Source organism: Telopea speciosissima, chromosome 4 (genome assembly GCF_018873765.1).
Source record: "Telopea speciosissima isolate NSW1024214 ecotype Mountain lineage chromosome 4, Tspe_v1, whole genome shotgun sequence".
In the NCBI taxonomy this organism is placed as follows: domain Eukaryota; kingdom Viridiplantae; phylum Streptophyta; class Magnoliopsida; order Proteales; family Proteaceae; genus Telopea; species Telopea speciosissima.
In genome coordinates, this window is record NC_057919.1 from 54,295,344 (window position 1) to 54,361,947 (window position 66,604).

Here is a 66,604-nt window from a genome sequence, read left to right on the forward strand (position 1 = left end):
AGCATTTGCACACACAAAAACACACAAGGATAGAACTAATCCAGTTTATAGTAACACTGAAATTAATTTAAATCCAAGAGTTGGATTGAGCTCAAACTTGGATCAACTGTTAACCTAGGTAGGAACAATCAAACCCCCAAAATTCTCTAAAACCAAAACATGCAGAAATCTAGAGTTTTTGTGTAGAATCAGATCTGCTCTAGTTACTGCCCAGGTCAACTTGCCCTTTTGGGTGCCTCTTTGATATCCCAAAGGTTGACACAAAACCTAATGGCTGGATGTGGATTTGGATTAATTAGATAAACTTCAGTTCCAAAACAAAAATAGAGCAATATAAGGAGATATTTATATCTTCAAATTAACAGATCTGATTCCCTCAAAATTCTGGTCGAGTGGTCCTCTAGGGATGCCCTTTAATGCCCCAAAATTTGGTCCTGATCTGATAGAACAGTTTAGGTTGAAAACTGAGACAGAACAGAGCAACTGCAAATGGTAAAATCAAAAAAGTCACAACAGTGTTAATCCATAGAAAACTTCAGATGCAGGAAAAAACAAAGCATAGCAAGAAGAAAGGGGATAAGAACCTATTTCAGGTTTCAGGCTTTTATGCTCCAATTCGATACATCATGAAAGCTTGAAATGTCTAAATAAGATAGAAATTGGAAATGTTCTGATTTATGAAATAGAAGAGAAGAGAGAGAGAGAGAGAGAGAGAGAGAAGAAGAAACTCACCTTAACCAAATGCCCTAGTAGTAGGAAGAAGTCTTAACCAAATGCCTTGCCTGACGTGGTCTTCATTGTCCACCTTAAACCACCTGGAAGAAAAACATAACAAAAATTATAATCAATATCTAGAAACCCTAACTCGGATAGAGAAGCATAGATTTACCTCGGTGGTTTGAGCTGAGAGAAGAGCGAGAGCGAAACAGCCGAGAGGGACAGTGTGAGACAAGAGCGAGAGAGAGAGAGAGAGAGAGAGAGAGAGAGAGAGCACGAGAGAGAGAGGTAGCAGAGAGCAGTGAGAAGTGGGTACCTCCTTTAGCCGTAGGGTTCCTCTCCTTCCTCTTCTTCGAGAGTCTCTTGTTTCTAGTGGGCTAGAGGTTGAAGAAAGGGCTTCGATTCGCAGGCGACCTTGAACACAGAAGAGGTTGTAGACGAGATGGCGGGTTGGAGGTTGAAAGCGATGCGTGCTGGAGGTTGAAGGCGATTGAGTGATTCTTCCTTCGTCTTGCAGTCTTGCGATTTTGGAATTAGGGTATCGTTATTTGAGATTTAGGGTGAGAATCACCCAAATTTCCCAGTTATATACTAGGTACCTCAAAAGTGAGTTTCTTGTTGGAATTCACCTCATGAGATGAATTCTTATGCGAGTCAATTTGATGTTGAAATGTAGAATCATGTGAATTCCGTAAAATCCATCTCAAGGTCAACCAAACGGTCTTTGTTTGTAGGAATCAAGATTCTGTAGACTCTAATTCTTGAGATTAACTTAACCAAACACTTCCTTAGATGTTTGGACCAACCTTTTTACATCTTCATCCAAATAGGGGAAAAAAACATGGTTGGGAAACCGGGTTCTGAATGGGGTGAGTCACTTGAGTCGAGTCAAACTTTTGGAAAACCTGGTCAAGAGTCGTGTAGACTAGGTCAGGGTAAAAAATGACAAGATTGGGTCATAAATCTTCGGAGTCAAATAAGACTCGATATTTTTACCTGAGTCATGACAAACTCGACGAGTTTAGTCATTTTTAAAAAAACCACAAAGCCGGTTCACTTAAAATTTGAGTTGAGTAAAATAGTGAATCCGTATTCTAAAATAGTAAGAAACCTTTAACTCTTCAACTCCTCAACTCGCTTCTCTTGTTCAATGGTATAAACTCAAAATGCATTGATATGTGAATCATTATTTTATTTATTTTTTTCCCAAATTTTGTTTTTTTTTGTTTTTGGTATTTTTTTCTGATTTTTTACTAATTTATACATATTTATTGTATTAAAAAATAAAAAAAAATATGACTCGCCTTGACCGTGTTTGATAAGGCCGAGTCACTAGGTTTTTCTGAAAGATGAGTCAAATCAAAAACCTGGTTTTCCAACTATGGAAAAAAACCCTTATTTGTTAAGATCATAATCCACCAAATATTTTTTAAAATTAAAAATTAAAAAATATTATCATCTACATTGATTAAAACATTAAAAAGAATATAATTTATTCGGTTAAAAAAATGAGTAATTCGGTTTCATTCGATAATTTCAATCATGAAACCAAAAGCAAATCAAGCTAAAAAAAATATTATGTATTTTGAAACCAAAACCGAATCAATTTATTTCGATCCAATTTTAAAAGATCGTTCCATTTCAAGTTTTGATTCAAAATTGACACCCTTACCCAAACCCCACCCCAAACCCTTTAAACAAAAAATGCTAATCTATATCCTATTAAACAGGTTCCAGGGTCACCCTCACGTGGATTGTTTGGATAGGAGCAGTTTAAGTGTAGACATGATTTGAGGAAGAGGAATCGACAATAGGATCATCCACACTTCAGATTTTAATTTTATTGGATTTGGTCAAAATCAATTGGAATTGGCTTCCACCCTAGAAAAGTTGGCCTTTTCTTTAATTGGGAATCGGAGCAAACCGATTCCACAAACAATGGGTATAAGGGACTAATGTGAGAACAATGGTTCTCACAATTTTCCTTACGGGTTAAGTTTTAAGGGGCTCTGTTCTCTGTGCTGCAGCGCAGGCTGCTCCCAGGAACATGGGGGTGGGCACAATGACCACCTTACCCCCTTGCACAGGTTGCCCCTGTGCCTAGGCGCAGCCTGCGCTACGGCACATAGAACATTCTCCCAAGTTTTAATTACACAAAATCACCACCTAGATTAAATTCTACGACCTAAAAATAAAACAGGACTCCATTTGAACCGATCTGAGCAAGAAATTAGGTTCATGTCAAATTGCAAACTGGAAAAAATATTAGGCATTTTGGTTCACCCTGTTTAAGACTAATGCATACATGTTATGATATATTATACAAAACTAATACAATATAAAGGATTTTTTTTTTTTTTTTTTGATAAGTTAATACAAAGGATAAGTAAAAGAGAGTAAATAGATGTGTATCTCTATCCAACCATGCTACAACATGATTAATACATATAATCAAATGAAGAGATCATGCACAAAGACATATTAAGCTGTTATTTGTTAGTAAAATAGTACATCAAAACATTGATTTACAAAATAATGGTGTTCTTTCAGCATTTGGTATAAAGGGTCTTTAGAATTATTTGTAGGATATGAAGGCACAATGGCTTGGGCGCAAATGCAAGAATCCTCCTTGAGAGAGATACCAATATCTATCTGTGTCATTGTTGTCATCGTCAAGGGTGACAAAATTCAACATCCACATAACCCAACATATACGACCCAACTTATATTTCAAAAATTTACATAATAATGATCATTGTCTTGGTATACCAAGTCTCAAATTTGATTTATATTGTTCTTGAAAAATATGATCTTATCTATAAATAATTAAATATTCTTATCTTTAACTAGTTTGATTGGTCAAATGATTTTATTTTTACATGAAACTTGTTTATATTAGGTAGAGCATAAAATCACCTTTCCAACAAATTCTGGATTGCTTAAATCTGATTTATATTAAAGGAGTTATGTCCCGCTCAAACATTATTTGGTGTGCGTGAATGCTGTTTAAAATCACCCAGAATGAAAATATTATTTTGTCGAACTTTTGGTTTTAATAATGTTTTATCATGATAAAATTTATGAAATTTTTAGATTTGAGAAAAACCCTAGCATTTGAAATTGAGAATCACAAAAAAATAAATTTGATTTTTGTTGGTTTTTGTTCTTGAACTAGATAGTTGATTCTTTTATCCTTTTAGAATTTGAATTTTTGACTATATTTATTAGATTCAATTGGGGGTGTTTACTTATTTATGAATAATATCTTAAGTAATTTAGTTGATATCTATTAGGCATAATAAGTGTTGTGCTATTCTTGGTAGGGGTGTCAATTGGTCCGGTTTTAAGCTATCAATCTTGCTTTGAATCTCTCAACTTTTTCATCAATGCTTTTTTTTTCTCTCGAAGATCCACTTACATTCAATAAGTTTGACGCCGTAGATCAATTAGAGTCCATACGTTGTTGGAATGCATTGAGTCTAATTCACATCGCATAGCTTCTATCCATTTAGCGGCATCAACATCCTTTAGAGCTTTACTATAAGTATTCAGATCCATATCCGAATCATTTGACATCGTGTGGAACTCTTCCACTTTGTCTTCTCCTTCTATAAGAAGAGAGAATCTAGTGGGAGCCTGATTCTAGCACTTGGTCATTGGTGATTGGCACTTGGTCATTGGTGAGTTCTTTTATAACCACTAGATTAGATCTTTTAGAGATGAGATCCTCTTTTAGTAAAGTGGCATGTATGCTTATCATGATCTTTTTTTGATCACTGGGATCATATAAATTAAATCCGATGATGCCTTTGGGATATCACAAGAAGTAACATCTATTAGTCTATGGTTCTAACTTATCCATCTATTGTTTGCAAAAATGTGCAATGCAATCCCAAACTTTAAGGTGCTGAACACTGGGCTTTAACCCATACCACAACTCATAAGGAGTTTTTTATACGAATTTGGTAGGAACCCTATTAAGGATGATTCTGATGGCTATGGCGAGGGGTGTCAACCGGTCGGACTTGGTCGGGCCTAACCGGGCCTCACCATTTTTGTAGGTTGCACCATGTCTGACCGTTTAAGTATTCAAGTCGGGTCTGGACGACCTCGGCGGGGCTCATGCTATAATCGGGTATTATAATCGGGCCTTTACTGGGTTGTGGGCATGTTTAACTCTAGTTGGTCTTTAAACGGACTCTAAACAATGCAACCCTAATATTAGTCTCTAAAATGGGTTAGAGGGAAAAACAAAAAATGGTTGCCCATAAATTTCAATTTTGTAATTCGCAACAGTTTAAGAATTAGGTGGGAAATTGAGATAAATTAGAGAAACCAAGTAGCACTCCTCTTGGTTCGACTCCTATAGAAAATGTAGAGCTCCATTATATGTGAACCAATAATAGCATTTGAGCTACCAAGTAATAAGGTAGTCCATATTATCGGCCTAATTAAACTAAGTACTCTCTTACCAAGTGCAACAGATGGGATGGATTACAGTTATGCACCAAGCCAAAAAATCAATTTTTCAAATGATGTTAACATCTAATCAATAAAATTTGTCCTATACCAACAGACTTCTTTTTGTTAAACCATCCAAAAAGAAATTGCAAAAGATTGGATGGTTAGGATTGTGCAGTTAGATTCAATTTCTAGCATTGCAATTCTTCTCAACAGGACCTAACATATGTTGCAGGTATGCAATTTATGACTGTGGTAATGGATCTCATGTTCCTATCATTAGAAACTACATTCATTGTTGGTCACTGACTATTTCATTTGAAATGTTATGCATGTCTGATTTCAAAATTCAAAACATTTTGGTCTAAGGACCACACTGTCACTCTCTAGTAATATATAGGATTGATCGAAAACCAAAATCTTTACATAGAAATCAGAAGGAAAACAGAATAAAGGTTCATAATCGGTCGGGCCCTAACCGGGCAGGTTAGGTCGAGCACTCGACGGGCTAGGACCCCACATCGGCTTATGTGCCTGAGCCTTGTCCCATTGTGTCGTTCATATGATGGAACCCCAGCGCGAATGGCCCTGCCTCATGTCGACCATGGTGCAATGCGCTCAGCATCTGTGAGCCTGAGCCTTGTCCCATTGTGCTTAGTTATTGTTGTGCTTGGGCCTTGTGGCACCATGGGTGGCCTTGCCACCTATCGTACTGCTCTACCATTTGGCAATGTGGGGCCTACTGCCCCTGTGGAGCCTACTACCTAAGGTGAAGGACACTTCTTTCTCTCCGCTCTTTCACATCAAGAAAATTTTATATGTGGCCCAACCACTGTAGCACTGCCACCTCAGCCATTACTGCCACTAGACCATCTACTGTGCAAGATTGCCAAACTGGCCCTGAGCAGTACATATAGACTAAAATTACCTTGATCACTGCCAGAAGGCCCAGGACTGCTCAGCACCTATCATACAGTGGAATGTTGTGGAGCACATCTGAACACATGCATAGCCATTTCCAGTGCCTGCGAGCACTACCACATTAGATTCAGAACTAGCCATCTCATGATTGATTTGACAATGGTTTTCAATAGCTGCCAACAATGACAACCTATATGTAACACCCACCCCTCTCCTTGGATGCTCGTACACTTGATCCTAATGGTCCCCATGTTGATGTAAGGGCCACGCAACATGACAACAAATCCCTTCCCTAAGGGCATCATCAAGGGTGGAATTTTCACATTTCACGGGAATCATTTTGCCCTTTGTCTGGGCGCTTGGCAGGGATCTCTTTCCCTAATAGTAATTAGCTCAGAAAACATCCAACACTAATACTCCCTTTCCTAGCTTTTCTTTCCTACAAAAAATGACTAAAATTGAAGTTATTCATCTTGCAATTGCACAACTAAAAGAGTCCGTTTGGTAACACTTCTGTTCCAAAAACGTTTTTACCTTTATCATTTTTTTCATATTTATTCTGAAAACACTTTTTTTCCTTTAAAATGGTGTTTGGTAAATTTGTTCCATAACGTTTTCAGAACAGAAAAACATCTGCTGATCTATTTGGTAAAACTTATTCTGAAACATTTTTTTTACCAAAGTAAGCAGTTATTACAGAAAATGTCATTACCATTATAATACCATGAGAACCGATGAATGGCATGGCTATAAGGCAGGTTGAGCAATAACCATTTTCTTCTCTATGTAATTACCTTCATAATTAACCCAAATAATTTTTGTAATTCCCATTACCATCCAAGACATCATAGCCAAAAATTAAAAGAATGTCATTAAAATTCCCTTTTCCTAAAATAATTATGAAAATATCATTACATGCAATTGGGAAAAATATAGGCATTTGTACTAAATTACTATTAAAATTATTACACAGTCCAAGTGGCAAGTTCTAAACTTCAGTAACAAAAAAATAGAGAGAGAGAGAGAGCGGCTTCAAGAGGTGGTATTAACTATGACTTTGGGGGGAGTGTTTCAAATATGTTTGGTGGTTTCAACTCAAGAATTTTTGTGTTTAAGAAAGTGTACATAAATCCAAAGTCAAAACATATTATTGAACAAAAGTAGAGCTGAATTTAAATTGTCTTGCTACATAAAAAGGGTCTTAGTGGATTCGAACCACCTCCCCTAGGAACATACTTAAGATGTGCTTGTGTTTCAAGTGCTCTACCAATTTGAGCTAAAGACCTATCAAGTAGAATTTGGAATTTAATGAGATGTTGCCACAAACGTTGCTTCAAATACCCAATGAGTTTTCTAAATTTCAGTTAAGATTCAAAGAATTGTAAGCCCCTAAAAAAGAATGGCAACATCCATGGCATGTACACACTTGTCCTTAGTTGCTAGTATCTAACAACCTAATTTGCTTGTATTTTATCCCAAAATTGTATTTTCAAATGGCTAGTTCCAACAACATACAACCTCTCAAAAGAACTGTTGAATTGGGCAACTATCATGAATCTTTCTATTCAATATCTTTTTGATAGAAATGAACCGATGGCATCTTTCCACCATGGTTTTCAAGTCCAAAAGATTGGTTTTGTTATGATTATACATACAAAGATTAAAAGTTGTATGACTAATATCTCAAATGTAAGAACAGAACATGAAGATCCATTTAAATGAACTAGTAGGCAATAAAAACTTCAAGTACAAGCCAGATAACAAAGAAATCAGATTTGTGCCACTAGTACTTGTGTGTGACACGATTGTTCAGCTCTGATCAATAGTTAGTAGTTATGTTAACTGGGGATTATAGGTAGGATATGACACAATTGTTCAGCTCTGAGTAATTATGTTAACTGGGGGTCACAGGTTTATTGTAAGTGTACTGCCTTGTCGTGTGCTTTTCTTGTCCCTCACCCTACAATTCTTTTGTATAAAATGTTGCAAGGACCATTATTGTTATAGTTGGTATAACTCCTAGGTATACTATGACACAATACTTGGCTCACATTTAGGGATGTAAACGGATCTGATACAGATCGTATGTGATCGGAGCCAAATATTCCTTGGCCAAATACGGATACCTCTAAATGGATTCGAATGTGGATCTGATTTGGATTTTTGACCATCCATTTACATCTCTGCCTTGTGTAACCCGGACCTTCCTCCCTCTAACGGATACAATTCACTCTCAATCCATATTTCTTAGATTATGATTCTCTTTTCATCATATTCTAGAATCTATTCAATCTTCAAAAACCCTCAAAATCATTATTTACTTAATTTTTTATTATTAAGTATTCAGATTTTTTTTTTTGTTATGATTATACTTACAAAGATTAAAAGTTCTATGACTAATATCTCAAATGTAAGAACAGAACATGAAGATCCATTTAAATGAACTAGAAGGCAATAACAAATTCAAGTACAAGCCAGATAACAAAGAAATCAGATTTGTGCCACTAGTACTTGTGTGTGACACGATTGTTCAGCTCTGATCAATAGTTAGTAGTTATGTTAACTGGGGGTCACAGGTAGGATGCACTTATTATAGGTGTACTGCCTTGTTGTGTGCTTTTCTTGTTCCTCACCCTACAATTCTTTTGTATAAAATGTTGCAAGGACCATAATTGTTATAGTTGGTACTCCTGGGTATACTATGACACAATACTTGGCTCACACTTAGGGATGTAAACGGATCAAATTTGAATCAGATACAGATTGGATATGATCAAAGTAGGATATTCCTTGGCCAAATACAGATACCTCTAAACAGATTCGAATGTCGATCGAATTCGAATTTTCGACCATTAATTTACATCTCTACCTTGTATAACCCGGACCTTCCTCCCCCTAGCGGATACAATTCACTCTCAATCCATATCTCTTAGATTATGATTCTCGTTTCATCATATTCTAGAACCTATTGAATCTTCAAAAACCCTCAAAATCATTATTTATTTAATTTTTTATTATTAAGTATTCAGATTTTTTTTTTGAACGGATTTTAATCAAAGTATTCGGATTATTTTCCAGATATTTCTAAACAAATACGGATATCCCTAAACGGGTACGGATGCGGATTCAAATTTTTGTTATCCATTTACTTCCCTAGTCACACTAATTCATAGAATTGCATCAATGGCTAAAAATATCCATCCAAGTCATAATTTTTAACAGTGACACATTCATATTACACCAAACCCTCAACCCACGACCTTCCATTTTGTTGATCAAATAGAGGCGACCATAGGATCCAACAGCACTCACAACACAATGAACTAAAAATATACACATTTCTAACAATTAAAGAAGATATACAACCTTAATAACAAGCGATATTGCAGTAATTTTGATGAAAATGGACCAGTGTACCTACACAGTAGATTCCATTTTTTTGTGCTACTAGCACAGAAAAACATAAAAAAAACGTTTCTCCAAAGTGTTACCAAACAAGCACTAAACGATTTCGTTCTCTAGATGTTTCTGTTATCATGGCCAGGTCTACTTACATCAATTGTCAGCTCGAAGATGATGAGATGATACAATTCTAGCAACTGCAAGGATGGAACTTGAGCAAATTTGATACAAAACAATTGGCGCAAAATAGTTGAACACTCTTTATTATTCTCCATTAAAATTTCAAACTTGAATTTGATTAGGTATGGTACCAGTCACCGATGCTTAATTGTGTTTCTGCATTCTGTTAGTTAGAGACCGCTCAAGCATGTAGTTGCAAGGAAGGTGTAAAACTGCCAACAGCAAAGACTTCATAGCTTTTGCTTGTTGCCCAGAGAATAGATTAGCTTCACAGTAACAGCCACGGTTAACTCGCTGCCGCATGATTCAAACTCATTCATCTGTTATAAACCTCATTGTTTCTGCTTAGTAATTAAGACAACAGTAGAAGAATGGGAATTTGACCCTTTAACGTTCCATTATTTTCTCCATAAAAGAAAATAGTCCAGTTAGTCAGCAATAGCCTGATTTAACTTTCAACATTGTAATTCTATAATCCACAATAGAATTGTATCAAAACTCCCAATCCTTCTATTTCATTCCACATAAAATGTAAAACTGGAAAAAAAAAAAAAAAAAAAAAAAAAACTGGGTAGTTAATAAAATCCACCAAGTTCCCTCATCTCTCCACACCACACAATCAATTGTTGTCGTCAACATCTTTAAGCCTTGCTGTCAATGCTCATGGGCTCAGTTTCCTGCTTCACTGCGGCTTTCTGGAGGAAGATTGAATTAGATTAATTCTGTTAAGACACTTGCAGTCAACAACAAATGAAACAAATGATCATTTCAGAACCACACTTACGTTTGCTTCAGGCAGCTCTAGCTTGCTCATCTTTGCAAACATATTACCATAGAACTTCGCATCTTTCTTATTGTACTCTTTTACCTTCTCCTTGAGAACCTTGTATTCCAATTTCACATCCCTGTGTTACACATCCCACAATGAGACCGCTAAATGTACTGACAGAAATTTTCAAAAGATTACCATAATACCATGTGTAAATATAGTGGGCTGATTTTGTATGATTTTAATTTCATTAATAGTCTACAAAATATAGATCAAGAAAATTGTTTTGGTTGCATCAATATGAAATATTTCAAGAATAAGAAAATTCCATCTGATAGGGGAAAGGGAGGTAGTAGTGGGGGTGGTGGCAAGATAGTGATTTTGCTTTCATTTCTTTTTAAACATGTCAAATAACACATTTAACCCTATTATTAACACATGTTCATTAAAATGGAGCACAGAATGGACTTGAAATTGATTTCAATCAGTTTCACCATTGAAACAGTTACCATGAAATTAATTTCAAATCTCTTATTTAATGAAATTCACAACAATAACAAAAAACTCAGCCTTATCCCAAATTAATTGAATCCAAACAAAACAAGGTAGAGAAAACTGAAGTCTTACACAAAAAAAGGGAATGAAGAGATGGGAAAAGAGATTAAAAATGAAAAATTTTTGGAAAATGGAAAAAGGAAAATAGAAAATAAAAGATTGAAAATAAAAAGAAAATGAAGGATGAAAGATGACACTAACGAGGAAAGAGGCACAGTTCAGCAAGTCAAGAGAATCTCAGCTAAATGGAGTCTGTTACATGCTTCCCATAATTTCAATTTTCACAATTTTCAATTAATGAACTCCTCTCCCCCCCTCCCCCCTCCCCCAATAAAATTGAAATAGAAATCATACCAAAACAGGCTACACATTTTTTGAATTGTAATGAGCACTCAGCAAAGCTCACACAAAAGTAAAGAAGGAAGGTTGATACCATGGACTAAGTCCTACTCAATCCTTCCATCCAACTTTAGCTTGTGCCATACAATTAACATATGATCTAGAATCTATGACACATACCTGTTATTAGGATCTAATTCAAGTGCCTTCTTAATGTCTAACTCAGCCAGCTCAAGATCCACCAACTGAATATATGCCTGAGCGCGCCTGTAAAGTGCCTTAACACTTGTACTGTCGATCTCCAATACCTGGCAAATATACAACCACCCTCCAGTCAGTGTCATAAACTCAACCTCAACCTCAAACAAGCAGCTACAGAACTAGACTAAAAACATAATTAATTCAATGACTGAACCTTGGTACACAGCTTTTCTGCTTGCTTATAATCCTTCAGCTTAAGCTTGCAGGCTGCATTATTAAGGTTACAAGTGACTTTCAATGCCTTGGCTTGTTTTTTCTCCTCCTCACTAAAGCTGGTATCATACTCAATGTACTTCGCAGCCTATACTCCCAAACATAAAAAACAATATTTCAACATAAAGAATATATTAGGACACTAACTACTTGCACCCAACTAGAACAAGCATTTATTGAGTCAACCTCACATGAAAACTCACCTTTTCATATCTCTTGGAGGCTCTTTCATATTTACCTGCCTTGAACAATAAATTTCCTTCTTCCTTCTTCTTACCAGCAGCTTCTATCTTCTCCTGGGTGTTCATATCCCATGACTCTTTCTCCTGCAGGTAATTACAATGTTAACCTTTTCCTGAATCATATGCAGTGGACACAGATAGATCAGATTATATGAAACATAATTATATGAGAAGAGCTCATGGTGCTAACCTTCACAAAGGATTCAAGCTCAACTTCATAATATACAGTTGAGTTGGGAGGAACCACGACGAGTTCCTGTTGCGATTCAGACGAACCAAAAGCATATTCCGGTGCAACTGTCACCAGGGCAACCTCACCTTTCTTCATGGTCATAACAGCTCTGTCGAGACCATCAATAACTTGTTCTGTTTGAAAAGAAAAGAACAAAAAAAGGATATCCACCGTAAGCTTTAGGCAAAAGCCACAATATGGTATAAGAAGTTTAAGTGTATAATGAAAACATAACAGAGCACAATGTTTACCATTATCAGTTTTGAACTCAAAAAGCTCCTCTTCATCATGGCCCTTCTTCAAAAATACTGTTCCATCTTGTAATTTCCCAATCAACTTCACTGGTAGATGGAAAATAAATTCAACAATGTGAGAAAAAATCAGCTTTCCCTCTAACAAGAAAAAAACCTAAAGCATCTTCTTGTATTATAATTCACCTTTGACAAGAGTTCCATCATTAGGGCGCTCATAGCCCTCTCCTTCTTTGAGGATCTTCTTCAGTACTTTCTTATCATCCGTAACTTCTGTCACAGTCTTCCAAGATACCAACTCAAGAGTTATCTCAAGATTGGCATTTGGTGGAACAGCACCTTCTTCACCAGAGGCTGGCCTTCCCTTCTCTCCAAATGCATCTGTGACCAATTAATAACAGTGATGATAAGAACCAAACCCCAGACAATTGAACACAGCACCATATAACAAACTGAGAAACTTACATTGTGACTTCACTGTCAAGAGGACCTTTTCTCCCTTCTTCATTGTTTTCACAGCATTGGACAATGCAGGACAGAAATACCCTGTTTGCCCAAAAGTAAAATGTCAGAAAAGTCAAAAACATACAGTATGACTGATAAGTCAAAATCCACCATAAAAATAAACCTTAAAAACAGACCTTCTCGGACAGTGAACTCCACTCCATCAGATTTTGAAACCAGAGTTCCATCCTCGAGTCGTGCTTCATATTTCACTGAATATGAGGAGAGTAGCAATGAGAAATCAATTACCACTCATTAACTTTAGATTCAATAGGCAAGCCGGAGGCAGCAGAGAAATACATACCTAGCACTTCATCTGGGTCTCTTGGGTTCTCCCATTTTTCTCCTGCAGTGAGTATTTTCTTGAAAATCCCTCCATCTTTGCATATATCCTTCACACTAACCCAAGTCAGCAGCTCAACATCAAACTGAAGAGTGGCATTAGCGGGAATTTGTGGAGGGGATCCAGTTTCACCGTAGGCCAACTCTGGAGGAATGGTGAAGATGGCATTCTCACCCTTCTTCATTGTTTTGATACCTTCATCCCATCCCTTGATCACTTGACCTGTTACTCAAGAGGGTAAATATCACATCCCCAATGATGAAAATAATCATTAACCTTATACATCCTATTTATGCCAGCAATTCATAGCAACACCACTGCAGGAGGAACCAAGTGGAGACTATACACCTATATTATCGTACTACAATTATTACAAATGGCTTATGAGAGTAAATAGCATCATCAACCCTCGGATGCTAATGGCAACGGCAAATAAAGAAAACAATTTAGCCAACAAAATCTTAGCATCATATAATATACAATGCCAAAAGATTGGCACATGAAAATCCAGAAAACACATACAACACCAACAGCAAATCTTCTGGAAATTCATTCAGATAATGCAAAATCAAATGGAAATTGAGTCAAGTAATGCATGTTAATCCAAATCCTAACTCCAAACAAGATCTATCAGGCAACCAACATGGCATTTTACAAAACGCCTTGACGTCATGACCCTGTAGGTTTAAACAAATCAGTAACAATTCATTAATTCATTAATTTTATGCAGCAAAGGATAGCACCTGTTCCCTCCAAGCCCCACCACCCGCCCCTAGAAAGAGTAATGGATATCGATTAACTATAACTTGACAATCCAAAATAAGAAGTATACCAAATCCCTAAACATAGCTAGAAGGTCTAGCTAAGGACAGTACACTCGAGATTCTCATGGATTATGATTGAACTAAAGACGTTCAGATAACAAATAATCCACAAAGCTATGAATAATGTGATTTTTTATGGTACACTAAATTTAACATCGTTGACAAGCAGACACAATACAGAAATTATCATAGCTAACAATGCTAAGAAATAAAATAGGAAAGTAATGAAAACCCAAAAGAAAACCGGATCACCAGCATAACAAACCCCCGATTATTCCACAGAAATTCGATCGAATAATGAAATCCCACAACGAGTGTCATATGAATTTTTACCTTGGCCAAGAGTGAATTTGAAAGGCGTCCCCCTCTCCCTGCTTGAATCGAACTGGGTACCATCAAGCAATGTTCCAGTGTAATGAACTGCAAATCAACAGAACAATCAACATCAACAAACCCATTCCAAAGACATCCAAAACCAAAATCTATTCTCTTCGAAACCAGACCAAAATTGTGGGATTCAAAGAATCTCAACACATACCTTCAACTTCGTCACCATTTTCTGGGGTATCCCACCCTTCACCTTCCTTGACAAGCTTCTTCTTCAAGCCCTGCTTCCCAATCTCTTTCTCCTCTCCAACTTTCGGGTTAACGTCGGGAAGATCCATCATGTCCTCATTCATCTCATCACCTGCTGGGATATCGAAATCCTCCATGGCTTCACGGTGATATCAACACAAACGAAACAACAAAGAAAGAAAGATATAGACCAGGCGAGCAATGCTAGTTCTTCTCCTTTGAAACGATTGAACCAATTGCTTGTGTAACTTGTTTCCTGTGAAATGATTTTGCAGAGAAGAAGGAACTTTAAGGGGTAAGGTCGCTAGGGTGAGAAAAGACGAGTTGGGTTCTAGAGAGTTCTAAAAGGGTTTAGAGAGAGAGTTGTTGGACGAGGAGGTAGAGAGAGAAACAAGATACGAAGGGTCAGGATGGTTCCAGAGATATCTTTTGACGGGGTTTAACAGCTTCTCGATTCTTGTGCTCATCTGCTCATGGATGTGAAATGAAAAAATAAAAAAGTCTTTTTTTTTTTTTTAGTAGTCGAGGAGCTTTCGGCATCGGCATTGATGATTGAACATAATTGGATCATTATGTATTTAATAATATCGGCTACTTCATTTGGCACATATGTATATTTTGGTCAATTCATTGAGGCCGAATATGAAAGTATCAATAGAGATGGGATTTTCATCATCCGTTGGAGGTGGAGTGATCAATTTGCCTCATCTATATATGGGTGCAAAAACCATGGGTGCAAGAACCATACTCCCATATAAGCTTTCAAGCAAGTCATTAGTGATGAGATGCAACAAAATTCTGAGTAATTCTAGAGGCCAGCCATCTTGAATACCCTACATCAACCAAATGCACATCTTTGAGCAATTAACCCACACTTTTACTTCCTGAAATCCTTTTGCCACGATTAATTGTCCCTACAAAATCTCTTTGGATGCCAACAATTGTCCGGTAATACTAGAACTCAAAGCAACACAATAAAATTTGGAATTAAATAGAATTACAAATGCCCAACCATGGAGAAAAGTAAGCGGTAACGTATTAAAATAAGATTATCCCTAGAAGACAATGTTTGATATTTAGTTAGGTACATAGCTAACGAGCATTAACTGAATGAAGATCAATAAACGATACTCATTTATAAATAAACTTAACAATAGCATAGGGTGAAGGTTGAGTGCCTAGAAACATACATTTGTTATGTTGTAACCAAAGAGCATACATGGTTATAGCGGAAACATATAATACACGATGCAAGCCAATGGAACATAAAGTATTAGTCGGAAAACAAAAGTAGAGGATCGAATCAAAGATTAAATAATTCACTAATTGAAGAAAAACAGAGGAACTCTATACGCAACCCTAACGGCCCAGCCATCCACATGTATTTAGAAAATGAACAGGAGGCAAATTGTATCAAGTGAAAGAAAACTTCACATTTTTGCAAGTTTATTACATGTAGCAAGTACATCAACCAAAACCTTCCAAAGAAATTCTTTAAATCTAGGGTGAATCCTCAGTTTCTGCAAAAGACAACATATATATATTTTTTTTACGCTCAAAATAAGCAAACCTTAATTCATGTTTAAGTAACGACATTACCACATTCTGAGTAGAGAACTTCTTATATTTAGAGTGACGGAAGTTCCAGTTATTCAAGGTATGTACACTTTTAATAGGAGTTCTACAAATTGAGCTAGCAACACTAGTAAGAAACAACGAGAAAACCAAACTTTTATTCCATTGACCTCCTACAATGAACTCATTAACAAATCCAAAAATTGGTAGACATTTGGTACACCCAAGGAACAGAATAACCACTCAGATCAGGAACCCAAGGATCTTCCCAAATAGAAAGGGGTAATTGGGGTAAATGGTGTAACATGGCAACAAAATAACTACTTTAAGAATGGAAAAATGTGACAAATGCCATCCCCATATGAGAGAACCTTTTTTAATCATCACCTTGGGATTTAATAGAATAGTATTAGAAAAATACTTGACTTTAAGTATTTGAGCCCATAGTTCTTGAGCTTGGGTCAGCAACCTCCAAGCAAGCTTCAACAATAAGCCACTATTATGGGAGGAACTAAAACAAAGGCCAAAACCTCCCAAACACTCAGGTAAACATAAATATTTCCTTGAAATAGGCAACTAATGCCTAGAACCTCATTGTACCCATGCCAAAACTTAGCAGTTTTAGAATCTAAGTGAGCACAACATAAGAACAGGGAAAACAAACATCCAGTAGGTAGGTACGGAATTCAAAATAGACTTTACCATAAAGGTTCTTCCTGCATGAGACAATAAAGGGGTTTTATACGTGTGCATGGAATGTTCACGTACGTGAGTGTACGTGAACAACTCACAACCGTTCAGATGGAATCTATTCTGTGAGACTGTTCAATCTAAACGGCTGTGAGTTGTTCACATACGTGCACGTACGGGAACATTGACCCCCCTCATTTTCTACAACCCAAATTTAGATTTAATACGAAAAATTACATTGTTCCAAATAGATTACTTCCCTTTTTTTGAACCAAGGGAGCCTCAAGATAGGAAGGCCTATCCATCATTTCAGTAACACCAAGTATATTAAAGATCCTATCTTTAGTAGCCATAGAAGTACCTTTACTATAAAAGACATTGCTTGTAGAAAAGTTTATTTATTGATCGGATAGATCCTGAAAGAGGTTTAGGACAAGTTGAATGGACAAAGCATCATGCTCTGAGGCCCGACAAAAAAAAAAGAGTGTCATCAGCAAATAAAAGATGAGTAATCTCAAGGGCTCCTTGCCTACTCTAACACACTCAAAGAGATTTAAATCCCTATAGACATGTAAAAGATGGTACAAACCCTCCATAGCTAATAGGACCAAATAGGGGCTGAGGGACACCCCTGACGAATGTCCCTAGAAGATTCTAAGAAACAAAAACTACTTTCTGAAAGTTTAATGGAGTAAGTGCAATTAGAAATCAAATAGTTGATCATATCATACCATTGCTCGCTAAACCCTAGAAATTCAAATATAGCTTGAACTCCCCACTCAATCCTATTGTAGGACTTTGAACATGTCAAGCTTAAGGGTCATCGAGCCTCTTTTCCCTTTGTGGCGTCCAAGATAATTGAACGTTTCATGGGCAATAACAATGTTATCAATTATTTGACGCCTTTTAACTAAAGCTACCTAGAAAGGAGAGATGAATTTCTCAAGGAGAGGTCAAAGTCTCTGAGCCAAGAGTTTAGTAATAATCTGAGATGTAATACATTGGCTAATATGTCAGAAGTCCTCAATAGGTTCAACATGGTCACTTTTAGGAATAAGTGAAAGAAGCGTATGATTCGCACCAAAAGGGATGTTAAGATTAATGAATAGTTTTCAAACAAAAGACACGTTAAATTTCACATAATTCTAACATTTTTGAAAAGAGATGGCAAGGATGCCATCATGACCGGAGCTTTGAGAGCTCCAATGTTGAAAATCGTATTCCTAATCTCATACTCATCCAAGAGAGTAGTCAAACATAAATTCTCCTCTCCATAGATTATGAGATCAAAGAGACTCTCAATGAATGAAGGGTCAAGGGGATTGGATGTAGTGAAAATACTATAGAAGTGATTGGTAAAGATATTGACCATCGAGGACAAATCATATACCCTATCACCATTATTATTAAGGACATAAGAGACGTTATGCCTTCGAAGGTTACATGAAGCTTTAGCATGAAAGAATCGTGGGTTCCTATCCCCATCAGCCAAGAAAGTTCCTCGACCTCGAGAAACCAAAAAATGTGATTTGACAATTTAGAAAGTTGAGAGATTACCTTAGATGTAGGATACTGACTTTCAAGGAAATGATATTTTTCATTTATAAGACTTTTTGATTGAAAGATATTGCTAAAAATATCCCAATTCCAACCATTTAAAAAAAAAAAAAAAACATTAAACTAGATAGTTTACAACACAAGTTAGAATCTTCACAAATCTTCCATTTATTTTCATAAAAGAAAAAAAAAAAAAACTCCAAATGCTTGAACTAAGAAACTTGAAAATTAAATTTTTTTTTTTAAAAAACATTTGGGAAGGGAAAGGATATGAAAGAATTGGATAGTTATCGAAAGCAAAAGAAGGCAAAGAAGAGAGAGATGCATGTGGGCCATTGAGATATCCATGCTCATCAGGTGGCCTCGAGCAAGCCCTCTCGAAAAAAGTGGGAAATCTAAGCCCAACACTGGAACGAATGTGGTATTTCTCCTAATGGAGGTCAAGTCGGCCTTCTTCAACTTGCAAAATACATCCTGAACCCCTACATCTAGGGTAGGATCAGCCCTAACCACGACTTCAACCCGTCTCCCAAGGAGGGGCCAGCCTCAACAATGTCTTTAGCCATGTCCCTCCTTACGGTTAATACTGTGGTATCCCCTTTAGTGCAGGGAGAGGTGGAGGCCCTATAACTATTGGAACCCCTATCTAAAGAAGAAGCGGGGTCGTTGCGCCTATTTGGGGAATGACCCCGACTCCTAGATGAGTGAGACTCACTAGTTGCACGGCGAAGGTTGGAAGAGGCCATGGAAAAAAGAAAAAACATAAACTTGTTGGTGAGATTTTGAGTTGTTGTAGTCGGAGAAGAAACCCTAAGAAAGCCTTAAAGATGACCTCTCTTTGTGAAACAACCTAGAAGGGGGTGAATATATTGTATCTAGTGGAAAGTGTTTTTTTTTTATAAATAAACACAATTAAAAATTAAAGCAATAAGACAACCATAAGATACAAGTGATTTATAGTGGTTAGACTCCAATAGTCTACGTCTACTCCTCTCAACACTTGAGAGAATTCCACTAGATATTTCCTTTCAATATAGTAGTGGGAAACAACATCTTTTACAATAATATTGTTATAGGACAAGAAAATCCTTTACAAAACCAGTCTTTTATGAATAAAAGAATCCGTAAAATCTTTTAAGGATAAGAGGATCCGTTCACTATTTTAAAGATAAGAGATCAAATATGTTCAATCTTTTAAGGATAAGAGAATCCTTTCACTCTTTTAAGGATAAGAGAATCATGTGCAATTACCTAACTGCAGTCTAGAATGACGCACACATAGTTTGATCAAGAGTTCATCCAACTCTTAGATTAACATTAAGATCCAAATGTAAACAAATGAATAAGGAATGATATTACCTAATCGGTGAGGCTTCCCTGTGCAAAATGATGTGAAGATGCATGTATGCACATGATAAGGATTTTCACAAGACTCCTTCAAAGTGTTGAATGAATCTCTTCAATGCAACCCTTCAATTGATTGAGCTGAATTTAAAATAAAGTAGTATAAAGAAGATCTCAACTCAAAATGAATAGAATAATGACCAAAAAGTAATTTTAGAAGCTCGTCAAAAAGAGTGGTATTTTTTTTTTTTTTTGGTAGCAAAAGAATTCATTGAAGGATAAAATGTGTACAACCTAAGGCTTCAGATTCATAAAGATCATAAAGCTATGGAGTGGAATTTTGCCAAACTGTCACACACATAATAGACAGAGCCTTCCTAGCCAGAGCATCTAAAACACCATTCATAGTCCATGGAATACATTAAAAAGAAATAGAACCAAAAGAAGAGGATAGTCTCTTAATATCTGAAATTACAACAGAAATTTCATAGGGTGGAATTCAGTTCTGGTCATGGATATAACTGATCACCTCCTTGCAATCCGATTCCACTTGAATGAGTGAAACCAGCAGCCACAGCTTCTACAAGAGCACTTCGAATTGCAATAGCTTCACCTTGAATTGCCAATCTAAAGTGAAGAGGAGATGAGATCACCTTCACTTGATAGCCCCTATGATCTTTGAAAACGAAACCTACACCACCTTTTGAAGTTCTATTTTCTAGCGCTGCATCACAATTAACTTTATAGTAACCAACCGGAGGAGCTGTCCAATTGAGAACCTCGGGTGCACTAGGCATGGAAGATACTCGAGCACTAGAAGGTGCAGATGTTGATGTATGATGCAGCATGAAACTCAAGATAGGCTTGCTCAACCACTATGATCATCTTTTGCGGGGTCCAAAGAGTGGTATTCAATGTCTCAAAAGGTGTGTAGAGCTTGGATTTTTGGTGGCGTATTTATAGCCAAAAGTGGTGAGGAAATTGATTCTCCAAAGGTCATAAAACGGTCATATTTTAGGTCTATTGGTTGACTTGCAGATGAACCGATCAAATCAGTTGAACTAGTTGTTTGAGGATTCGGCTAGACAAATTAGCTTGATAGCAACTAGAGATTCTCTAGCCGGTTGGGGCAACCGGTCAAACCGGTTCCCAACCTCTATCAGCCCGGTAGAAAGCAATGCATTCTGCTATTAACCGATCAGACCAATTGCTGCTTTTCTAGCCCTGTTTTGCCTATTTTGGTTTGGGTTTTTTGGGGCTTTTGCACCAATGGTCTTTTGACCTATATTTTATATTTTTTAATGGTCCTTAGTCATTACCTAGGGCTTATCTAGGTTGATGCTCATGCAAGTATGCAAGTGTGTGCAAATGTTCTAAGATGATCTTGATGCACACGAGCATGTCTTGATGTTTTGTCTTCATTCTTTTAGCATGACTTGTATTTTTGACTTGTCTTGTTTTGTTTTGATATAATTATTTATGTCTTCAATCTCGCAACCCATCTTGAGACTTAGCCTTGGCTTGAATTACTTTGTCTTAACTTGTCTTGACTTGAGAAGCTTATCTTAACTTGTCTTTACTTGAGAAGCTTGTCTTTAGAGGCTTGACTTAACTGGTTCTTCCTCAAGTCTTGCTACTCTCAATATCTTATCTAAATCAATACAAAGCTTCACATTCATATTAATGTATTCAAGTGTTTTTTTTTTTATCATCAAAACTTGGTCGGAAGCCACTTAGGAATGATTGGGAAATTCCCCAACACTCTTGACCAAAGCTCTTTTGAAAATAAAAGTCACAAAAGTGAAAAATGAGAGTTGAGGATTTGACTCTGCTTATATAAGAGCGTGAACAACCCAAATCTTCCCGAGTAAATTATCTAAGATTCTACGACCTTTCGAGCTCCCACGGTGACCTTTCCAATCCCCGGAATAGGTAGAGGAGGTGTGTCATTAGCCCATAGCTCTGCTTTGAAGGAAACTTGTGGAGGAAGAAAAAGAAAAAATGAATATAAAAAAACCTGCCTAAAAAGTCACTTTGAAACGTCCCATCAGAAGTCATGGATTTATTAGACCCCTCGTGGATTTCCAAGGCGCCTCTTGAACTCCCCAAATACTCGGCTCGAAGAAAGACATCCCTCAAAAGTCTGGCCTTCAAGCCAAACCAGATTGACTGAGGTGGTGGCACAAATCTTAACTCGTACATCAGCATTCACGCTAAACTAATTGAACTAGGGTGGCCGTCTACACCTCAAGTCACACCTTGGCGTACAGGCCTAGGAAAGAACCCAACAACCAGAGCGACATCGACTAAGGTAACAAAATCTATGGCCAAGCCTGCATAGCCAGAAAAACTCCTTACTCCCTTGGCCCTATTCAGACCCAAGGGAGTAGAGGCATCTGATACGTAAAAAATCCGCCAACCAATGGGCAGGCGAACGTAGCAAAGTAAATCAAACCAGATCACAAGTTATGCCAAAGCCTCCATGATTCACTGAGATCTGAACTTCCCATAAGAGGAACATACCTATTGGGGCTGGACTCTCCACAAGGTAAGGAAACCTTCTACATGCATGGAAACCTTTCCTACTAGGACTTTCCACGCATATCCGCTTCCATCTAACACTAAATTCACCTTCCTTTCCGAGATCTCCTATTAAGAATAGGACTTTTTCACCATCTATCCAATAAATAAGAAGGCAAGGTACAACACACAGTACACTCCATAACACCCACTAATTCTCCCAAGTTATTGCTCTTTCAGCATCCCTGCATATATTGTTGTTACTCTGAGTTATGACTTAAGCATTGGAGAGTCCCCCTGGAGTCCGCTCTAGTCTTCTCTGCTATTCATATTTGGTCCATTGGGTGGAGGTCTTTCGACCTTTACGTTTGTGTAGATTTTAGTGGCAACAGGAGTTCATACTCTTGTTACATTAGTTCCTGAAAAGATAACCCGAAATTTGTAGAAGATTAATATAGATCTAATAGTCTCTGTCTTATAAAATTATTGCTAAAATCCTTGTTAATAGATTAAAATCTCTCCTCGATATCTATATCTCTCCATTTCAGATCAACAAATTTTTGTTAATGTTATAATTGCCCCGAAAATATTCCATTATTTAACCCATAAAAAGGGCTAAATGGGGTATTTGACCTTAAAACTACACATCTTAGGGTTATGATAGACTTGAATAGGACCTCGTCAAAGTTATTTATGAATATTTGGGTTTCAACTTCAAGTGGTGTGACCTGGTAGGTTATCTCATATCTTTAGTCTCTTACTATATTAAAATAAACGGCAGTTGCTTTGAAACATTGAACCCACTAAAGGGACTAGACAAGGGCGTCTTTGAGTCCTTGTATCTTTATTATTACTATGGAAGTTTTATCTCAATTACTAAATGTTTATAGAGAGCTTAACATGTTTAACAAAGTTAAGGGTTCTAGAAGGGCTTGAGATAACCCATCTTTTACTTGAAAATGATGTATTTCTTTTTTGTAGGGCAACTCATGATGATGTTCTCACAATCAAATCAATTTTGATTTGTTTCAGATCTTTTAGGACAAAAAATTAAGGGAAAAGGTTGGGCACAATTTCGGGCTTTCCAGCCATGTGTCTGCCTCTCTCCCTATCCTTTGTGAAATGACCACCCTACCTAGACCATCCCACCCTCCACATTGATGCATGCTACTAGCTTTTAGAAATCGGCGTTGTGCCCAATTCTCTCCCAAAAATTAATTTTATCAAATGTGGTGTATATTTTAGTAGGAATGTTTCTCAATAGGTTAAGAGGAAATTGATCCAGTTATTGGGGATACAATAAATGTCTAGAAATGCTATTTATTTGGATACTAATTTATTTCCTCATCATTCTAAATTTGTAGGTCTAAATTCTATTGTAAATAGAGTGGAGAATAAATTATCCATGTGGAAGGCATATTGTTGACTCATATTGGTCGTTCAGTTTTAATTCAATCGATTTTGTCCGCTAAACCCTCATATCTAATGTCTTGTTTCAAATTTCCATTAAAAAATCCGTTCAAAATTAGGTTCCATTTACTCTACAAGTTTTGGTTGGCTGCTAATGGTGGAAAAAACAAAAACAAGTCTCAATTCTTGGAAGAGGATTTATATTCCTAAGCGTATGGGAGGGCTAGGGTTGAGAACTTCTTCTCGTCACAACACAACCCTTTTGATTAAGCTTGGATGGAGACTTCTTACTAATTTCAATAGTCTTTAGACCTCTGTATTAAAAATTATATACTTACTCAATGTCTCTTTATTTGATAACTTTGTCATCTTGAAGACAGGCTCTTAGACTTGGAATAATATAGCTAGCATATCTTCTTTTCTTAATAAAATGGTTTGCCTTATAATAGGGGATGGTTGTGTTAAACTTTAGTGTCAATGAGGAGATGAATCACTGATCTTTTTAAAACTTTCATTTTATCTATCCAAGTTTCACAAAAGGTTTGTCTTGAGTCACAAAAGTCACACTACCTAAAGTCTGGCTGCCCAATGTTGATTTCAAGCATGCAAATGTCCATGCACACAGTTGTCTAACATATCTTACTTCTTAACCATAGGTATTCATAACTACGTGGCAAGGCCTACCGGGTGTGTACACCCATCCTATTTTTTCTTGCAGCATTTAAGGCAACGGCTTAGAAAACCGTCGTCAACATTTTTATCAACGGATTGTGATTTTTGGCAACGAGAAAAAATTGTCGCCAAAAATGAGATTTCTTGTAGTGGAAGGTACTTCATATATTCACACATACAATCCACAAGTAACCACCTACCACAAGATTCTTACATGGCTCAACATGGTGCTTACATCCACATAGCAATGCCCTAATAAGCTTGGTACATGCTCAATACACTACACAATAGCTACAACTATTTTGGAACACCTACTCTAGGCCTTTTACAGCTCCAACTGTAAGGGAGCACCCACCCCCGCTATCAAGCACCCACTTGATAGCCTAACAATAGTCAAAGAGAAAAATGGGTTACAATAAATGCTCCAATGCAAGCACATGATTGGTTTAGATTTTTTTAATAAGCACTCAGCCTAACCAAACAAATCTAAGTACAAGATTGGAATGAAATAGCCAAGATATGAGTAATTTTACAACCCTTGCAAATATTCCAACTCCTGGTACTCTGAAAAATAAAATAACTCTCAACCAAACCTTGTAGGGCCCAAACCTAATGATGTTTTTCTTCTTCATATCTTCCCTTTTCTAACAAACCCATTTAAGTCTTCAATAAAATCTCCCAATTACGAATCTCTTGAACTTCAATGGTGGATTTAATGCTTTGAGAGTTACGAGAACAAGGGTTCTTTGATTGAAACTCTTCCTCTCTCAATCTCTCTTCTTTTCCTCTTTTTTCAAGTCCTAAAACCCTTTATTTTTTTCTTTTCTATTTTCCCACGAGTTCCACTGTTTACAACACTCAAATTTTGATTATAAGGAGCCCCAAACAACAACTAAAATCGGACCAATTTGAACCGTCCGTGGTTTGGCCATCATTTGTATATTGTCGGGAAAATAACCATATGTCACTCATCCGATGTCTGATTGACTTGATTTCGACGGCATTGAAAGAAGACTTAAATCTGTACAACTTTCATGTTTTGAGCTTCAATCCAAGTAGTGATTATTGTAAAATGTTCCACAAGTTTCTGTATATGCAAACAAAGTATTATGGTCAGGTTAGGCTGCATTCACATTCGAGATCATACCTTCTTCGATCAGACTTGGATTGATCCGATTCTTGAGGAATATGAAAGTAGACTTGAAGATATCCAACTCATTTGTTTTGAGCTTCAACCCAGGAAATGAGTAAGACCTCAAAAAATGTGATACAAGTTTCTATATATTGAAAAATTGGGTTCGGGACAACAAAGGTGATGCATGCTTATGTTTGAGCCCTATCTCCCACACCGAGTATCCGATCAAAGTCAATCCAAATCCTATGGATAGTTAACTTGAATGTCTTCAAGTTTCATGTTGATTACTTTGAGATCATCTCCTTTTGTAATGAAGCTTGATCATATTCTCCATTGTTCATTATCCAAACATACTACTCAGCACACTGCCTATGGATTTTAAGCTCAACCATGCAAGCACATCTCTTCTCTTCTCGGTCCATCTACAATTGATCTACTCTATCAATCATATTTCCCCATGCTCTTTCAACTCACATGCTACATCATCAATACGCATGTCAACCTCTTTGCTACCCTCAGCCATGTTTACATATTGCCACAACTGTGACTACACTGCAGACAACTTCATTAGACAACATTGACAACAATGACAATCTTAGCTCAACAAGTTGTTCCACTAATATATGGTCTGATCCTTGGCTTCCTCATTAGCAAGATTTTTGTATTCCCTCAGCTGTAAATAGGCATCTACAATTTTCCTTATTAGGTGACCTCGGCACAATGGTAAGGTTGCTCCATTACGAACTAGAAGTCACAAGTTCAAGTTAGGAAAGAGTCTCTCTGTGAAGCGGGGGTAAGGCTGCATACATTATGACCCTTCCTAGACCCACAATGGCAGGAGCCTCGTTCATTGGGTACGTCCTTATATGGCTTCTTACATTACTAAAATTCATCTTTTGATAAATCAAATGGTTGATCAATAGTTTTGTCCTCTAACTAAATATGGTGCTTTATCTACTAAATCTGCAACTTCTTTTTAGTTAAAGAGTTAGGCTCCTATTCCATACAAGATTCTAATTGTGCTACTAGTAAATGATGGATGTTTATGTGGGGAGACTTAGTATACATCCTAAGTTTAAAAAGCTTTTATGGAGATTCTTGAATAATGAGATTCCAACTAAAATTAGACTCTTAAGTGGTTGCTTTGGATGATACTTGTTATTTTTTTTTGTAAGAAAGAATCAGAAACTAATTGGCATGTGTTCTTCTTATGTGATTTCTCTAAAAGGATTTGGGTTGCAAGGGCTTTAAGATTGAAAACTGAAAGGTGGACTAGTGATTACCCCTTGAATTTATTTTTAACTTTATTCTATGATCTTTTAGTATTGTTGCTTTTACTCTTCTTTATTTTATCTAGGATCATAGAAATTATATTGTATTTTATAATTGTGATATGAATCCTATCACTTTCCTAAAAATATATATATATTTCTAGGTGGACATCTAATCTATGGTTATCTACATCTTACTCATCTTCCCCTCCCCTATCTCCTATAGAGAGACTTTCATTTTTTACTTTGGATCATATCATTATTATTTTGGATAGTAACTTTGATCACATCTCTAAGGATGCAGGGTAGGTTTCTGTTATTATTATCTCTATCATAATAGGTTTACTTTTGTTGGGATAGATCATATTGCTATAGGAAATTCATTTGAAACAAAAGTCAGGGGACTTCTCTAAGGGGTCATTTGTTTGACGGGGAGAATGGGGGTGGGAATGTTGTGGGACTGGGTTTCATAGTATAGTGGGTTGGGAAATAGGGATGTGATTTTCAATTTTCCTATAAACATAATTTGGTAGAACTTTGGATAAGATAGGGGTGGGATTTTCAAGTGTCACGTCAGCAAACAAAACATTTAATGTTGTTCCCTGAGATGTTGTAATTTCTCCATCCCAAGTTAACCACACAAGATTGGGATGGGATTTTGAAGTGCCACATCAGCACTTTCCCATCCCAATTCTCCCACCAAACAAAAGTAAACTTATTATGGGTGGCAAATCCCCGTCAAACAAATGGCTCCTAAGGGGAGGATCCAAGGAGCAATGTTATTGGGTGGCCATGGGAGTATTTCCAAATGTTGTTTGATATTAATGGTTTCTTTAATTGTTTTAATTCTGTTATTATGAAAAAGAAAAAAAAAAACAATATGGAGGCTTGTAAGAATTGCAAATGTCCTAGCTAGGAAGGCTAGAATTAAAAAAATTAGAATGATCACTACTAAGAATGTTATGGGTTAAATCTATACTTGGAATTTGAATTCTTAACGAGGGAAAGTTGGGTTAAAAGACCCTTCTTATAACATTCTCAATTCTCGGCTCCTCTTTTCCCCTTTTTCGTGGAACAGATCTAACATCTTACTTTAACCCTGTATTTGAGATCCGTACTTTAACAAAGTGCCAAATCGGTCTTCTAAAATTTCTCTATTCATAGATCAGTCGTTCTAGATGTGGTTGCTTGATTAGTTAGGTTGATGTTTTATCTCTTCTTTAATTTTATTTCTTTTAGGAAGAAAGAACGTTAGCTGGTGTTGTGTGTGGGTGTGTAGCTGTGCCTAAACACAACCCGGCACGAAAAGACTGCCACATCCCCTTGGAAAGGTGGAATGGTCTAGGAGTGTGCGGTCTTTTCGAGCAGGGCTGTGTCTTGGCGCATGTATACGACCACACACAACACCAATTGGCATTCCTTTTCCCTTTTATTTTCATGAGAAAAAGAAACCTCCTTTTTTTTTTGTTCCTCTAAAACCTTTACTTGAGATGATTTCATTAAGTTTACCAAAAAAAAAAAAATTTGATTTCATTTACCAGGTTTAGATTTATTAACTTGGCCTATGGTGACTCTAATACATTTTATTTTTTGGGGAATGGGAAGTTTTTGGCAAATTAAAACCTATGTTTCCAGTATACATGGTTGAGTGCGGACTTTGATGCAATGGTAAAAGTTGCTCAATTGTGATCAAGTGATCGCGGGTTCGAACCTGAAAACAGCCTTGCTACAAAAGCAAGGGTAAGGCTACATATATTTTGACCTTTCCCAGTCCCGCAACAACGGGAGCCTCATGCAGTATTATAGGGAGGAAAATTCATTTCGACCTATAAGTAATGGGAGGGTTTTTTGTATCATTTTATATTTCCCATACTTTTATAATCTCTGGTCACTAAAAAAAATGATTTTCTTATTGATACCCTTTAAAGTGTTCTATAATTGGTAACCTCATTTTTTTATCCTATTAATTTAACAAATGTTTTCCTTTCAGGGATGGTAAAAATTATCATTTCACATGTAAACTCAAAAAGTGTGACAATCTTGAAAATAACATAATAATAATCCACTTTCAAATAACTTGAAAACCCTGTTCTACCCTTGATTTAAAAACTCTTGGCAATGGCATAAAGGGCAATCAAAAAAGTTTCATGTTCAACCCCTAAATACATCTATAGAGTAGACAATCCAAAAAGAATCAAGGAACCTAACCCAGTTGTAGTGATTTTCCTCCTCGCCTAGATCCAATATTAATTGAAATTAATATAGTTTTGGTTTAAATTCAAATATAAATAATTGGGTTGGTATTCGTCAGAATCTAATTGAAAAGTTAAAATGATTGAAAAATCTGAAACTTTAATTTTGGACGGAGTGACCACCAAAACAGAATTTACAACCAAGAAAATATCATTTTCAGGGAAGTTGAAAGATGAATTCTTATCTCCTTCGCTGTATTTCCTAAATAAGAAGGAAAAACCAAAAAAAAAACACATACAGTTGAAAATTGGTTCATATATTTAAGAAATTTATTTAGTTACACAATTATTGTTAGCATTATATGTAAATTTTCGGTCATTTAAACTTCAAAACATTTTACATCCATCACAGAACCTTCGTAATGATTAAATTAAACTTTACCATGACAGAAAAAAGGACGAGGTACATAATTGAGATAATGCTTAAAAAGAATGGAATTTCAAATTATATTTGGTTCTGATCAAATACGGATCGGATTCGAATTGGATTTGAATGGATCCAAATATTCCTTTCCTGGATACGGATATCCTTAAACAGATACGGATGCTAATTGAATTTGGATTTTCGACTATCCATTTACATCAATGGTTTTTGCAATCCGGACCTTCCATCCCCAACGGATAAGATTCACTCTCGATCCATGTCTCTCAGTTGTCTTAGTCTTCTTCAGAACCTGTTAAATCTTAAAAAATCCTCAAGATCATTAACTACTTAATTTTTTATTATTAGTTGGATATCTATTCGGAATAGATAAATTTTTTCTCTTGATTATTTGACCCAACCAAGGGTTTGGGATTAAAGCTTATCAAAATTCAGCTACCAATGCTTCAGGAATGTGCCTTCAACTATAGCTCATTGCCACCAGCTGTGGCTTTCGCTCCACTGGATGTTTTCCCATTCACTGCAACAAGCTCAGTATCGAAAATCAATGTTGCTCCACCTGCAATCGTACGGACAATAGTTAGAATATTGTTAAGAGACAGAAGGTGAACCAAGAAAATGGAGACCTTCAAAATTTAAGGATTTTAGATTGTTCAGAGAAGCCAGATTTGTATAAATGCATAAATTGGATCTCCAGAACATTGTGAAAGGCAGCTCTCACAAAATCCAGGATTCATGGGATTGACATACTAGAACAGTTTTTTATCCTTTTCTTCAACAATAGTTAGAATATTCTTAGAGACAGAAGGTGAACCAAGACAATGGAAACCTTCAAAATTTAAGGATTTTAGATTGTTCAGAGAGGCCAGATCTGTATAAATACATAAATTGGATCTCCAGAACATTGCAAAAGGCAGCTCTCACAAAATCCAGGATTCATGGGATTGACATACTAGAACAGTTTTTTATCCTTTTCTTCAACATGGTAAGCTCAAGGGTAAAATATACAACTAAATAAGATGATTCCCATTTTCTGAGGAAAGATGTTTCCCACAGGACGCAGTATTGAACTGCTCCTCCAGTCTCAACCATCTGATGGAGAGGCAAGGCATTGCATGAACTAGCTACAATGTACATCAAATGTTCCTCCAGTATATACATATGTAGAACCTCAAGTTCGCCGTAGAAAAGAATTGGTATTACCAGGGATTTTAGGAGGAGATCCTTGGGCCCCATAACCGAGTTTTGCAGGTATCTTCAATTTCCGCTTCTCCCCTACACATGCTCCCAGGAGTCCTTGGTCCCATCCTGTAAGAGGCATCTTATCAGAAGCAGATACAAAACTCCAGGAAATGTACAACAGTCTGTACTTCTCATTATGTCTAGCCAAAATGTTGAATAAGATGATGAAGAGAACTGAAATTTGAAAAACAACTAACACAAAATCTAAGCTGTTACCAGTAAGTTACCAATCCAAACTACTCTCCTCAATTTTTTGGAGGAATTCAATAAAATATAAACCTCGAGCATAAAACTTCATAATGAACAGAATGTAAGATAAATAATCCTTTTCGAGATCCAAAGACTTCAAGACAGTTATAATCACATGCCTTAATTCCATCACTACCTCCCTTAAGCTATTACATTCATGCCAATGAATTTTGGGATCATGTATTTAGTTAATCAGGGTTTAGTCTTTACTGCACCTGTCTTGAAGCAGATTGGAGTGTTTAGTTTAATGTTCTTTTCAACTCATATGCGCGTATGGTAGCCTCCTGATGCTTCAATGACAACATAAGCATTCTTGATTGCATATGTCGCATTTGCCTTTATTGTAGTTAGAAGGCACATTTAACTAAGTAGATTTTCTACAATATAATTTTACACAAGAAAATGCCTCATGATGTGAAACTAGATGAACTAGAAGCAAAAATGCATGCCATCCTAGCTCCGGAATCTTGGCTTTGAGTTGGCTGCAAGAGAATTAGTTATCCTCTTACTGTTACTAAAATTTTATTTTTCTTTGATAACACAAGGGAGTTAAAAAATTGATGGTATATGAGTAATTGATCACAAACCTTTAATTACTTGACCAGAGCCAAGCTCAAACTCAAAAGGGTTACCCCTTTCAAAACTAGAATCAAAAACAGTTCCATCCGTGAGTTTTCCCTGTTCATGTACAGTAGAACCAGTATTAATAAAAAGATGGTTGTGTTAACTCACTCAAACAGATTTGGGAGCAAATAACTGAAGAAGAAAATAAATACATAAATTCCACAACTTCTGATTGAACTTAAATAATGATAGAATTAGCACCCCAAAAAAAAATGATAGAAATGGTTGGGATGCCTTCATTAAGGTAACATCTTGAATATGTAACCAACAACTAGAATAATAATATAAGAACTTGACAATTAAATTCTCAGTTTAAAGCTGCCATAAGAGAATCCAGATATTTGAAAGAGGTGCAGTTCATTATTAGCAGCTCAAGAAAGATGGTGAAAGAAACATGCATTCAATAAATCCAACTGGTAACACAGAATTAGATATGCAGGACCAGTGCAAATGTCTCAATGTCAACAAACTTAAACAGATAGATATTTAACGTATTTTAATAAGTAAAAGGCATCTAAATTTAAATATAGAAGCTGCACAATGTCTAAAACTAGTGGCAGGTTAACTTAAAGTGTTGGATTGGGAGGCCATTGTCATCTTGGCAATTTCTTAATTTGAGATCTTCTCTCATGTTGCTTGCCTTAATTTGGTTAGTGTGCTTACTTCCTTAGCTATGAATTTAGACTTGTAACTAGAACACCAGTTAGAGAACCAGAACCGAGAAATAGAAGAAGAAGAGGTGAGGAGAAGAATGAAATGGTGAAGAGAAGAGAGCTGTCGAACATAACAGCCTCCCTCACCTTGCTTGTATTTATAATAAAGGATTACAATAAGAGAGGGAATTCCTAATCATGTTAGGATTCCAAATTACAATAGGAAAAGAGAAAGACTAGGAAACTAAGACACAAACTCAAACTAGGAGAGACACATACGGAGGAGAGGAATCTTGAGAATCGAGATATCCTCTTCTCCCCTGGACTCAATATACTTCAACAAGACTGACCGCTATATCAATTGGATTTATGAGGAGGTGTATATGGAGCAACCTCTAGGGTATGTTGCTCAAGGGGAGAATGCTCACAGAATCTGAAAGTTACACAAGGCAATTTATGGCTTAAAACAGTCACCTAGAGCCTGGTTCAATTAGCTTAGTTCGATTGTTACTCGACGAGGCTTCTCACAATGTTATTCTGATCATTCCGTTTTTGTTCGTCGCTGGAATTCTATGGTGATTGTATTGGTGGTGTATGTCAATGATATTATCATATCTAGGGATGATGCATCTGGGATTACAGAGGTTAAATATTATCTACAACAGTATTTTCAGATGAAAGACTTTGGTATTGAAGACCTTCAAAGTAATCACAAAGAAAATTTTTATTAGACATCTTGTCAAAAACTGGTATGCTTGCTCTTAAACCAGTGATACTCCTATGGAATATAGATCCACACCAGAAGTTTGGACAAATGATGGTGAGGAATTTGATGACAAACACCAGTATAGGAGATTAGTAGGGAAACTCATTTACCTTACTGTTACTAGACCAGACATCTTTTGTTGTTGGGAGTAATTAGTCAGTTTATGGAATCACCTAAGAAGACTCGCTGGGAGGCAGCATGTCGAATTTTAAGGTATCTTAAGGGGACTCCAGGAAAGGAGCTCATTTATCGACCTCATCAGCATATTGATTTGGTTGGGTACTCTGATGCAAACTAGGTTGGTGCTAACGGTGATAGAAGGTCTACCACAGATTATTGTACGTTCATTGGTTGCAATCTTGTCACATGCAGAAGCAAGAAGCAAATGACTATGGCTAGATCCAGTGCAGATCATAGTTGTCACGGCATCTAGGCGACCCAAGGTGTTGGAGAGGGTCCAAAATCAAGGTGACCAAGGCGTCCAAGGCGATGCCTTGACAACTATGGTGCAGAGGCTGAGTATATGGCTATGGCTCATACTGCAGCCAAGTTGATGTGGGTGAAATCATTGCTTCAAGAGTTGGGGTTTCTGGTTACTAAACCGCTGAAGATGTTCAGTGATAACCAAGCCACTATTTCTATTTATATTGCTAGTAACCCAGTGTTTCATGGTAGGACCAAACACATTGAAGTCGATTGTCACTTTTGTGAGGAGTGCAATAATGAGGAAGTTGATTGATACTCCGTTTATTTCGTCTGCAGATCAGTTGGGTGATATGTTTACCAAGTCTCTGTTTAGTCCTGCTTTCCGGAAGGGCTGTTCTAAGATGGGCATGGGTAATTGACATAGTTGTCACGGTGCCTAGGCGAACCAAGGTGGTCGAGGGGGGCAAAAATTAAGGCGACACCAGCAAGGCGCCAATCCAAGCAAAGCCGCCTGGACGCCTGGACAACTACTATGCTCCAGCTTGAGGGGGTGTGTTAAGATATGTACCACGGGTATTTCTGTCAGACCCTGTGATACTCTATTCTGTTTAATTGGCATTGACCACGATAGGGGCAGTGTCCCTATCGTGGTGTGTGTTAAGTTGTTTAGTTGGTTCGTATGTTTGTTATTTACTTTCCTTGCAAATAAAATTAGTCTTATACTCTTAATAGGTTTCCTACTAAGAGTCTATCTTCTACTCTCTCTCTCTCTCTCTCTCTCTTCTTCAAGCTTTGTTAGGACTGGTTATTGGTTTCTCTACTGTTATAAACAACAATAAATTTTATGGAGGGAATCCACACAAGCAAACCCAATATTCAAAGCATCCCAATCCCAACCATAAAGACTCATAAGCTAGGATAACCCCGAAGTAAATAGAAGAGCTGAAAATGCTTTGCTTGAAAAACTCATCTACTGGGAGTTTCTTTGACCTCAGATCTAATGGAAGGCAATGTTCATGGAGGATGCAAGCACCAGGACTCCCTGTTAAGAAAAGTTGCTAAGTTAGGCCTTGAGTTGGTTTCCGTTCCAGAAGAGAGCTGGAACTTGTTCTAATACAGATGCTCAGTTTTTCAGCGACTCCTCTTGTGTGCTTATCTCACGAAATTCTTCTCTGTTTTGTCCCACAGATGGAAGGTGTTTAATCACACCCCCCCCCCCCTGTTTTTGATAAATTGTTTAATTGTATCCCTTCATGCACATGATTGAACTCACAGCCACTATTAACAGCATCAATCTTACAAGTGAGAAGATTGATGTCCTGTCTGTATAGTCATAAAATGACCAAGCCTACTGCTATTTTGATCAAAGGTGTAAGCTTCCAAGATATGGATGGACCAAAAGAAACAGAAAATAATGAAACGATTCTAGCAGTTTTTCTTAATGAAGATGACAAACAGTTGAGAGAGGCTTCACGGGAAAGATAGTTCATTTTAAATAATATAAAAAAGAAATATTAGGAGAACAATATGGAAAAGATATGAAGAGGATGAAGTAATAGTAAATATTGGTGGCCTAATGGAACTGCTCGACAAGTGCTATGTGACAAAATGTTAATTAAATATACGTATACCCAATTACACTAAAGCAAGTGAGCTTCCTAGAGAGGGTCTTATTCCCATAGTGTAGTTTCATGAATCATGATGATATCTATGTCCCACTATCGTTGTCATTTTGTAGAACTAGTAGTTGATTAACCATTTTGCACCCCTTTGGGTTATTAAATAAGGAGACTAGCTAAATTGACTATGATGAGCTATTACTTTATAGTTCAGAATGAAAGGCTCCCAAGAAACAACAGATACAATCAACCTAGCTCATTATGTGATGAATGAGCAGAAAGACTCTTAAAAACCAATCAGAATTAGCACATTCAATGGACTCTAATGAGTATATCCAGTACATGATAAAAGTAAATATGGAACATTATACTGTGGCTTGTAAACAGTGGCAAGGAATAATTTGGTGCAGGCTGCAAGCCTAAAAGGGCAAACTGAGTGCTAAAAAGATGTGCATGTAGGTACAGGAGAAGATTCACATGACAGAAGCTTTAACAGGTGAAATGAATTTCAGTCAAGGTCTAAATCATGGTTCCAAACTGAAAATTTGGTTGAAATTTCAAAGATATGGTTGGAAGCTTGAGGAGGGGAGGGAGGCATTAGAAAAAAAAACAACTTAATTTTTCCAACTTTTCCTTCCTATTCTTTCTGCTTTTTTCTGTCAATCATCGTCGTTTCTGTTTTGTTTCTCTCCTGTTTCTCCTCTATTTATTCAGTTTCTATCTTATCAAATCTGAACTCTTACTTCCTAGATTTTGTTCCCATCAGCCTCCAAACCTCGGATCCCAAATTGCTGATGAGGAGCCAGCACTGATGATATCAGATTAGCACCAATGTCCTAACTCCTGCCCTAATCAAGGAGTGCTCATAAGCCAGTTCATAAAGTACTTCACACCTGAATTTAAATCATATCAAGATGGCCCTCAGGACGGTATTCAAAATTTAACAACAGCTACATCTAGAGCCACCCTATGTGCACCCATATCCTGGCCCAACTTCATGCAACTAAGAATGAAGTTAGGTAGTTGGATTAGATTCTAAAAGCTAGAGCATCCTTTTCTTTTGCCATCCCAATCATGATATGCTCTCCCTTATTTCCGTACTAAATTAATAATGCAAGAGATGCTGGTTTGCTAACCCTTATGGTAGATCTACACAGACAGAGGCCACCAGCAGTCATAACCCCATGGAAAGCTAAACCATGTAAAAGATATATGCCTCAATTTTATTTTTTAAATCAAGTTAGATATTTAACATTCTGCAATGAAATTCAGCTAACTACCTCAGCAAATCATGGCAACCAAAAGAGAAAATTAGAATCAGAGTATATGAACTTGACCAATAAAAGCATAGGCTTGAATGACTAAAGCCAAATTCAATATTGCTGATTTAATCATCTAAAGCTGAGAACAGAAGTAGCAGTTCTCTTCAGGGAAAATATTCGGCATACTCATTATCTCTCGTGTCTCTCTATAGGGATAATGAGCTATCAACAAGTAATGAAAAAGTGCAGGAGAAATTTTACTCGGTAATAAAGTGATACAAATATTAACACAAGAGAATATAAAAATCCATTTCAATCTTTAATCCAAAAAGTGTAGCAGGTTTCCTAAATAGAAGTTGAATGACTAATTTCAGGTTTCCAAAAGATCTGCACAATAAGCAACTGGTATGTATAGCAAATCCCTGAAGTCATATACTGGCTGGATAAATTATACCATTCGTTTCCCTATTACAATGTCCAACCGTAGATTTCAATATACAATTAAACATGAAGCAGCACAATCACGTACCCTATAGTGTACTTTGATTCTATCACCTTTGTGAGCCTGAATATCACAAGATTCTGGCTTATGCTGCAAGAAGAAAAGAAATATGGGTTAAAGATAAGCAAGGTTGGGGCGGGGGGAAGGGGAGCGGTAAAGAAACCCTAAAAGTTGCCTCTGCATTGTGGATATACATTTATGTAAATGTGTTTTTCTTCCTCCAATAGACTAAAATCACAACATTCATGTACTGGTAAATGTGTGTGCAAGTATCTGAGCTCAAGGTTTCAAATGATGCAAAAAACCAGAACAGATAGGATTCTTTTATGCACAACATAAATTTAGAAAAAAGGGTGAGAATGAGGAGGTCATCTTATGGTTCTTGGAGACATTGAGAGAGGTGAGCGAACACTATCATAGACTTGGTTAGACATGGTGTTCTGAGGGATGCCCCAACCTTAATTCTCTTGCTTCTTAGCTGATCCTAGGTTAATAACCCTAAATTCCTCAAGAATTGCCTGTGCTTTCTTCTCTTTACTTTGTTGGATTAGCTGGCAGAGATCTCTCCCACCACGGAACCATAGTTGTCACGGCGTCTAGGCGACCCAAGGTGTTGGAGAGGAGCCAAAATCAATGCGACACCAACAAGGCGCCCACCTAGGTGACCAAGTTGACCAAGGCGCTTGGACGCCTTGACAACTATGCAAGGAACCGAATCACAATGGATCGAAGCCCTCCTTTCCTTCCAATTAGTGAAATTCTATTTATTTCTTATTTTCCAAATTATGGTCAACCCCGACTAGATGACCTAGGCCTAAGAAGGACAAGCCTAGGCGAGCCACTACTTTCGTTGGGTACAATGAACAATGTGATATTGGAAGCAGGTACACAGTAGGTGTACAAGTACGGGCTCTTATCCTTGCAGACTGTGAAGTCGGTGAAACAGAAAAAAATGTTGGGGATGGTTTTGAAAAAGCCTCTCTATCCGGAAGTAGGGAATCTCGTGCTTGCATATCCTGCTTTTGAGACAGAAGGAGTGGCCACACCCCTCGATCCATCATATTGGAGTGATCCAAGAAGAACGATTAGGGTAATATGTAGGATAAGTATATCTATCAAACCCGGTTCGTTCCGGTTCAATCCGGTTTATTGTGTATTGAACCTTTTATATATTTTGGTTTAATAATATCACATGCGATATAAATGTTTTGAGCAATGTATGTCCATAAGTTTACACTTAAACTGGTAGTCACAACTAGGGTTTAGGCTGGACACCCTTATCATATGGTCATCGCATTGGGTATGCCTAGACATAGTGATGTCAGGGTACGGATGCGAGTACACATATTGGTGTGTATTGGCGAAGAATCTACTTGTATCGATTCCCTCATGTATTACTGCCGGATGTAGCTTTGGGATAGACATGTATCACCGAGACCCAGTACCTGAGAGGGCCTTGTCACTGTAGAATGTGAACGCATTCTTTGGTTCATCAATGATTAAAGTTTAAGAGAACCGAAGCCGGTATTTTGGGAATGCGTGAACATTTTGTGAGTGAAAGAGTTACTCAACATGGTCTCCACTACCCGATTGGAGAACATCAAGAATAGATTGTCTGTGGATGGTCGGATGAGAATCGGGATCCTGTACCGTTTTAGAAATGGTTTGCAAAACTTATTTTCACATAAAATGATAAATTATATTAATGTATTTGATTAAAGAATTTAATCATGTTTTGCGGATTCCGATCACGTACACAGACATTCTAATATGGACATGTACTATGGGATGGGGTTTGGCAGTATTGAGATACAAGCCCTAGATTCCATAATGATAATGTTGTTTAATGGAGGGTTGGAGCATAATAAGTTGTTATTATGCGAGGGTATTTCTGGGATTTTCTAATTAATAATTAGTTTATTTAATTTTAAATGGGTGTGATACAATTATTTAAAAGCCCATTAAAGATTAAATTTATTAATTATTTTAATTCCCTTTTAGATTTTGCTTCTTCACCAATTAAAAGCCCATCAAGAAAGCCCATTAGGTTTCAAGTCAATTTTGAGGAGAGAGAGTGTCAGACTCTCACTGGGAATAGATATAGGGGCTCTTTTAGAGCCCCATCTATATAAACCAAGGGAGAGGGGATCGGCGAAGCATGCTTGGCCGAATTTTTCAGCCCTCTCCCCCCTCCACACGATTTCTCTCTCCTCTCTCTTCTCTCTTGCTCTTGTCTTCTTTTGAGTAGAGAGCTGTTTTAGGGTTTTGAAAAACCCTAGTATGTGAAAGATTGGATCTTTCTGGTTCTTGGAGAAGCTAGTTGTTTGACTTGGGAATCTTTAGTTGTATCAAGAAGGTTCAAGAAGGGTTTTCTTGAAGTGCTCATTGGGAGAAGAACCATTATCTGGAGGAGGAGCAACACTTGAGGCTTTCCAGGTTAGCGAATCTTAATGTTTTCAATTATGTATTGAGTTTCTTTTATTTGATATTTATGGGATGTTAAAGAACACCCGAATCGATCTCTTTCCGTTGCGCATTCGGGTATGGGATGGTTTCCTTTTTCCATGGGATGGAAAGAGATGTTCTTTTCTCTTCTTGTTTAACCCAATTTTTATGGGACAAGAAAGAGAAGGGTTTGATAAATCTTTATACCAAACCCATGATAATTTTTCGTTTTGGTTTCCCATGGGCAACCATGGAGATGATCCCATGATTACCTAACAGTGTGGTATCAAAACCACTTTTGTCAACCATGGATATCAAATAATTATTGCAAATATGTTTGATTACATCATTCTTCTTAAATTTCAAGATTTAGATTCTTTATGGTAAAGAATGGTTATATTTTCTAGATCTCTTTTGGGGAAAGACCAAGAAACATATGGATTATTTTCCCATGGGATGTTATTTTCAATTAGGGAATCTTTCCCACAATTTGTGGTGGCTACATAACTGCAACAATTTTCCTATGGAGATATGGTTATGGTAACCATAGGGTTTTGACCCAAGTTTTTATTTTCCCCAAACTGAATACGTCCAAGGGCAAAGGAGAACCCGCGGTCATAGCACACGGGGTAAGCGCGCTCTGCCCAGCACCTGCGCATCCCACCCCTGTGCGCCATGTGCCCAAACCCGTGCCCCACTCCCCAGCCCGCTCCCCTGCTGTACAGCACGCAGGCCTAGTGTGTGGCCTGCAGCGCACACGCAAGCGGCTTGTGCACAGGCTGCAGCCGCGCGGCCTGCGTGCCTAGCGTGCGCTGCCCGCAGGTGCAGCAGGCCCATGGCCTGAACTCTTGCACGCAGCCTATGCTTGCTGTCCGCGGCTTGTGCTTGCTGCCCACGGTGTGCGTGTGTGCATGCAGCCTGGTCTTTTGCAGCAGACTTCATTCCGTCCAAAATATTTAAAAATATATATATATATTTAAATTGAATTTGAAAAGTGTTTATCAAATTTGATTTAGGGTTGTTGGAGGAAGAAGATGGATGAAGAGAGTGTAACTCCACCCACCTTTAATTAAAAATATGTTTTTAATTTGATGGGCTTGGGTACCTGATTTCACATGAGATGTGATGGTTATTTTAATGATTTGGAATCATGGTGGAATCCATATGGTTTGAATGGTGATTAATGTAGTCCTAGATAGGAGAAATCCCACTAGGAACCAGGGGAATAGGGTTATGTAATAGGGTTGGCCGAATGGGCAGATTTGGTTAATTAGGGCAAAAGTTAGGGTTAGGGTTACGGTTTCGAACTAGGGTTTATTTAGTAAAGATGTGCAGGTTTTTAGGAGTCTAATGGTGTAGGTTTGGATGGATTTGGATGAAATTGGAAATCTAGGGTTTCGGGTAGGAGGCCTTATGAAAATGGACTGTTTGTAAAATCTAGGGTTTAGGGGCAGATTTTAGGAAAGGGGCTTATAGGGTATTAATATGCAGGTTTAGGGGATCCTAATGATGTAAAGAGATTAGGGTTTGAAGGGGTTGTAAAATTCTGCTGTTGGGGGCAAAATCGATTGCAGGTTTTAGGGTTTAATGGAGTGAGGGAATGGAGGGGTTAGAAGAAGAAATTGGGTGTCAAACTTACTGGAGATTCCACTGGCAGCAGCTTGAACAGATGTGAAGGATAGAGCCACCATCGAATTGAAGAAGAACCTCCCAGCCGTCACGGCGTAACGAGTCAACCGAATTCCCCAGTCCCTTTCCACCTTGATAGAACCACAAGGATGCACACTCACAAGGAGCAACACTCAACAAAGCAAGGCAACAGCAAACAAAAGCTTTTCATTAATCAAATTCGTGTACAATGCTGGCCTCCCTTACAAACTTATATAGAAGACTCAAAAATAGACTTAGACACTAAAAAGGAATGGCCTAATCCTATCCCTAACCTATTAGGTAATTTAAATTGACTAGAAAACTAAAATACTAAAGGAAATAGACTCAAAACATGGCTGGACTTATAGAGCCCTAATCCAACCCAACTTACATCACATGACCACTTAAGTTGTCACATGACCACTTAACCAAGTCACATGATCACTTAAATTGAACCAATTGGATGCAACCAAATTGAACCGGTTCAATTAGAAAACATAAAAATAAACTAAGTATTGGGCTAATCCCGTATGCAACCTATGTACCCCTAGTTTAGGCTCATTAAAGTAGCCTAATACATAGAAAACCCTTGGAAACAACGGCCCAACATGTATATAACCCAACCCTAGGTATATTTCTAAAGAAATAAGCCAATTCCTATGATGAACCTGCATCAACTCTCCCCAACTTGAAAAAATTCGTCCTCGAATTTTGCAGTGATGAGGGGGAATCAACATGTGATCAGCAGCTTTGACCATCCCCAAACAAAATTCCGATGAGGCAGGAACATTGGGGATAAAGTCTTCAATGCGTGGAGCTTTCTCTTCGAAGAACCATGGCGACATAACAAACTCTATGTGTTCGTTTTCTGAATCAGCAGCAACTGTGACTGTCCTGTCCATAGAGTCTTCAGTGTTAACAACCTTTGCATCTAATACTCGAGACACAAACTCCACTTCTTCAAGAACAGCATCTTGAAGGTCATTGTTTTCCTTTGGAATGCTCTCAATCAACTTTTCATCTTCTACTGTTTCAGCTTTGTCTACTTTGTTATCTTTAATGTATACCTCTTCAGTAGAATCTTCTACAATTGTGTTTTGGACCTCCACATCAATTTGATGGCCGAGCTTCTCAATTATGATCTCAACTACTGGTACAGCTTGGTCTACTTGAATTTCTTTAGATATCGGTTCTTGAATCTCTTCAACACAAACTGTCTTAGAAGAATCTTCTGTTGGTACATCCGCCATTGGTGAAACTTCAAACACAATTGATGCCACTTGCGTTTAAGTTTACATGTTCGGCAGTCTCTATGGTTGTACAGTCGATGTGGTCACCTTTGGTTGTATCCCTTTTAGAGTAAACAAATGGTATAGACGGTGTCGATCAGGTAGGACATACGAGTTGTTTTCAGGTTCAATCCAACCTTGTCGCTCATCCAACCAATTACAACCTACAGCAATAACGCTCCTTGGAGATGGTACCGGCTTACACCAAGCACCATCATGGTATGAAGAACACCCAAATTCAACGAAGACTTTACCTGTAGGCATGATGTAAATCTCTCCTGATTGGGACAACATATCCACCACGGATTGTGAAATAATATTGTTACGTCGCCTCTCATCAACAACTAATATGGTTGTGCTCCCATTGGGTAGACGAACTCGGGTCTTGAAAACGAAGGGAGGTGGGTCATTCAAGGCTTGGTTGGAGCTTCCCTCTGCCATAGCTTTGATACCAATTTAATGTAGTCCTAGATAGGAGAAATCTCACTAGGAACCAGGGGAATAGGGTTATGTAATAGGGTTGGCCGAATGGGCAGATTTGGTTAATTAGGGCAAAAGTTAGGGTTAGGGTTAGGGTTTCGAACTAGGGTTTATTTAGTAAAGATGTGCAGGTTTTTAGGAGTCTAATGCTGTAGGTTTGGATGGATTTGGATGAAATTGGAAATCTAGGGTTTCGGGTAGGAGGACTTATGAAAACGGACTGTTTGTAAAATCTAGGGTTTAGGGGCAGATTTTAGGAAAGGGGCTTATAGGGTCTTAATATGCAGGTTTAGGGGATCCTAATGACGTAAAGAGATTAGGGTTGAAGGGGTTCTAAAATTCTGTTGTTAGGGGCAAAATGGATTGCAGGTTTTAGGGTTTAATGGAGTGAGGGAATGGAGGGGTTCGAAGAAGAAATTGGGTGTCAAACTTACTGGAGATTCCACTGGCAGCAGCTTGAACAGATGTGAAGGATAGAGCCACCTTCAAATTGAAGAAGATCCTCCCAGCCGTCACGGCGTAACGAGTCAACCAGATTCCACCAGTCCCTTTCCACCTTGATAGAACCACAAGGATGGACACTCACAAGGAGCAACACTCAACAGAGCAGAGCAGTAGCAATGGTAGCAAACAAAAGCTTTTCATTAATCAAATTCGTGTACAATGCTGGCCCCCCTTACAAACTTATATAGAAGACTCAAAAATAGACTTAGACACTAAAAAGGAATGGCCTAATCCTATCCCTAACCTATTAGGTAATTTAAACTGACTAGGAAACTAAAATACTAAAGGAAATAGACTCAAAACATGGCTGGACTTATAGAGTCCTAATCCAAGCCAACTTATATCATATGACCACTTAACCAACTCACATGACCACTTAACCAAATCACATGATCACTTAAATTGAACCAATTGGATGCAACCAAATTGTACCGGTTCAATTAGAAAACATAAAAATAAACTAAGTATTGGGCTAATCCCGTATGCAACCTATGTACCCCTAGTTTAGGCTCATTAAAGTGGCCTAATACATAAAAAACCCTTGGGAACAAAGGCCCAACATGTATATAACCCAACCCTAGGCCTATTTCTAAAGAACTAAGCCAATTCCTATGATGAACCTGCATCAACTCTCCCCAACTTGAAAAAATTCGTCCTTGAATTTTGCAGTGATGAGGGGGAATCAACATGTGATCAACAGCTTTGACCATCCCCAAACAAAATTCTGATGAGGCAGGAACATTGGGGATAAAGTCTTCAATGCGTGGAGCTTTCTCTTCGAAGAACCATGGCGGCATAACAAACTATATGTGTTCGTTTTCTGAATCAGCAGCAACTGTGACTGTCCTGTCCATTGAGTCTTCAGTGTTAGCAACCTTTGCATCTAATACTTGAGACACAAGCTCCGCTTCTTCAAGAACAGCATCTTGAAGGTCATTGTTTTCCTTTGGAATGCTCTCAATCAACTTTTCATCTTCTACTGTTTCAGTTTTGTCTACTTTGTTATCTTCAATGTATACCTCTTCAGTAGAATCTTCTACAACTGTGTTTTGGACCTCCACATCAATTTGATGGCCGAGTTTCTCAATAATGATCTCAACTACTGGTGCAGCTTGGTCTACTTGAATTTCTTTAGCTATCGGTTCTTGAATCTCTTCAACACAAACTGTCTTAGTAGAATCTTCTGTTGGTACATCCGTCATTGGTGAAACTTCAAACACAATTGATGCCACTTGCGTTTGAGTTTACATGTTCGGCAGTCCCTATGGCTGTACAGTCGATGTGGTCACCTTTGGTTGTAACCCTTTTAGAGTAAACAAATGGTATAGAAGGTGTCGATCAGGTAGGACACACGAGTTGTTTTCAGGTTCAATCCAACCTTGTCGCTCATCCAACCAATTACAACCTACAGCAATAACGCTCCTTGGAGATAGTACCGGCTTACACCATGCACCATCAGGGTATGAAGAACACCCAAATTTAACAAAGACTTTACCTGTAGGCATGATGCAAATCTCTCCTGATTGGGACAACATATCCACCACGGATTGTGAAATAATATTGTTACGTCGCCTCTCATCAACAACTAATATGGTTGTGCTCCCATTGGGTAGATGAACTCGGGTCTTGAAAACGAAGGGAGGTGGGTCTTTCAAGGCTTGGTTGGAGCTTCCCTCTGCCATAGCTTTGATACCAATTTAATGTAGTCCTAGATAGGACAAATCCCACTAGGAACCAGGGGAATAGGGTTATGTAATAGGGTTGGCTGAATGGGCAGATTTAGTTAATTAGGGCAAAAATTAGGGTTAGGGTTAGGGTTTCGAACTAGGGTTTATTTAGTAAAGATGTGCAGGTTTTTAGGAGTCTAATGCTGTAGGTTTGGATGGATTTGGATGAAATTGGAAATCTAGGGTTTCGGGTAGGAGGCCTTATGAAAATGGATTGTTTGTAAAATCTAGAGTTTAGGGGCAGATTTTAGGAAAGGGGTTTATAGGGTTTTAATATGCAGGTTTAGGGGATCCTAATGATGTAAAGAGACTAGGGTTTGAAGGGGTTCTAAAATTCTGCTGTTGGGGGCAGAATCGATTGTAGGTTTTAGGGTTTAATGGAGTGAGGGAATGGAGGGGTTAGAAGAAGAAATTGGGTGTCAAACTTACTGGAGATTCCACTGGCAGCAGCTTGAACAGATGTGAAGGATAGAGCCACCTTCGAATTGAAGAAGATCCTCCCAGCCGTCACGGCGTAACGAGTCAACCGGATTCCACCAGTCCCTTTCCACCTTGATAGAACCACAAGGATGCACACTCACAAGGAGCAACACTCAACAAAGCAGGGCAGCAGCAATGGCAGCAAACAAAAGCTTTTCATTAATCAAATTCGTGTACAATGCTGGCCTCCCTTACAAACTTATATAGAAGACTCAAAAATAGACTTAGACACTAAAAAGGAATGGCCTAATCCTATCCCTAATCTATTAGGTAATTTAAATTGACTAGGAAACTAAAATACTAAAGGAAATAGACTCAAAACATGGCTGGACTTATAAAGTCCTAATCCAACCCAACTTACATCACATGACCACTTAACCAAGTCACATGATCACTTAAATTGAACCAATTGGATGCAACCAATTTGAACCGGTTCAATTAAAAAATATAAAAATAAACTAAATATTGGGCTAATCCCGTATGCAACCTATGTACCCCTAGTTTAGGCTCATTAAAGTGGCCTAATACATAGAAAACCCTTGGGAACAAAGGCCCAACATTTATATAACCCAATCCTAGGCCTATTTCTAAAGAAATAAGCCAATTCCTATGATGAACCTGCATCAGTAATGTTTATACATAATACAACGGTTATGTGATTATGGGATTAGCTACCTAATAATGTGGATGGCATCTGTTGCATGTGATGCAAATTTGGTTTCTTTATGGGTTATGGGTGGACGTGATGCTTCTTCTCTCTCTTTCTCTTTCTCCTCCTTTCATTTTTATAAACAAATGTACTCCCCTCATCGGCAGCCCAATTGGTGGGTTGGTTTCTCCATCGGGGGTTTCTTATTTTTGGAAAGGAAAATGTATAGATTTTCCCTAGGTTTCCAATGTAATTTTAGTAGAGATCCGATTTCCCAAAGCATGTTGATGATGATCCACAAGTGGCGTTTAAAGTATATGGATATGTGATCACCAACTTTGATGCGAGATCGTACAGAGAAGATGATCGAGACGAAGCATGTGATACATCTATGGCATGATGCTCATGATTCATAAAAGGCTTATTAGTTGTAATGGGAGGGGAATTTATTTTTTTGCTTCTATTAATTGTTGTCATCCCATAATCACGTTAAAAATGGTTAATTGATTATGCTATCCATGGTTATTTATTTATGTGAGAGTTGATCATTATCCCTCTTTGACATCAACACATGTATGATATAGATTAATCTGGGTTAATAGATAAATCCATGGCCTCCCATTGAGTGTAAATGTGGAAATTAGATAACATGGCCCCGCGGATGCCCACATGATAAAGCCAGGCTTATGGGGCATAACTGTCCATAATTATCTCTTATTAGATAAGTTTAGAGTACGGATAGTGAGGGGGCACTGCGAAAGTAGGCCAGGCTTCATGTCTGTAATTCTAACCAATGCAATGGGTGTGTGCATGACTTGAGTATATGTCAGCTGACAGGATCTGGGCATGATACTCAAGCGGCCAAAAATATTGGAAGCCCAAGGGGCAGACAGCATACTCCACACTACCAAGGTGTGTATAATACTCTCGACAGGGTAAGTTATGCATGCAAGGCTAGTAGGTATCTAATTCACTTTCCAAGTCATGACGAAGATTTGAATTGTGAGAAACCATTGATATTGTTTGCTCACTTTTATTTATCGATGGTTATGGATGCATGCGATTTTACTTGTACATGTGTAGATTCTAGTATGATGGTTGATGTTAATTCAAACCTTCTAGCCCAAATTAGTAATTCAAAATTAATTGGACCCAACTACGTTGATTGGTACTGGAGCATTAAGTTGCTCCTGACTGCAGAAGGACTTTACTCAGTTCTTGATGAGGCACCTCCCATAGAACCTTTCTCGAATGACGGACCAGAGTACCTGGAATTATACCAAGATTTTACTGTGAGGGACTCTAAAGCCCCACTATACATACTTGGTTCTGTAGATAAATCAGTGGTGAATTCTATAAAAGACATAAGAACGACTGGGGGTAAAATAGACAAGCTCGCTGAGCTGTTTAACAGGCAGCTCACTCATGCACATTACGATGTGGTGAGCCAGATCCATAACACCCAGATGTCCTAGGGGGCTTCAGTAATGGATCATGTCATGAAAATGATTAATCTATTTGAGAAACTGGAGTTTATGGGGACAGCATTCGATCTTCTGTACAAGACGAATGTCATTTTAAATTCTCTGCCCACTACCTATGCTCCTTTTCGTATCTCTTACAATATTAGCAATAAGGAATTGGAGCTCACTGAGCTGGCTAATGTTCTAGTAGAGGCGGAGAAGACCTTAAAAGGTAGTAAGCCAGATGTCAATACCACTGATGCTAAGCCTTCTTCAAAAGGGAAGAAAAAGGATAGTAAGGGGAAAGACCTGAAATCCAAGGGAGAGGGGAAGGGCAAGAAGAATGCACGTGGCAAGTACTTCTTTTGCAAGGAGGGTCACTGGAAGAGGAATTGTCGTGCATTCCTGGCAACTGCGAAAGATAAGAAGCTGGAAGAATCAGGTACTCCTAAAGAAGGTACATGTGATTTATTTGTTCTTTACGAGTCGATTTTGTCTATTAAACCATCTAATTCGTGGCCGCTGGACTTTGGTGCCACTATCCATGTTTGCAATGTAAAGCAGGGGTTCAAGGAGACAAGAAAGCTGGAAAGAAATGAGGTGCGCATGAGGATGGGCACTGGAGCTGAAGCCATGGCGATGGTTGTTGGAACTTATATTTTATATTTGTTCTATTAATTTAGTTTTAAAGGATTGTTATTATGTACCCTCTTTTAAGAGGAAGATATTCCCAGTTTCAAAACTTGTTTTGGACGGGTATAGTTTTTCCTTTAATTCTAAATTGGTTATTCGTTTAAATAATTCTTTTGTGGCATCTAGTTATTTACAAAATGGTTTGTATTTCCTAGATTGCCCGGTTAAAATGAATATTGTTTCAAATGTTGATCTGAAAAGGAAATCAGCTCCAGTGAATCTAGCGTATCTGTGGCATCTAAGATTAGGTCACATTCACATGGACCGAATCAGTTTGTAAAGGATGAACCATTAGATAGTATAAAGGTCGAACCCTTTCCTACCTGTTAGAGTTGATACATACTGACGTGTGTGGATCCAAATACATACAAGCAAGGTATAGATATGTATGCTTATATAACCTTTACAGATGATTACTCTAGATATGGATATATCTACTTGATATGTAGAAAATCGGAAGCCTCTGAGAAATTCAAGGAATCCCAGCCGAAGTCGAAAGACAGTTGGATAAAGGCATCAAGTCCTTGTGATCGGATCGCGGAGGAGAATACTTGTCGGATGAGTTTATAGGGTATCTCACATCACAAGGGATTGTTAGTCAGCTAACGAATCCTGGAACACCACAACAAAATGGTGTATCTGAACGGCACAAATGGACTTTATTAGATATGGTTTGGATTATGCTCACCTATAGTGAACTCCCTCTATCTTTTGGAGGATTTGCCCTAGAAACAGCCATATATATCTTAAATAGGGTTTCAACTAATCTGTGGCTAAGACAACGTTTGAGTTGTGGAGAGGGCGAAAGCCCAATATACAACATCTTAATGTGTGGGGTTGCATTGCACATGTGTGTAAGCAACAAACAGACAAGTTAGAATCCAAGACTTCAAGATGTCATTTCTTGGGATAGCCCAAAGGCAAGATAGGATATTACTTCTATGACCCCAAAGACCAAAAGGTCATTGTAAGTAAACATACTACTTTCCTTGAGGAGGAAACACTCACCAAGAAGACAGAACCTGCGGTCATTGAGGAGTTACAGGATAACTCGGAAACTTCACTTCCTGAAGTAAGACCAACCAATGTACCTACTGAAATCCCAACACATCAAGAACCTCAACGTAGTGTAAGGATATCTAGACCACCCACAACGTTTACTTTTCTCACAGAAGATGAGAAAACAGTGGAAGAGTTCCACATGGTTTCGGTTGAGTCCGATGATGATCCGACAACATACTCTGAGGCTCTTAAAGATGTTGATGTCGTTAAATGGTTGGAAACAATGCGCTCTGAAATGGATTCAATGCATTCTAACAAGTTCTGGACTCTAGTCGATCTACCAGTGGGGTAAAAACCCATTGGATGTAAATGGATCTTCAAGAAGAATAAGGGCCCTAATAGAAAAGTTAAAGATTCAAAACTAGGTCGGTGGCAAAAGGATATACCTAGAAAGAGGGTGTATACTATGATGAGACCTTTTCCTTAGTGGCGATGATGAAATCCATTAGGATTTTATTGGCGATCGCAGCACACTTTGATTATGAGATCTGGCAGATGGATGTGCAAACTACATTTTTGAATGGATTCCTCAATGAAGAAATCTATATGCAACAGCTAGAGGGGTTCTCTTCCTTGCAGGGACAAGGCAAAGTATGCTAGTTGCAAAGATCCATCTATAGACTAAAGCAAACTTCCAGAAGCTAGAACATCAGCTTTGATCAATCAATCAAATCATTTGGTTTTGATCAAAATATAGATGACCCACACGTTTATAAGAAATTCAATGAGAGTGTAGTATGTTTTCTTGTGTCATACGTAGATGACATATTGCTCATTGGAAACGATGTGGGGTTTCTTTCATCAATTAAGCAGTGGTTGTCCACTACTTTTCCTATGAAAGATCTCGGAGAAACCAGCTACATCCTAGGGATTAAACTCGTAAGAGATCGCCAAAGACGGATGTTAGGCTTGTCACAAGCTACCTATATAGACAAAGTCCTGGCCAGCAATTTTCATTAAAAGGGCGTACCCACTGCATGGGGCTCTGGAGAGGGTCATAATGTTCGCATCCTTAACCCTGTTTTTGCAGAGGGTCATAAAAGCAATTTTCAGTCATCAACATAAATCGTGGGGAGGCTCCTAAGAGCTCTTACATATATAGGCAACAATGTCTTGCCCCTCAAGTACACATAAAATAGAAAGTAACTAGGAATTAGAAACTGATACAAAAAGGAAACTAAGGTCATCTTAAAAAAGAAAACTAAGTCATGTCTTCAGTCTTCTAGGGTATTCAAGAGTACTAGCCAAGCTATATGACTTGTGGACCCCAATCTTTAAACATCTCCATCGGCCAGCTAGTTAACATGAAGACAAAAAGACAAAATTGCTCCCCATGATTTGGGTTTGAGAGACCCAAAACTTCCAGCCCATGTGGGCTGGCCCAGCTAGGCTGGTTAGCCCTATGGCCCCTTGGGTTGGTCCACCAATTGATGAAGTGAACCAGCCCTCTTGTGAAGCTTGTGGCTAGCATATTGCTTTCCAAAGAATCTATCTGTATCAATTGGTATCTTCATGAGTAAGAAATTCCTCATGAAGAACTTTGAAATGAAGATATGGGTGAAGCATCTTTGTTCTTGGCATTTCACAGGAACAGAAACAGTGTGTCTTGAGCTTGTCTTAAAAAGCATATCTAGAGAAAGTGATTGAGAGATTTCGAAATGAAAGGTTGTTCTCCCTTATCTGCAACTATTGTCAAAGGAGATAAATTCAGTAAGTTTCGGTGTCCTAAGAATGAGTTTGAACACAATATGATGAAGAATACTCCATATTCTGCTATTGTGGGGAGTTTAGTTTATGCTCAGACTTGCACTTGTCTAGATATTTCTTTTGATACTGGTATGCATGGTAGATACCAAAGTAATCTTGGTTTAAACATTGAAAGGCTGTTAAGAAGGTTTTGATGTATTTGCAGGGCATGGAAGATCTTATGCTCACATATAGGCGGACCAACCACCTAGAGGTGATCGAGATTTCAGATGTAGATTTTGCAAGATGCCTCAATAGCAGAGAGTCTACTTCAAGTTATATTTTCTACTAGCAGGTGGGGCCATCTCGTGAAGAAGTGCAAAGCAATCACTAATTGCAACCTCCACTAGGGAAGTTGAATTTGTAGCTTACTATGATGCCACATTTCAGGCCATGCAGATAAGGAACTTCATTTCAGGTCTTCAAGTGGTAGATAGCATCTCAAAACCACTGAATATTTATTGTAACAATGCAGTTGATGTCCACTTCTCAAAGAACAATAAAGCCACGGTTGGTTCTAAAAATATTGAGATATGTATCTCAGTGTATGGAGAAAGTGGAAAAGGGATATGTCTCTATAGAGCATATCAGCACTGAGGTGATGCTAATAGATCCATTGACTAAGGCATTGGCACTAGGTGTATATAAGGATCATGTGATCTAGTTAGGCTTTATCAATTCAGTATTATACTGAAATGAAGTTCTATGAATATCAATAAAGTTTGTTTTTATTTCATTTTCTACTTAATTATGCACATAAGGTTTAAGTAGAATTCAAGGTTTAACCGGCAGATAAATATAAGGGATGTCCAAAACAGTTTCATCTATCCAATATAACTAAATATACAATCATAATTGAAAAACCAGGTTTTGACTCAGGCGAGTCACCCGAGTCGAGTAAAAAAATGAAACCTGGTTAAGAGTTATGAAGACTCGCCCATGTTTAAGAAATGACCAGACTAGGTCCGAGTTAGTTTGAGTTTTCAATGACTCTGTTTTTGCCTGAGTCATGTACTCAAGTGAAGCTCATCGAGTCTGGGTTTTTTTTTTTTTTATCCATATACTATTCATAGCCCATAAGTTTGGTTTACAACTAAACAAAAAAAACCCTAGAATTTTTGTTTCTCGTCATCAATATTAGGTCTCAACTGTGAAGCAACCATAGCCTCAGTCCCTCTCCTCACTCAGAGAAAGAGAAGAAGGAAGACATTAAAAAAATAAGAAAAAAGATATGGCTCATCCTAACCATGTGTGAAAAGGGCGAGTTGAGTCGAAAAACTTGGTTTTCCAACAATGTATCCAATTTCAGGATCACTTTGGTAACTGCCAATCATTCCAACAGCAAAAGATACGTCTGGACAAGTGCAAGTCTAAGCACGAACCAAACCACCCACAGCTGCAGCATTATGGAATATTCTTCATCATATATGTATATAGATAGATACATTTCATCATATTTTGCTCAAACTCATTCTTCAGACACTGATACATGTAGAATTTGTCTCCTTTAGCAGGTCCTGTAGAATAATCTTTCATTTATTTCAAGTACCTTTTAAATATGCTTTCTGAGATAAGCCACAAAATAAACTAAGTATGCCATGCCTCGATAGTAGAATGAATTATAATTTCTCCTTTGTTTCTATTTTTTTTTCCTGGTTTTAGTCTTTATAACGTTATGTAGGCCAAACCCAATGATTGATAATAGAATGAGTTAAGGTTTAGTTTTAAGTGGAGGTTGGTGCCTCCCTTTTCTCTCTCTTCTCTCTCTTCTCTCTCTTCTCTCCTCTCCTCTCTCATCTTTCTGGTATTCACATTGGGTACTATTCACGGTCCTGGAACAGCCCTTTATCTTCTCTTTCTTTTTCTCTTATTCCCTCTCGTAAGCCCACCACAGGTAGATCTACCGATTTGATCTGCATCAGTCCCCCATGGGTGGCAATCCAATGATTGACCAAGATACCCAGTTTTTTAGTGGGGATAAAACCTAGAAAATCAAATTGTAAGTTGTCTTCCAAAAACTAATCTATATTTTTTTTATTGCTATACAAATTTTCTTTTGCTTTTAAGGTAATTCCTGTAATATATTTTCTTTTTAACAAACTAAGCCTAGCAGACCTGGACCCTGCAAATGTTCAAATCTAAACCTCATGAGCAGAAAAATAATTCCTAGTTCCTACCCCCTCCATCACAAAATAACCACAAAGAAATCTACCAAGTTTAAAATGTTGTCTCTAGTAGGTATAGAGCACCCCGTAAATTTTCAAATACAAACTTCAAGAAGACTGCATGGAAATCCTAAGGATAGAGCACCCGTTTTTGTTCCCCGTCCTTAGATAAAATAGGATAAAGCACTGCCCAAAGGAAGATTTTTGACAGACTTCGCAACCTAAAGATGGCACTTAAACTGTCATAACAGTAATTAATTTATAATTTGACACTCTGAGCCCCATCACTTTTTTGTGCTTCTTTTGCCTTTATCTATATTGGTAACTGCAGTCATATCAGTATTTCATTCACAAATAATCTTCTTAATGCAACGATGTGTCGTTGAAGCATGAACAGTAGGGAGCTTTTAGAAAGAGCAATGTCATACTGAATTTGAAGGACTCAAAACAGTACCAAACAACAAGATCTTTCTTTTCTCAAAGAATAAGTTCAGGTTATAGAGATTTTAAATAACACAAGGTCAGCTGGGTAGATGAAGTTGAAAGTCAAATCGAGTCCAGTATTTGAGGGATGGAATGGCTGCTGAAAGTTAGAACTTGATCCACTGGTTGGATCAGATAATATGGAATAATCCTAGCAGTGTTAGGATAGGGGTAAAACAGTAATATCACAAATCATATTAGAAATCAGACTATAGGACTTTGATGAACAATCGACCATTAAATATGTAGTATAATAATCAGTCACAACAGAATCAGCAAAATCATTAATCAATTGTGTATTCAGATGCACAGATAGTGAAGGCGGAACAGAAATTTCACTGTATGTGCAGATCAGCAGGTCTGATCTATACCAAACTTGGATCGAGCTCCTCTTTAGGGTTGAGGATGAACTGGTCAAAATATGAAAGGAGTCCAATGGCTGGATTCCTCTAACCAGAATTCATGCAAAAAAAGACTTGCATATGAATTCAACTAGAACAGCAGGACTAGAAGATGGATTACAGAAAATTAATTAGAACAGTACTTACTTGAATCGATGGAAGGGAAGATGGAAGAATAAATAAGATAGAAAACACGCGGGCTTCACACCGCAAGGTGGTTGGATGGATCAAACACAATATTTCCTTGATCAGACACAAGGAGTTCTTCACCAGAGGAGAAGAAGAGCAGCAGGAATTTCTTAAACTCGTAGGTGAGGTAATGGCCGCCCACGCATTGCTTTTATAGCTAATAAAATCATAGTTTGAGTTGGTGTGGGCTTGATCAATTCCTAGCCAACTCCACTTCATACAACGTAGCCAAACATAAAGTCCTAACAAGCCTATGACTTCAACTACGACAATGAAATAAATGAACACAGAAATTAAAGACAACTTAAATGAACCACAATTGAACCATGACTTAAAATGGACCATAGTTCAATTGGACTGAATCAAAATAACTTAACATAAATTAAACTAAGTTGAAATACAGAATTAAACACTTAAAAAACTAGGCCACACAGGTAGGCTGCTGGCCTCTTGAATCTCCTGCGATAAACCTTCAAGTCTGCATCAAAGAGGCCAGATTCTTGGAAGCTGCTTTTGTTTTTCTTTTTGCTGGATAGTTATAAAAAAGGAAGGGGAAAGATAGAGGTAAGAGCTTTTTGTGTGTAAGACCATAGGAGCCATTCAGAAGCTAGGATTCTAGATTAGCTGACAAGTCTTCTTTTTCCGTGGTCCCTATTGCAGAAGGTTTTAAGGTATATAACTGAGCTGTTTTTCACTAAACAGTGAGATGATTAATTTAAGTGAATTCTTCTCTCGCACAGTTTTGCACTGCTAATCATCCATAGACGTTGACATAGATATTCTTCTTCTTCTTTCATGAAAATATTGTCCAGCTCTAAGTTTGAACTCTTTCCAACTTAACCAACCCCTACCAACAGATCAAACATGTCCTGGACCTGATACTCATTCTGATAGCTTGTAACTCTCACAAAAACGTTCACCCACATAACAAGTCAATTTGCTTCAAGACTTCTCACAATGGAAAAGATTGCAATTATGGTTTCTCGAAGAATAAGAAGCATATTGTAAAAGCTTAAAGGATTCCACTGGAAACTTAACTTCCCTACTGCGTAAGAAGGCAAAAACAAATATCAAGGCAAGCATTTAAAAGAGGGGGGGGGTGAAGGTAGTTATCCATGTTACTAGGAAGTTGATGATTCCAAAAATCACAAAATAAATCTGAGTCATCCATGTTTATGTGTCTTTTAGTGCAAATCGTCTGTTCCCATTCAAAGCTGGGAGAGTGCACAGAAATGTCTAGAGCGCTGATACACATACATGAACATAAACATACACAGGATGGGATGTGTGCGAATAGAAAAAAGGGGTATTTGACTCAATTAGACTCTGAAATTTGATACATGACTAATCTAGATCATGTCCGCTCTATCCAATGGTCAGAATGGACATTCATTTTTCCACGTGGCAGGATAGATGCCTTGTGACATTTGAAAAAAATAACAAACCATTGTGACAATAATAATTTTCCACAAAAAAAAAATGTCAATCGGGAATAAACTAACTCAATAGAAGGACAATTGCAGAGCTGAAAGCATGAAACAGCTTTAACATGTTATAATAACAGAACTCGTAGAATTCGCCGGTATGGGTAATTGGTGATAGCGTTTATCCAAACCGAGCAAGTAGGTTCCCAAAAACAATAATCTAACAGGAATCAATCAGCAAACAGATCCAAACTTCATGGCACACTAAAAGAAGAAGTCAGAAAGAACCAATTACCTTGACTCCGATCTGAAGCTCCGTAACATCGCCCGATTTATCAGCAGAAGCTACAATAGCAGACAAAAGAAGCTCACATCAGTAGCGTAGATGGTGAATGAAAGTTTATGCGACATTCAGATCTCATTGTTCCGAACACACTAAAAGAGAAAATAAATTTGGTTTCCTCATCCAAGGGAACTACATCTGATTCGAAGGATTACCTGAAGATATGTAAAGCAACAAGGGAATCAACACTGAAGCAGTCATCAAGAAACACCGGAAATCCATCGTCGCCATTTTCTCTCTTTATCAGTTACTTGCGGTACAAAGTGTATGTCCCTGAGAGGAGATATGAGAGAAATCTATAAATTTTACGGGAGAGGGTTCTCTAGCTTACGATCGGTTTTAAAAATGTGGACTCGGATCCGTGAATCCGCCGATTCGGATCCGATTCAGCTGACACTGATCCCGATTTCAACCAAATTGGATACGCTAATTCCTAGCCATTTTCTTTATTGAGTAAATTACTCCCCCCTCCCCTCGATTATGCTCTAATGACAGACCCCTCCCCTAGGTTTTGAATAATGACTCTCCCCTCCCCTGCATTCCCAAGATTCTATCAACCGTACCCATTCCGTTAAAAAGGGCTGTTAAGTGTTGAAAAAGACTATATTGCCCTCTGACCCACTTCTTCTTCTTCATCCTCCTCCTGCAACTCCAAATCGTATAGAATTGAATTCAATACCGCTAGTACAAACTGCAATGCATCTAGGTATTGCGATTTTAATCCTTCACAAGAAGAGATTCCAGGCCGCTTCTCATCCAATGATGCTTCAAGTTTACTGGGTCACGAATTTCGCCATTGTTTGCTTGTTCTCTGTTTCAGCTATCAGTCGCCTGAGCTCTGTTCAATGGAAACAGGAACCAGAGCTAAGAACGGACGATGTGTTCTTCATTGCTTATTACCGTTCTCAACGCATGGTACACAAGGAGCACACGTCTCACATATATTCCTTTCTATTCTTTATGTAAGTGGATCTGTTTTTATATCTTTCTTTCCACTTTCTTATGTAAATGGATCTGTTATTTTATGTTTCTTTCCACTCCTTCATGTAAGTGGAGCTTTCTTTATTCTCATCCCAACATTAATAGGATTGAACCTTGTAACCTACATATATATATATATATATTCTATTCATTGAATAACGGAGACACACAGGAAATATTCAGAAGTTTGATTATTGTTAATATCCCTGTATCTGTTTTTCTTCTCCTCGTCGCCATTAGAGGATCAACAGGGATTACGACGACAGGAGAAACGAATTTCTAAGTTGGAACCAGATGAAATATTGGGAGAGCCTTCTTCATTGAGCGACCTGAATGTTAGCCTCTACGCTTCAGCTTCTTCGCTGTCTAGAGCAGTATGGTTTTGGATGAATCCCATGTTGAGTAAAGGTTACAGATCTCCTCTGAAATCGACGATGTGTTATCGCTTACCCCTCAACATAGGAAGACAATTTTGTTTCTAATGCTGAAGTCGCACCTAATCTGAAGAAGATATAGACAAAGGTTCTATCTGTTCCCTCTTCGTCAAACAAAACCTCAAAAAAGACAGAATTTTTGAAACCCTATCTCACTCTCTGGCTGTCTCAGCAAAAGCAGCTTCTACTTCTAAAATTGTAACTTGATCTTCCTGTTTGCCTCTTGACCATCGCCATTACCGTCACTCTAGGGTTCCATTTTAAGCTTCGATTTCCACTATTACATTCAATTGGAATTTTCTCTCTTCTTCACATCTCTCTCTCTCTCTCTCTATCTCTCCCTGTTTTAACCATATACAAGATATGGAAGATGAAGGCAGTGGAGGGTTTCGAACCTGATCCGTTCCTTGCATCTATATTGAACTGTGTAATGTGGATCTTCTAGTGTCTTTCCTTTGTGCATCCCCATAGCTTTCTCATCATCACCATCAATGGCGTCAGTCTCATTTTGGACCTCGTGAGGGCAGCGGTGGTGGATACAGCCATGGTGGTGATCGTGGCTACGGAAGTGGTGGCTAAATTTTTAGGGTTTTGATATGGTTAGGGGGTATTATTGGAATATTACAAATATAAGGGCAGTTTGGGATTTAAAAAAATAGATGATGTCATCACTTAACAGCCCATTTTAACGGAATGGGTACGGTTGATAGAATCTTGGGAATGCAGGGGAGGGGAGAGTCATTACTCAAAACCCAGGGGAGGGGTTTGTCATTAGAGTATAATCAAGGGGAGGGGGGAGTAATTTACTCTTCTTTATTCTATTTGTTTCGGCGTAAAATTTTACCTGTTTGAAAACTCTCACTTATAAATTTATAATAAAAAAAAAAAAAATTGTGATAGAATATAATCCAAAAATTTTACATGTTGAAAACTGTTCTAATGTTTTTTTTTATTTTTGAAAAAAACATTGAAAATTTTTTCAACAACATATAAAATTTTACACCGAAACAAACGGAGCCTATGGGAAAAAGAACTCTGTCCGGGTGTGCTGACGATGTTACACCCGCACCCGAATTATACCCTGATACCCCGAGGCAAATTAGACATTACCAAAGGGTAGTGCCATGGTGGCAGTGGTCAATGATCTTGAACTTAAAATACTATTCTAAGTGTCCCCTCGAAGTCCTGGAAGTACGAGTCAAAACCCCGCAACTTTTCTAGAAGTTTGGGCCCTGACAGCAGCAACGAAGTCACAAACGGACTCACTTGACTGGTTCCGCTCGTGGATCTGCCCGTGCTGTTAATTGCCCTTTTGATTTATTTTCCTATGGGACCCACATCCCCGTGTCCCGAACACCATACTTAGACCCTTGGACTAGATAGACCCCTACCCTCACCATTAATTGGTTAATTGGGCCATGAAAGTGGGCCCACAAGACTTGACTTAAATAAAATAATGAGTTTTATAATCTAACTCAAATCAAACAAACCTTAGAGGACAAATAAGTCTTATGAGACTTAGGGTGTACCCAAACATGACTTAACTAACTAAATAGACCTAATAGGTTATGATATGAACCAAACAAGACCTAAGGCCCAAATTAAAACCCATTTAAACCTAGGGACTGTTTTGTGTTAGGGGCACCTAAACAAACAAGGCCTAAGGCCCTTTCCTATCTTTACAAGATAAGAGAACTTCATATTCCCTTATCTCTCCCCCTCCCAAGCAAACCGTGGAGGAGAAGAGACAAGGAAGAAGAAGAAGTGGAAATAGAAGAGGAATGAGAGGGGAAGGGAAGAAGGTGGAAGCCATGCCAAGATGATTGGCTGGCCCACATTTCCTCCTCTTGCTGTCCGAACAAGGCTTGAAGAAGAAGAGATGGAAAGGAATGGAGGAAGGAAAAGGAGGTGGTTCTTCAAGGCTGGCTAGGGCTGGAATTGGAGCTCCTCTCACTAAGGTATGACCTAAACCCTTGGTACACCTCTTCCCATTTCCATTTTGATAGATTCCTTGAGCTTGAGCTAACCTAGGGTTCCATTTGGGACTCATGGTGAAGCTCGGTCCTTAGTTGGAGCTCAAATGGTGCTGACTAAACCCTGGTTCAAGCTCCTATGAGCTGTTTTACAGCCATTGTTGCTGGACCTTTGATTCAAAACCTTGAAACCCTACCCTTGGACAAATTGAGACCAAACCCTTGTGTGATCTTGGATCCATGAGGTAAGCCTAGGCTCTAATGATCTTAAGGAGACCTAGATACCCCTTCCATGACCCTGAGTACTGGGTGTACTCCAGGCTCCAAGCTGGAGGAAAAGCCCTTTGAAATCTCGGAAAAGATTTTCGACGGACGCACGATTGGATCCACCAATAGTAGTACCGTCCGTCAGTCCGTCCATATAATCCCAGTGACTTGACCTGAACGGATGAAGGAACAAATTCACTCTGTGCCTCCGCCCGTGGGTCTGTTCCCTCTAGGGTATGTCTCAGAAATCGAACGGATGTACGAACGGATCCAAGTAAGAAGTTCCGTCCGTGGATCCGCTCGCTCTCGGGTGTGTCTCAGAAATCGAACTGATGTACGAACGGATCCAAGTAAGAAGTTTCGTCCGTGGATCCGCTCCTCCTGTTTCGACCTTTTGGCCTGAACGGAGTCAAGGATGGATTCACCCTGTTGCTTCCATCCGTGAGTCCGCTCGTGTTGTCTTGGTTGAAACTTAGTTTTAAACTTGGGGGCCTAGCATGGGACCCCTCTATACACCTTTTCATGATTTTTTTGTGTTTTTTAGGCTACCCAACTCGATGGATAGCTGGTGCACCGGTGAGATTCATGTCAACCATGCCGGGTGACACCCAAGTTAGTTGAGTGGGTTTTGGGTGACATTTTGATGGGTTTGAATATATATATTAAGCAACCATTATCATGCTATTATATAAATATAAGCATTGTGAGCATTGCATTATTTATCTCAAATGTGAACTGTTATGAATGTGATATTATTCTTACCATTGTATCGGATAACGGTGCCGAGTGTGTTGGTACCGGAATCCCAATTTATTTAATTATGAAAACTGTTATATGTCATCCTGATCTGTATGTGTCATGTTGTGCTGATACCTGGGTACTAGATGGAATGGGACGTTGATGCATCCGGAATACCTCTCAGAACGATAGGACTTGCATGTAATATATCTATGACTAGGATGCTTGTTCCCTTATGCTACAACCCTTGCCAACAGGGGTTTATGTGTTGACTAGTCTGAGCACCTGTTGTCTGTTGAGGTGGGAGAGGCCAAAACAGGGGTAGTGATGGCTATCGGGGTCTGCCACTGGGTGACCGGATGGTTTCTACTGGCGTAGGCTTCCGTGTGATAATTGAGGTTTCACTGGGGCTATAAGTTAAGTGACCCTCAGTGTCTCCCGAGTTATCACAATAGCATACACTTGACTTATAGAATTGTGTGTTAGGTGAAAAATGAATCTAACATTAGCATGCATCATTCTACTTGAAATTATTTGTGTGTATGTATGTGCATTCCCCTTTGCTCCTTCACTAGCTAGTATACCTAACCCCGTTGCGCAATCCCTTTTTAGTTGATATGCAGATAACCTCTTGATGAGCACCATTGGATGCAAATCAAGTGGAGCCGGTGGCTGTGACTTAGATGTCGATATACACCCAAGAATGGTGCCCTAGCGGCGTGATTTATTATTTAATTTCTGTAGTCATCCACAATCATGTATAAACTTTATGTTTAATTATAAGGAGAGAAATGAATAGTTACAAATATGGAAAGTGTACTATGTGTTATCGTTAGAGAAATGATGCTCTATAATTCACACGATTTAATTAAATTTTGTTTCCGCTAACTCTGTGATTGGAACAATTTATTCCATTTGGGTATGTTCCTTGCTGTTATCATGACTTGATGACAGGGTGGACTGTGGCTCGGGACATTGTATCTGTGATCCTGGTAGGTATTAGGATGATACGTATTATCCCAGTCACCCCCTTTATTGTAAAATATCTCTCATTGGGTTGGGGGTGTGACAGAGTGGTATAAGAGCAATGATGCTCTGCACCGACCACAGTCTGGCGTAACCTCTTGATTTACTCTCCACAATTAGGTTCTAAATTAAAATTTTCAAGAACATAAATGATTGTGTGCAGACATAGGAGAAGACTGATTGTGATGAAACAAGAACCTAGAAAATAATAGGCAACCATGTGATTTAAGACTTGAAACATAAGCTGTCAATTGATAATCATGTTGATGTTTTGTTAGGTTTTGAGTAAGTAATTGATAGGCAAATATTTGTAATGATTTGTGGTAAACCATGATAAACCAAATATAACCAGCCCACAATTATCAACAATGATCCAAAAGGACGGAAATAACTAAACATATAAACATATATATATAAAACGAAATTCAACTTTCAAATTGTTCCAACTCTTCCTTGAAGGCAGTTATGTCCTTCTCAACTCAACATCCATGATTTCATCTATCCCAAATTCAAGACATATGATTCTGTTCTGCCCAATCAAAAAGATACAAGTTTAACCACCATAATGTTCCAAATTCCTGTTTGGGAGTGATTGTGATTCTCTCAACTCAAAATACATGACTTTGTCCACCCTAAAGCAAAAGTTCCACACAATTCCATACTCAAAAGTTCCCAGACCAACTGGTCAAAAAAAAAAAAAAAAAAAAAAAGGAGAAAAGTAAGAAAACTAAAAGAAAAGAGTTTCAACATCCATCAAAAGACAGGTAATAAAAGAAAAGTCTGATAAAAACAACTTCAAATTTGCTTGGGGAGAGAAAGGTGGGCTAATTCTCTGCGCCATCGCCGTCACCACTGTCGAGAAAGGTGTTGATGTCGCTCACTCCTCTCTCTATGCTCTCGAGATGCCGACCCTGAGCGGAGAACTGCTTCTTAACATCATCGAAGCCCTCCAACATCCTCAGGTTCAATCGTCTAATGGCTAGTAGAATGTCACCTCCACCTCCCCCTGGAGCACCAGAAGTCCTTGCAGCAAATGGTCTGGAGCCCATGAACTCAATGTCATCATCATCATCCTCATCATCAAGATCTCTGGGTCCTCCACCCTCCCCATACCTGACCTACTCCCCGAAACTGTCATAATCATAGTACAATCCCATCCTCTCTATCGCATTGAACCCAAAGGGCCCCTCAGTACTTGTTTCCTTGGGCTCATGGTCGACGTCAATTCCAAAATATAGAAAGACCCGGGTAAATAGTCTACCATATGGCAAAGTATTCTTGCAGGTAGGGTTTAACATCACATGAGCCATATGCTAGATGATCACATGTGGCAAACAGATGTGCTGGCCAACGTATAGGGAGTATGCTAGGGATGTTGACATCAGAGGAGGCTGAGTGTTGTGTGCATTGGAAGGAGCCAAATTGGTCTTAGCTATAAATGTAAGAACCCGCTGTGAAGGAGGAAACTAGGAAAGATCTTCATTCTCATCATACTTGTTGTTGGTGAGTGTCTTGAACAATTTTTGATTGTCTGCTAGAGACAAACACTTGTTAGGATCACTGCCTAGGGGATGATAAACCCTGTCACCCTCTGCAGAAATATCAAGGAGAATCCTCAACTCCACCTCATTGAAACCAATGGTAACTCCCTTCGCAAAGGAAGTCAACTTGAAGCCATCATCGTCCTCTCTGACCAGAACCAGATTGGAATAAAATTCCCTGACTAATGTGGGATAGTAGAGTTCCGGATGAGTAAGCATGCTACTCCATTTCAGCTTTTCAAATCTAGCACCCACCTTGTAGGCCAGAAGCTCTTCCACCACTACATCTCTCTCCACTAAGATCTTCTTGTCATGGAGATGTTCCCGAAAAATCCCCTCGGTCTTCGCCGAGATAAACCGCCCCACATTGTATGCTGTGGGAATCGCTATCACAATGGCTAGATCCCTCTTTCTTTTGGGAGCCATGGCTATTTTCCTACACACAAGACACCACCAAAGAAGACAACAAATGTAAGCCAATTTGAAATGAATGCAATATGAATGGCAAATAAGATTATAGAAACAACATGCTTATGTGATGTGGAAATTGTTAGACGAGAAGATTAATCAATGAGAAAATAGAGCAGGGATACCATTGGAGATAGGCTTAAAGTGAAGGAAAAGAGACAAGATCAATACACATATGAAGTCCATATGAGGGCCATATAGCACAAGTGTGAAGGGATGAGATCAATATGAATGACATATGCTCTTGGCTACTTTACAACAAATGACTGAGTGAAAAAAAAAAACCCAACAAGAGACAAGGAAATACTACTATAGAGAAAAGGGGGATAAATACCAAGGATTTTACTAATAACCACATGAATAAGAGAATATGCTTGAGGATATATCAAAGGAATGATTTCTATGAAATTTTAGGACCTATAATGAATCTAATATGTCTTTGAAGAGTTTTTCCCAAAGCATTGAGGATTTGAAAATTTTACTCCAACCAAACCTAGAAATAATCTAAGAAATTTAACTAGGCTTGGCAAACATGACAAACAATCTCTGAAATTCTTGCAAGGACTTTAAAAATTAATAAAAGACACAATGTTCATGCAAAGACCTCCTAACATAGTGCCATTGATCGATTAGGGCTTGATTCAAACCCAAAAATCCTAGTCTCAAATCGATTTTGGCATGGTCTTAGTGTACATGACTAGGAAAATGCAACCAAAATCAAAACATAATCACAAACTAAGATATTCATCCCAAATCCAAGAAAAAAAGGGAAGGAAGACGAAGAGACACCATTTCAAACCCTACAAATGGAAAGAAAAGAGAAGGGAAAGGAGAAATAGGAAGAAAAATCTTACCTTGGAAGTGGAAGGGATCGATTTTAGGGCTTGGATTCACCGAAAATCACCAAGGAAGAGCCAGGGAGGCCTGAATGGAAGTCCTTAGAGAGCCTTTTCTCCTACGGTTATGTCCCTCTCTTTTGGAGCCAAAATGAGTTTTAAAACTCGTGGCATAGTTTTATTAAAATTCTAGGAACGAACGCACGAACGGATCCATTTATCGTGATTCCGCTCGTAAATCCGCTCACATTAAATTTCATTTTTAAAGCTGCGCGGAACAACGAATGGATCCACTCCCATGAGTCCGTTCGAAGATCCGATCGCCTTGGTATTTTTACAAAAATTGGTCCTCTAAGAATGGACGAACGAACGGACTCACATTCCACACCCGCCTGTTAGTCCGCTCTGCCTATCTTGCGGAGGAGCCATGAACGGACTCATAGACTGATTCCGCCCATGAATCCGTCTGATTTCTTTTAGAATTTTGAGCCTAGATTTTTTAGACCTTTTGGCCACACCTATATGTGATGATTATGTGCCTATACCCTAGATTTAACACCCCTGTTGTTTGACCCAGTCGTGGAGACCACTCAAATCTAGTTTAATGCTTTGAGATTAAAAGGTTAGGGCCTGCACCCAACTGGCCAAGCCAGTAAGAGATGATAGACTTTAAGCGCTGTGGCTCCCCTCTTATGTGAGAAAAGGAGAGTTACCCTTGAGAATTAAAATCCTTAAACTCCATGAACTTAATGAACCAAAATTTATGGATAGGAAGCCTAAACCTATACAGTGTAGAAACCTTTGATGAGATAAATAGAAGCCAGAGTCGTAGTTAAATAATAAGAAAGAAAACTTATAGGCTGGTTTCAAATGATTTAGTTTGAATGATTAATAGAGACATTGTAGAAGCGAAGGTCATTCGTGACAGCTCATAGGCTAGTGACAACTTTGTTTAAAATTTGCCTGGTCCATCCAAACTTTACTTAGACTCATAGATGGAGTCTCAAGCCGTATCTGGGCCTTCCAAACAACCTATTATATCATACCTAAGACTATCCTATCCTTGTGAATTAACCTAGGTGATAGATACGTCCTTAGGGATACGAATGTAATTATTAAATTTATACTTATGTATAAGTGTGGATTTAAAATAAAATTGATATATCCCCTAAGTCTTGAGGTGCGTGGCTAGGCTAATTCCTCTAGCACTACAAGTGTGACCTTGACTTACTAGGTTAGCTAGATTGAACCCCGACCTTGGTTAAGTTAATCATGGATTAATGGGCAATAAATTTGATAATAACCGGATAGGCTAATAATTTAGACCTGCTTAAAAGAGGTGACTTGGACCAAAGCTAGTAAAAGATTGTTGGGTTATCAAAAGAGGACTGATATGGATTTTTTCCTGCGGGATGACTGAGTAGTAGGTTTATAAGGTTGTGGAAGCTGGAACTAAAGGATGTTACAAGACCTTCTCCAATAACAGATATGAATGGGGTAATGGGTCACCAAATGCGTTCCCTCCGTATTGGGAGTGAACAATAGGAGATTCCATCAATATTTCAAATCATTCTAAAGTTGGGTTAGGTAATGAAATAACCCGAAGTCAAAGCATTCAAATATGAACCCTATTATTAGAGACTATATAAAATTAAGTCCTATAACTCAAGGATGATAGAGTGTAATACCAACCTGTTTTGGAAGATCTGAGGAGTCTTTCGTTCCTTGCGACTTAACTTAATATTTGAGGCCATGTTTCTTGGTATATTTTAATCATCGACTCTTAACCCAATGGAGCCCAGGGTTACTGTGAACCTCACCCCCTGTGGTAATGCGACCCGATATAGGAAGAGAAATTGTAAAACCTGACTTGTCGTGCCATGTAGGCACTGCCCCACCTTGATTGAACCCTTGACTTAGGCTATGTAGTGGGTGATTAGAGGCGTTGTTATTCAACAGTCCTCACCCATTAAGACCTTTAGGTGCCTCAAACTTTGAGGACAAAATTTTAATAAAGTTGGGGGGATGTTAAACCCGCACCCGAAATATACCCTGATACCACGGGACAAATTAGACCTTACCAAAGGGTAGTGCCATGGTGGTAGTGGTCAACACTAATGACCTTGAACTTAAAATACTATTACAAGTGTCCCCTCGAAGTCCTGGAAGTACGGGTCAAATCCCCACAACTTTTCTAGAAGTTTGG

The 66,604-nt window shown here is 38.2% G+C and overlaps 2 protein-coding genes across 4 annotated transcripts; both read right to left on the minus strand.

Moving 5' to 3' along the window:
* Window positions 1-10,045: 10,045 nt before the first annotated feature.
* Window positions 10,046-15,044, minus strand: LOC122657713 (peptidyl-prolyl cis-trans isomerase FKBP62-like). 3 transcript variants are annotated; one of them, XM_043852506.1, is made up of 13 exons: window positions 14,753-15,044; window positions 14,548-14,634; window positions 13,352-13,612; window positions 13,185-13,259; window positions 13,009-13,089; window positions 12,730-12,924; window positions 12,544-12,633; window positions 12,251-12,426; window positions 12,022-12,144; window positions 11,760-11,906; window positions 11,525-11,652; window positions 10,466-10,586; window positions 10,046-10,376 (listed from the first exon to the last, which is right to left on the minus strand). In XM_043852506.1, exons 1-13 carry the CDS (start codon window positions 14,925-14,927, stop codon window positions 10,323-10,325), a joined length of 1,713 nt encoding a protein of 570 aa, XP_043708441.1. In that variant the 5' UTR covers window positions 14,928-15,044; the 3' UTR covers window positions 10,046-10,322. The 3 variants fall into 3 exon arrangements, with proteins under 3 accessions (XP_043708441.1, XP_043708442.1, XP_043708443.1); XM_043852507.1 differs by having other exon boundaries at window positions 10,046-10,358; window positions 14,753-15,043; XM_043852508.1 differs by having other exon boundaries at window positions 10,046-10,366; window positions 10,457-10,586; window positions 14,753-15,042.
* Window positions 15,045-29,988: 14,944 nt separating this feature from the next.
* Window positions 29,989-57,882, minus strand: LOC122657689 (peptidyl-prolyl cis-trans isomerase FKBP15-1-like). The gene is made up of 7 exons (XM_043852476.1): window positions 57,863-57,882; window positions 56,290-56,370; window positions 56,087-56,136; window positions 36,969-37,031; window positions 31,677-31,767; window positions 30,802-30,906; window positions 29,989-30,157 (listed from the first exon to the last, which is right to left on the minus strand). Exons 2-7 carry the CDS (start codon window positions 56,363-56,365, stop codon window positions 30,063-30,065), a joined length of 480 nt encoding a protein of 159 aa, XP_043708411.1. The 5' UTR covers window positions 56,366-56,370; window positions 57,863-57,882; the 3' UTR covers window positions 29,989-30,062.
* Between the last annotated feature and the right edge of the window lie 8,722 nt (window positions 57,883-66,604).

Coding starts and splice junctions, on each gene's coding strand:
- LOC122657713 (XM_043852506.1), bottom strand. CDS start 14,927: ATGGAGGATTTCGATATCCCAGCAGGTGATGAGATGAATGAGGACATG. Junction 13,090..13,184: donor GGAGTTCACTGTCCGAGAAG/GTCTGTTTTTAA, acceptor TTGGGCAAACAG/GGTATTTCTGTCCTGCATTG. Junction 10,587..11,524: donor GAATTAGATCCTAATAACAG/GTATGTGTCATA, acceptor TGTGTAACACAG/GGATGTGAAATTGGAATACA.
- LOC122657689 (XM_043852476.1), bottom strand. CDS start 56,365: ATGGCGACGATGGATTTCCGGTGTTTCTTGATGACTGCTTCAGTGTTG. Junction 37,032..56,086: donor AGCTTCAGATCGGAGTCAAG/GTAATTGGTTCT, acceptor TTCTTCTTGCAG/CATAAGCCAGAATCTTGTGA. Junction 30,158..30,801: donor ATCTCCTCCTAAAATCCCTG/GTAATACCAATT, acceptor GTACGATTGCAG/GTGGAGCAACATTGATTTTC.